We start from the raw sequence: 72,089 nt of genomic DNA on the forward strand, positions 1-72,089 counted from the left end.
CTGGGTGGTATAGTCTGAATATGTTAAAGCATGTCTTCCCTACTCATAGAAGCCACACCATACAAATAATGTCCCGCCGCACATTTCACCGATAAGGACCAGAACCACTACATTAAGCTGTATCCGTACATTAAGCTGTATCTGTACATTAAGCTGTATCCGTACATTAAGCTGTATCTGTACATTAAGCTGTATCTGTACATTAAGCTGTATACTATACATTAAGCTGTATCCGTACATTAAGCTGTATACTATACATTAAACTGTATACCGTACATTAAGCTGTATACTATACATTAAGCTGTATCCGTACATTAAGCTGTATACTATACATTAAGCTGTATCCGTACATTAAGCTGTATACTATACATTAAACTGTATACCGTACATTAAGCTGTATACCGTACATTAAGCTGTATACTATACATTAAACTGTATACCGTACATTAAGCTGTATACTATACATTAAGCTGTATACTCGACATTAAACTGTATACCGTACATTAAGCTGTATACTATACATTAAACTGTATACCGTACATTAAGCTGTATACCGTACATTAAGCTGTATATTGTACATTAAGCTGTATAATGTACATTAAACTGTGTATTATACATTAATGAAATATATACATTGTCTCACAAAAGTGAGGACACGGGGCAGAGCCTAGCTGTACAGCGGAACAGACGCGTGGTGCCTGAGCTATCGAATCCTGAGCTGAATTTGGGGCATATACCCCAACTTTAAAGCTGCACAACCAACTCACAGATGCCCCTCAAGTTGGGCATGCAGGTCTGAACAATTTGACACCTCACTTGAGCCTGCATTCTGCTTAAACGTCTTTGGTCGACCATGGCGAGAACTTCCAGTGACCAGTATGAGAGTGTGAGAGCAATAACACCAAATTTAACACACCTGCTCCCCATTCACACCTTAGACCTTGTAACACTAACGAGTCACATGACACCGGGGAGGGAAAATGGCTAATTGGGCCCAGTTTGGACATTTCCACTTAAGGGTTTACTCACCTTTGTTGCCAACGGTTTAGACATTAATGGCTGTGTGTTGAGTTATTTTGAGGGAACAGCACATTTACCCTGTTATACAGGCTGTACACTTACTGCTTTACATTGTAGCAGAGTGGCATTTCTTCAGTGTTGTCACATGAAAAGATATAATAAAATATTTACAATAATGTGAGGGGTGGACTCACTTTTGTGAGATACTGTACATTGTCCCAATATGACCCTATCTTCTTTAAATTGATGCAAATAAAAATAAGGTAAATCAACAACGCATTTTGCCAACTCCAATTGGCCTTTCTTAAACATTTTTTGCACATAAGGATTTCTCTCCTAAAAGGCCAGCCACTTCATGCTTTCACTCATATGCAAAGTAGTGTGTGGGCAATCATACCTCCATTCATTTATTCCACCAATCTTTATCCATCCACGGAGCTGGTACCGTTTTTTCAGCTCAGAGTTTTGGAATTCAACTAACCATCTGATCGGCCTAAATTCAGACAAATTGAACTTAGGACCAAAATGAATATCTACATCTATTGATAACTCAGAAAATATGGTCGGATGGCTTAAACATGATCTGACTAAAGCAATAACACTCAAACAGTTGGAATTTTCAATTTTCTGTTGAAGACATTGAGCAGTCATTCGCAGTCCACACTGGAAAAGGTAAGCAAACCACTCTGTTGACAATTTCTACCAGTGCTATTTGGAATCAGATGTTTCCATTAAGGAGGTGAGACTGGAAGTGTGGGTTGCCCAAGTGCCCTTACCTTTAAATAATGACACACAATGCCATCTTAGAAGACGCATTTTAGAGATGAACAAAGATAAAAAAGGTTCCACGAGCACGGGGATTTATCAATCCATGGTACAACTAGCTTTCTACGAGGGGACATATTTCATGACTGTTGCTACTCTGCCTAGCAGTGGACGTCCTGCGAGGATCACTCCAAGAGCGCAACAGGAAATCCAGAAAGAGGTGAGAAAGAACCCACAGGTAACAGCAAGAGACCCCCATGAAAACTGTGTAAGTCTTTGTTCATGTGTTCACAATCAGAAAACACTGAACAAGAATAGTGTTCATGGAAGGACAACACAAAGGAAACCACTGCTGCCAAAAAAACTAAAGTTTGCAATACATCCCAAATTTGACAAAGACTATCTGGTGCTTCTGGGAAACGCACTGTGGACAGATGAGACAAAACGTAAACTTTTTGTAAAATAAAAAAACACATTGCTACGTGCAAATGTGAATGGGTGCAGCATATCCACCCCAAACCCTCATCCAAAATGCACAGCATGGTGGAGGAGGTATCACGGTTTGAAGCTGGTTCGATTACCTTTTCCAGTCTAAACTGTGAAGGAATACTCAATGGCTTTCCCTATAGATGTGACTTAGATGAAGATCAGACCACATTCTATGAGTGATCATGCAGAAATCCAGGTAATTCCAAGGGTTCACAAACTATTTCTTGCTACCTGTATCACATAGTTTCTTTTATCTTCTGCTCCATTCCTTTACAAAATCTGGGATTTGAGGTCACTATGAAATGTTTATATCTGTAGACCAAGATGCATACCATCAGAAAAGATATGAAACAAGGACCTTTCTGTCAGGATCGGGACAGGGATCCAACACGCAGCGTACAAACAGTAGCCAGATACGTATACCGGACCTTAGAATGGCCGGACTAACGTAAGTAGTACTGAGAGAATAGTCAAAGACAAGCCGAGGTCGAGGGTAACAGAAGGTAGGAGAGCGAGAGACAAGCCGAATCAAGGATACAGAGGTAAGCAGAGTAGAATAAGCAAGCCGGGTCAAAACCAAAGGGAATAAGCAGAACACAAGCACTGAGTGACTAGAACAAGCTAGAACCACGACAGGGCAATGAGCTGACGAGAGAAGCTCCGTTAAATACCCTGTTCCGAAAAGTAACCACGCCTCTGAGGCGTCCCGATTGGTCCTGCAGCAATTGACTGACAGGTCGTTCCGGTAGTCTCCTGACGACTTCCGGACGTGATGCTGTAAAAGGCAGTCACTCCCTCGCGGCCGGCTTTGCACGACCGGATAGACCACGAGGAAGGAAGCCATCAGACCGTCCGGATGAAGGAACTGCTAAGTCTCTACCTCTTTCGGAGGCAGAGACCACAGGTACCCTGACAGTACCCCCCCTCTCAGATACGCCCACCGGGCGGAAGACACCAGGGCGAGAAGGGAAGCGAGAGTGGAACGCCCTGCGGAGACGGGGAGCATGCACCTCCTCCTGAGGTACCCAACTTCTCTCCTCAGGACCATAACCCTTCCAATCGACCAGATACTGCAGTCTCCCTCGGGAGACTCGAGAATCAACGATGGAATTGACCTCATACTCCTCCTGACCCTCCACTTGCACAGAGCGAGGAGGGGCGATTGCGGAGGAGAACCTGTTACATATTAGTGGTTTTAGCAAGGAAACATGAAATGAATTCGGAATGCGCAAGGCATTAGGCAACGCTAAACGATACGCAACTGGGTTAATTTGAGACAGTACCCTGTAAGGTCCAATATATCGAGGAGCAAACTTCATGGACGGCACCTTTAACCGAATGTTTCTAGTACTTAACCAAACTCTATCGCCTGGAACAAACACCGGTGCAGCCCTTCTACGTTTGTCAGCGTGTTTTTTAACCAGCATGGAATTGTGCAGAAGGATTTGTCGAGTCTGATCCCACAACTTCCTTAAATTGGCAACATGAATATCCACCGACGGTACCCCTTGAGAAGAAGACTCCGAAGGAAGGATGGAAGGATGGAAGCCATAATTCAAGAAAAAAGGGCTAGACTGCGTAGAATCACAAATGAGATTGTTATGTGCAAACTCCGCCCAAGGAATCAAACCGACCCAATCGTCCTGGTGTTCAGAAACGAAACAGCGTAAATATTGTTCAACTTTTTGGTTAGTACGTTCAGCAGCTCCATTGGACTGAGGATGATAGGCAGAGGAGAAATTCAATTTGATGCCTAGTTGGGAGCAGAAAGATCTCCAAAAACGGGAAACAAATTGAGAGCCTCTGTCAGAGACAATTTGGGAAGGTATCCCATGCAAACGGAAAATCTCCCTAGCGAATATCTCCGCTAATTCAGGCGAAGATGGGAGTTTAGGTAGGGGAATGAAGTGAGCCATCTTAGTAAATCTGTCCACCACAGTGAGGATAACGGTCTGCTTTTTAGAGATAGGCAAATCAACAATGAAGTCCATGGCCAAACAGGACCATGGCTTTTCAGGGACCTCTAAAGGATGCAGAAATCCGCATGGAAGCGAATGAGGTTGCTTAGTCTTGGTACAAACCTCACATGCCCCTATGAATTCTTTAATATCCTTACGTAAGTCAGGCCACCAAAAATCTTTAGAGACCAGAGCATATGTTTTGCGGATGCCCGGATGCCCCGCCACTTTGCTGTTATGGAGACAGCGTAGCACCTCCAGTTGGAGAGTGGCAGGAACGAAGTGTCGATCCCCAGGACTCTGTTTGGGTGCCAAATGCTGAGATTTCATGATCTCGGAAAGCAATGGAGAGTGAATCCTAAGATTCGTGTTAGCGATGATATTTCCCTTGGGAACTATGGAGGACAGAACTGGTTCCGTTATAGTGGATGGTTCATATTGACGAGACAAAGCATCGGCTTTAGAGTTCTTAGAACCAGGTCTATAAGTAAGTACATAATTAAAGTGAGTGAGGAACAAGGACCAGCGAGCCTGTCTGGCGGATAAGCGCTTAGCCTCCCCAATATAAAACAAGTTCTTATGATCCGTTAATATAGTAACAGGGTGTAATGTCCCTTCGAGTAAATGTCTCCACTCCTTTAAAGCCTTAATGACCGCTAATAGTTCCCTTTCCCCGATGTCATATCTGCTCTCAGGCCCAGATAATTTCTTAGAGAAGAAACCACAAGGGTGTAACGGTTTATCCACCCCTAACCTTTGAGATAGAACAGCCCCAACTCCTGTCTCAGAGGCATCGACCTCGAGCAAGAAAGGCAGAGTCGTATCAGGATGAACTAGGATGGGAGCCGAGGCAAAAAGTTCCTTGAGAGTTTTGAAAGCAACAAGAGCCTCCTTAGACCAGACCTTAGTATCAGCCCCTTGTTTGGTCATATTGGTAATAGGCGAAATGATAGAGGAGTATCCCTTAATGAAGCGCCTATAGTAGTTGGAAAAACCAATAAACCTCTGGATAGCTTTGAGTCCTTTGGGCAAAGGCCAGTCTAAAATAGATTGGAGTTTTCCAGGGTCCATTTTAAAACCTTCCCCAGAAATCACGTACCCAAGAAAGTCTGTCTGAGACTGATCAAAACTGCATTTCTCCTATTTGCAGTATAGACCATGTTGCAGAAGTTTGTGTAATACCTTTCTGACCTGTTTATGGTGAGTCTCAATCTCCTTAGAGTGTATCAGTATGTCGTCCAGGTAAAAAATAACACAATCATGTTGAAACTCCCTAAGTACCTCATTAATCAAATCTTGAAATACTGCAGGAGCATTGCAAAGTCCAAATGGCATAACCGTGTATTCGTAGTGGCCATACCGGGTATTGAATGCCGTCATCCACTCGTGACCATGCTGGATTCTCACCAAATTGTATGCCCCTCTAAGATCTAACTTGGTGAAGATCTTGGAGCCCTTAAGACGATCAAATAATTCAGTAATCAGTGGGATAGGATAGGCATTTCTGACAGTTCTTTTATTCAAGCCTCGGTAATCGATACAAGGTCTCAGCGTACCATCCTTTTTCTTAATAAAAAAGAACCCAGCCCCGGCCGGAGAAGAAGACCTCCTAATGAATCCTTTTTCTAAATTCTCCCGAATATACTCCTCGAGAACCGAGTTTTCCTGAACAGACAAAGGATATACATGGCCCCTCGGAGGCATCGTCCCTGGTAAAAGCTTAATCTTACAATCAAATGACCTGTGTGGCGGCAAAGAATCGGCATTCTTCTTGTCAAATACTGCCTTTAAGTCTAGGTAAAGGTCTGGTATTTGTCTTTCTGTGGACTGAGTAGGATTCTCCGGTATGTTAATATTAGCTAAGGGAGAAACCTTGCTTAAACACCTCTCCTGGCAGCCCTGGCCCCACGAAAGTATCTCCCCTAACTCCCAATCAATAATAGGGTTATGTTTCTTCAACCATGAGTACCCTAGAACTATGGGAACGGAAGGGGACGAAATGAGCATAAGAGATAAATTCTCAACGTGTAGAATACCAACATTTAAATCAATGGGTATGGTCTCACGAAAGATAACAGGGTCTAGTAGTGGTCTACCATCTATGGCCTCAACGGCCAAGGGTGTCTCCCTTAGCTGGGTTGGGATGTTGTTTTTACTCGCAAAGGCCTGGTCGATAAAATTCTCCGCAGCACCGGAATCTATCAATGCCATAGCCCTTACTACTTCCCTCTCCCAAGTCAAGGAAACTGGTAGCAGAAGCCTGTGATCTTTATAATTAGGATTAGAGGACAAAATCGAAACACCCAAGGCCTGTCCTCTAGAAAGACTTAGGTGCGAGCGTTTCCCGGACGGTTAGAACAGTTCGAGAGTAAATGACCCTTGGCTCCACAATACATACACAAACCCTCTCTTCTTCTGTACTGTCTTTCCTCCTCAGAGAGGCGGGTATACCCTATCTGCATAGGTTCAGGAAGCAAAGATACCGTGGAGTCAGGACTTGGAAAAGAGGGAGCTAACCTAAAAGAAGGTCTCCGATTCCTCTCTCGAGTGTTCTGTCTCTCTCTTAAACGTTCATCTATACGAGAGATGAACGAAATTAAATCTTTTAAATTCTCAGGGAGTTCCCTAGTAGCAACCTCATCAAGGATTACATCAGATAGACCATTCAAAAATACATCCATATACGCCAGCTCGTTCCACTTGACTTCTGACGCCAGAGACCTGAACTCTAGTGCATAATCCACAAGTGTTCGGTTCTCCTGTCTCAGGCGCAACAGTAATCTGGCTGCATTAACCTTCCTACCTGGAGGGTCAAATGTTCTTCTAAAAGCAGCTACAAATGCGTTATAGTTATATACTAATGGGTTATCGTTCTCCCATAGTGGATTGGCCCATCTCAGAGCCTTCTCAATAAGTAGGGTGATAATAAATCCTACCTTTGCCCTATCTGTAGGATAAGAGCGAGGTTGCAATTCAAAATGGATACTAATTTGGTTTAAAAAACCACGACACTTCTCAGGCGCCCCACCATAGCGTACTGGGGGGGTAATGCGAGAAGAAGCACCCACTGTGGCTACCTCTAACCCTGAACTGACAGGAGAAATAGGGGTATTACGTATCTCCTCTGGTGGGTTATTGGCACGAGATAATAGTGCCTGTAGCGCAAGTGCCATCTGATCCATTCTGTGATCCATGGCTTCAAACCTAGGATCAGGGGAAGCAAGCTGACTGTTTGTACTTGCAGGATCCATTGGCCCTGTCGTAATTTCAGGATCGGGACAGGGATCCAACACGCAGCGTACAAACAGTAGCCAGATACGTATACCGGACCTTAGAATGGCCGGACTAACGTAAGTAGTACTGAGAGAATAGTCAAAGACAAGCCGAGGTCGAGGGTAACAGAAGGTAGGAGAGCGAGAGACAAGCCGAATCAAGGATACAGAGGTAAGCAGAGTAGAATAAGCAAGCCGGGTCAAAACCAAAGGGAATAAGCAGAACACAAGCACTGAGTGACTAGAACAAGCTAGAACCACGACAGGGCAATGAGCTGACGAGAGAAGCTCCGTTAAATACCCTGTTCCGAAAAGTAACCACGCCTCTGAGGCGTCCCGATTGGTCCTGCAGCAATTGACTGACAGGTCGTTCCGGTAGTCTCCTGACGACTTCCGGACGTGATGCTGTAAAAGGCAGTCACTCCCTCGCGGCCGGCTTTGCACGACCGGATAGACCGCGAGGAAGGAAGCCATCAGACCGTCCGGATGAAGGAACTGCTAAGTCTCTACCTCTTTCGGAGGCAGAGACCACAGGTACCCTGACACTTTCCTCATCTCGGTCAGGTTGTTATATTAGATAGACTAGAATTCTTTTACATAGAGTTGTCCTTGATATTGTTACATTGGTGTACTTTGATGCTGGTGAAGAATGGTAGACATGTAAAGAGTCGTAAATGGCCACAGATTTAATCAGTCACAGAAGTTTGTTCCACTTGTCACGTCGTAATTTTGATGGTTTGGGGGAGGAACGTATTCCATTTATTAACTTTAGACTAAATGTAACATAGATGCCCAAAGGGAAACTCTGCCATAACGTTGGTTCCTTTTTCAGATCATCTCAGCAGCTCATTAAGTTGTCCCAAATCACAAATGAAAGGAGAGTTGTTGGTAGATTTTAAGGAGGAAAAGATGACCAAAAGCCTGACATGTAATGTAGTTCAATGTACAATTTCTTACAAGCCTTGTAGCACGGCTGCAGACCAAGAGAAGGACAGGTACTTGTCCTGGAAACATAAATGTAAAAACACGTCAGACACAATTATGCTTATAAACCATGTGTATAAGCCATGTAGATCATTCTAATGTCTCTCACCTCTCACACTGAGCATCACAATAAATTACTAGAAGACTGGACTACATATCCAACAATTCCCTGATGAGGTATGTATGGTCAACCATCTCTAGAGGTTTCATTTACAAAAAGTAGGGTTTAGTGGCTATACACATAGCTGTGCCCTTTTCAGTAGTTTGATTCATGACAAGCCGCTATTGTCATGAAACAACCTTAGCTAAATGAAGCTGTTTTGTTGTATAGATCATGTCTCTGCAGTCTCACTGCTCAATAGGGATGTGAATGATCATAAAATTTGGTTCGGTTCAGAAATTTGGGTAAGAAATTCTAAAATTCAGGACTTCAGCAATTCGGGACTTTTGCAATTCGGAACTTCAAAATTTGAACATCTGTAGGGCTCCCTAACCCTACCTATAACCCTAACCCTAATCCTACCCATAACCCTAACCCTAACCCTACCCCTAACTCTACCCTAACACTACCCTAACACTATCCCTAACCCTGTCATCATTCACATGTTTTCCCTCCCTCTCTTGTTTTGCCACTTTTCAGAAATCCGAAGCACTTCTGAAATTCGGCACTGCGGCAATTCGGTTCGGCACTTCGGCAATTTGGTTCGACACTTCCGAAATTCGGCACTTCAAAAGCCTCCAAATGTCTGAATTGGCCGAAATTTGTCCAAATTTTCCGAAATTCATCGAAACGAATTGCGCAATTCTCTGCCATTTAGGAGTTAAATCAGTTTGCTTCTGTTTATGCAGCCCTAGCCACACCTCCCCTGGCTGTGACTGACACAGCCTGCATGAAAATAATGGTTTCATCTTCAATTATATGCAACTTACTTTAAAAGCCGTAGTCTGTTAATTGAACTTTAATAACATAGTGGAGGCTCCAGAAGGGTCTAGCAAGCTATTAACAGAGCAGGAGATAAGACATTCTAAATTAAACAGCATTTTCAATAAAGGAAGTGTAAACATACTTTTCCACCTGCACTGTGGATGTTTACATGGCGTGTTCAATAAAAACATGGCAACATTTCATTCTTTGTGTGTTATTGATTTAAGCAGACTGTGATTGTCTATTGTTGTGACTTAGATGATGATCAGATCACATTTTATGACCAATTTGTGCAGAAATCCACATCATTCCAAAGGGTTCATGTACTTTTTCTTGCAACTGTAACCCTTTACAGGAAGTGTTAAGGAAGGTTGTGTAAGTCACATGCAGGGAGGTGTGCCTAGGGCTGCATAAAGTGATTTAACTCCTAAATGGCAGAGAATTGAGCAGTGATCTATACACCAAAACTGCTTCATAAAGAGAATTTTTTTGGTGACCGCTTTAAGGTCAAAATAGCCAGACTGTATAAATCCTCTATGTAAGCCTTCCATTAAAAATTCACTCTGAATTCTCACTTTAGTAAATAACCCTGATGGTTTGCCTTTTTACTCATTTGGAAAAAGAAATATTTTTTTTTGTCTGTAAAGTAGTGTTCCACTTGGTGTTCATTTAATCTTTGATAGCATGTGCTGTGTTTAGTTTAACACCATTTATCGTTTCATTCTCTCCGTCCTTTTGGTTTTTGGTTTAATAGCTGTTATATTGTATTAGTACATTAAGAAATGATAATAAAATAAATTGTGGCTATAACGTGCAGTTATGACAAAATGTGTGTGTCTGTGTGTGTGTGTGCCTGTCTGTGTGTGTCTGTGTGTGTGTGTGCCTGTCTGTGTGTGTCTGTGTGTGTGTGCCTGTCTGTGTGTGTCTGTGTGTGTGTGCCTGTCTGTGTGTGTCTGTGTGTGTGTGCCTGTCTGTGTGTGTCTGTGTGTGTGTGCCTGTCTGTGTGTGTGTATAAATGAAACATGGATGGGGCAGTACCCCTGTTCCCCTTTCTTGTTTTTCTGATCAATATCGATAGCACATTAAGGAAACTTAAGGAGGAAGATCAGAGTTGTGCCCATAATAGGAAACACATAGATTATCTACTACAACATTCACACATAGTATCAACAAATTCCACTGACAAATAGTTTATACTATGATTTCATACATGCTTTTTTTAATTACATTTTTACTGGTTCATTGCTGACTGACAGGGCTATTTACTAAAAACAGATTAAAAGTTCATTTCAGTTTTACGGCCACAGCAATTAAATTAAAGCACAGCTGATTGAGATATTTGTTTCAGTTGGGAAATCACTTTGAATTCTCACTGTAGTGAATAACCCTGTGACTTTTGGCATGAAGCCTTTTTTTATTCTTTTACCTTTAAAAATATATATTTATTTAAATAAACATTATTTCAACGTTGATTAACTTTATAAAATATATTTTTAAAAGACAAATTATTTTAAATGCCTCGTGAAATGTGTTAATTTTTATATTAATGTTTATATGTATTTATTGATTTTAACTACTGTTTTAAACATTTGGTATATTTTCTATCCCAAACTAGTATCTCTCTTTTTTCTATTGATTTAGTTAAAAAGCGAGACACATTGTTTTTTACATTAATGTTTCATTTCTATTTCCAATCCATTTGGTTCATTTTATTTCTAATTAAATTGTGTTTTCTGTCTTTGCTAAAATGTCGTTTGAATTGTACATTTCTAAACCATCTCTACACAGACTGTAAAGGCATTGACAAATAGATACAATTATTTGCAAAACTTGAGTAGAATTTTAGATTTTATGGAAAATTAGCTGAACCAAAAAGACTCTCCAATTCCCGGCCTATTCCCAGTTTAGTAAATAGCCATGAGGGGGTTCATGTGTCGTGTTGGCAATAATATTTTTATTCATGTAACCATCAACCAATATAAGACATGATCGCACCGTGAGACAGAGACTGGAGTTACAGAAAAATTCCAAAAGCACTCGATACAAAATGTTCACACTGCTCAAAAATGGTTTAACCCAGAACCAGGGGATATTGTACGCAGCCTACTAGCACCATAACCACTACTAGGCATGTTGTGGCTATGGTGATCAGCCCACCCCTTTAGCAAACAATAACCAGGGGTTTATGGGGGTTATCATTATATTTATGGAAATACAATATATTGCAGGCTGAATATACTCCACACATGGTAACAAACTACTTCTTGCACGTGATATTTCTTGCAATCATTTTCATTTTTTATATATATATATATTTTACATTAATGCAATTCAAGTCTGTTTTAAATTTTTTTGCAAGTTAACATGTTGGTATGAAAATGTTCCCGGAATGATCATTCTGAAGATGTGTTTGTCACACAATTCACACGTTATTTTCATACAATTCTTCTATTTTTCTCTTCCTAATTACCATAGCATGCACACACATTGTGTTTATTTTTTGCAGCTGGTGTTTCCCCAGTTCAACCTTCCATTCAGAAATTCCTCTATATACACGTTTTCCTGATCAGATGGGGCTATGTGCAAGTCTGAGATTCAGGTCAACGAGGGACGTGGAGAGATACGAGATTTATACCTTCCCGTGGGACCATCTCAATCTGGGTCTCCTCTCCCCATCCCAGAATTATTCTCACATTTAATCCTTGGAACATGGTAGAAAATCCGCCATGAATGGCGAGTAAGAAAGCTTTTTGTGAATCCATGTTAGAACGTTTTGAATTGTTCTGTATATGCATTTTGTTTCTCTTTTTTCCGTGGTGGCTAGTTAGCAAGCGTACTTCATTTAACCTATCGTTCCTGTAATTTTTTTTTGTAATTGTCCTATTTATAGTTAAATTCCCCCTCTCATAATATTGTAAAGCGCTACCGAATCTGTTAGCGCTATATAAATGGCAATAATAATAATAATAATAATAATAATAATAACAACTATTTGACGATGGCTGCTAGTGCTGTCGATGTGCGAATAGTTCAGATAATTAAAATTTGAGCCCAGATTTCAGTATTTTGTGTCTGGAGTTCAGTTCTCCAGCGGCGTTCGGTCAGACTGATTTCCCAGCACAGTTCGGACTCGCTCCAAATGTCCTCATACAAGCTACAGTGAGTACATCTCAAACCGTATCTTGTTCCTATATTATTGATAATATGGGTATTCGGTTTAAGTTATGTGTGTCTCAAAGTCCACGAGATTCACGAGCCGTGTCAGTTACCTTTGCTTTAGTCTCTCACTGGAATGCAATAGCAGTATTTATATTGGTTTTCTTGTTTGAGCCTACGCAGGTAGGCCGTTTTATGGCTTGGTTATTGCTCAGTTGTCTTCCTTAGGCCCAACACACAGTACCTGATTAACGCTGTTTTTTGTCAATATATTGGTTGAATGTCCAAATCATATGTTCAATTACCTTCCTTACTGTTATCGGTCTTCTGGATTAGACTTGGTTAATAGTTTCCTAAAAATATATATCATGAAAAGCTTTGTCTGCAGCAACTTGTTAAAGGAACATTCCAAGCACCATAACCACTACAGCATTATGTAGTGGTTGTGGTGCCAACTCTGGCCTGACACCCCTCAATATAAGTTGTACAATGTTTTGACTTGTTACCTGTGGCCTGCTGGGTGCTGCTCTCGGCCTCCGCTATGGCTGGAAGCTCTCAGCTCAACAGTGCATAACTTACCTCATTGGCTGAGAGTGATCATCTGATGCTCTCAGTCAATGCACTAACTTCAGAAGAGCTGACGAACGTTCCTGAGCAGGCGGTTTACCTTCTCCTGGAGGCTGCAGAGAGCGTCACCTGGCAGAGCCCAGGTAATAAGTCAAACCTTCCTAAAACAGTTTATCTACTTACAATGGGGAAAGCGTAAGGACGCTCCTACCACCATAACCACTACACCGCACTGTAGTAGCTATGGTGTCTGGAGTGTTCCTTTACCAGTCAGAGCTTTGCCACTGATTTTCTTTTAGTACATATTTGCACATTGCTATTTAGTTGGACTTTTTTTATGGAAGTCTGGCAAGTTTTGATCTGGGGCAATAAATAACTAGCCGAGTTTGAGGCCAAACCAGCACGCAGTTCCTCTCCCTCCCTAATACCAATACTAGAAGAATAATTATAAAATTATGCTGTAATTGTTCTAACAAACATGACACAGAGACACTTTGCAGAGCGTAAAAGTGTAACCTATAGATTGCTTTAGTCAAAGGACCACCCCACACCCACAAGTGCTCTATGGATGCTGAGTATCCCATATAAAAGGCACTCTATGACTATGAGAAATCAGTACTTCTATTAATAAATAATGGAACACTCCCTTTGCTGTTTGATTGACAACTTGAGCGTGTCTTCCCCCCCCGCCCCTTCCCACATCCCTCCTTCTCAGACCAGACCTCAGATCAGACAAGCCTTCTTTCTGAACGTTACATAAATAGACGTGCGCATGCACAATCAGGCACACGCGCATGCAGGATAGCTGCAGGGGATTCTCAATAAGGAGACTCTCATATTTCCCCATGAAGAGTCTCTTGCAGGCACTTTAAGTGATAAGTTGTTTCACACATTTTTACCATTGGCAGAGCAACTAGCCGTTCGCACCACGTTCAGTCGCCCTTTCTGCGTTGACAGGTTGCATAATTCGGACTACGATACCAGGTTCGAAAAATTTTCAGCGTGGCTAAGTCGGAAATTTAGATCTCTTTTGCTGAGCTTTTTCATACATTTTTCTTAAACTATAGTATTTTGCCATTTACAGTCACACTCCATCAATATACAAAGTATCAGCCACCTATTGTACAGCTTTCATATTCAGCCAGCATTCAAGGAATACATTAAAAGCACACTCCACTTCCCAAATTAAAAAAATGAATACAAATCACTGTTTATTGATATACACAACTTGAAAACTTGCATGCATTTAATTTTGCATTTTTTTCATTGGAGTTATATTTGTAAAAGCTGTACATCTGCAGCCATTTCAAGCCCTCCCTTTCTAACCCCGCCCAGACTTTCTGTGGCTGTCCAATCACAGTCTTCCCAATGCAGCTCAATGAGAAGTCTTTGCAAGGCAGGTGCTCTGGGCAATTACTGCCTCTTGAGTTTCTCAACTGAGCTAAACAAACCAGGAAGTAGGAGGATCGTTTGTCTGATTGACAGCGAGGGGGGTATAACCAGGCTAATTTATAAAACTAACCATTTCTACTCAAATCTGCACTTTTTGCAAAAAAAAAATAAAATAGAGGACACAGTCTTCACACATAAATTAAGCTATGTGTTTCCCTTTATATAATAGCATTGTGGATCTTGTTGGAACTAGAAGAGGAATTTCATTGGGTTCTGTAATTCCAGCCATACAGCCATGTTTAAGGGTAAATAATAGTTTGAGAGCGTGTGAACACAAATAACTGAAATGCAGCAGTGACTATTTTTTTAAGTTCTTTATTTGCAGGGATATTTGTTCCTGAAACCCTCTGTGATATTAAATGTTGATTTTATTCCGTCCTGGCTGATTAATGTATTCATTAATCCATTAATGATTTACCATTGGTGGGATTGTTATATAACAAGCTTGATGCATTCAGTCGAGCTGGGACGATACTGGAAGCCATTTGGTTTCTCTGTGGTCACCCTTACCTTTCTGAAACCCTAGCTCACCACACTACCACAAACAGCTTAGTCACATCCCCTTCATCCGGCAAATTGAGGAAAAAAGGAAAGCCCTCAGATCGGCCCGGAGGCCCCAGCTTCCCCATTGCTAACTAAACAGTCTTCCATCATTCGTCTGAGCAGTGACTCACCACGCAGGCTGGAACTATAACCACCGCCAGACATAGCAACGCACATTAACCTCTTCATGACAAGGGCTCAGGCATATCAAGTTCTAGGCCCGGACAAGCCATCTGTCACAATGTGGTTGCCATGCGATAGATCGATTGTTTCCAGCCCAGTCCTCACACTAATGGCCCCGATTTAGTGAAGATCCCCAGCGGAGCAGAACTGGGAGCGATTTTACAGGGTGCAGGCCAAGGACTCCTACTCACATTGAATACATCATATATCAAAGAGACGCATGATGTATTCAATGTAAAATATTGAGATATACTCACCTGCCATGTCCTCAGCTTTGGGGGTGTTACTGGTCTGTAACGCACACCTCTGACGTACCCTTCGCTTTGCCCGGCTAGCAACATGGGCCGGGGAGTGCGCATGCACTGTGTTTGCCTACCGCTAGCGGCATTGGCCGGGGAATGTGCATGCACTGTGTTTGCTATGTGTGGAGAGCAGAAGGACCGCCGGTGGGACGTGTTTTCTGTTCTCATTCGTCAGTCAAACCGCCGTCATAGAGTCTATCAGGTGGGAGAAAAACCTATTTTTAAATAGTTTTTTTCTCGCAACCTATACATTTGCAAGCAAATCTGCCAGCACAATATAGATAAAATTATATATTCTATAAAAAGAGCCTCAGTTATAATAGGCATGACAGGTATCCTTTAACATCTCTCCCTTTAAAGGGACACATGGGGCAGAGAGACACTTTAGTGATCTTTGTATTCATAAGGTTTTCCTTTAAGATGTGCTGTAGTGTTTTTTTAATTCCATTGGTATCGTCTGAACCCATTTTGAGCGTGTGTGACAAGGTGTCCTTTGTCAGATTGTGCCTGAGGGAGGCTGTGTATATCACTGTGTGTGTTTATAGTCTGTTGTAGTGTACACACTGCCCTCCCAGACTCCTCGTCACATAGAATGTGAGTTTGGAGAGTTGTGTAACATGTGTAAACATTGTGTCAGGGTGTGTGACCAAAACACACAGCCATCTACCAAAGGCAGAGAGAGTAAGGCCAATATCACACACACTCACCTCTAAATATACATTCAGTCATTCAGCAGAACACCTGAGCGAGCACTCCACCAAGATGGGGAGATTGTGGGTGATGACCTCTGCGCTAGTAGAGACCCTTCTCTTTTCAGGATGTCTTCTTGGTTGGAACTGTCTGAGTCCCATCTTAACAGAGGAGGGGGTGATGGCCAAACCCTGCGGGCCAGGTACGTGTATAATGATATATAATTATACTAAACATCGAATTGCAGAAAATGACACTCGGACGCCAAAATTGAGGCCAAATTTGATGATTTTGAAGAATTGGTTAACTCAGTCCTAGTCACGGCTTGGCTATCGTTTTGCAATTTGGATTTCATTTGCTACAGCTGAGTATTTAGTGATTTATCGTGATTTAATAAATAGGGGGTTCCACCAGTCTTGGTAATATGGGAGTTAATTAAACGTCGAGGGATCAGGGGATCAGGGTATGAAGACTAAATTTGTCTGAGCTGTGTTGGAGAGGCAACGCGCTAATAGGTCAAAACTTATATAAATATTATATTATATCCCCTGTGAACTGTTTTCTATACATATTACACCTCACATAGGCCAAGGATGGAGTATATATAAAGTGCAGAGAAGAGGGAGGATGATAAAATAATGGGATTACAAATGTTTATTATAAAAAGATCTAATCTGGGTCCATACACTGGCTTTTCACAATGACCCCATTCCGAACGTGCACCCTTCATCGTGGCCGAGTTGGGGACATTTTATTAACTCCGACAGAATCCTGTCTGATATTAGGAAAGCTGATGTTAATGTTTAATATTTCTATGTATTTTAAATTGCTTAATCCCTGCTTCTAGTGTTTATATTTATCTACAAATTGTGCAGAAATAAATGTCCCTCCCATGTAATGTGTGAAAGGGAAAGTTCAGAAAGGGAAATGAATAGATTTTTATTGTGAATAATTCTGCATTGAAAAGAATTCCCACAGTTTCAATTTGTTGTAAAACTTACTCAAATCACCCAATTAGTGGGATCTCCACTATTAAATAAGAAAGGAAATATGGTCCAAGGGGATTTATGGGTCCTTGTGAAATGCAGTTACAATGAGAAGGAGGTGCATTACAATGCAGAGGAGCGCCCCCTATGTCTGGTACCAATAACACCATGGACCTGTGGTTCTGTTTATTTGGAATGCCCATTTGATGGTTAAGATACCGTAGTTATATCTTTGCTCTCAATGCGTTATCCTTCAAGCTGTGCGTCCAGGGATTTTACAGACAGTAATCTGATAACATGCGTTGGAAGAGAACAGCGAGGTGCAAAGTTAAATTGTGTTTTTCTTGCACAAATTCTTATATTTATATTTTGCCTAGCTTAAAGGGACACTATAGTCACCTGAACAACTACAGCTTAATGTAGTTGTTCAGGTATTATCTATAGCTCCCTGCAGGCAATCTAATGTAAACACTGTATTTTCAGAGAAAATACAGTGTTTACATTGATTGATAGGAATACCTCCGTGGCCGTCACTCAGACGGCCACCAGAGGGACTTCCTATCATGCAGGGCCCTAAAAAGGCCCTGTACACGTCAGACGTATTAAAATACGTCTGACGTGTTCAGGAGAGAGAAGGCATTGTGTGCGCGCCATCTCTCTCCAGCCTGTCAGCGGAGGAGGGGGCGGGCAAAGCGGTAGTGCGCTCAGGACTTCAGAGGGCGGCATAAATGCCGCCCTCTGAAGTATGTGCGCATGTGTGGCGAAGCCGCGCATGCGCACAAGGGAGCAATGACGCTTCCAAATGGAAGTGTCTGATTGCTCCCTGCTCGCGCCCGCCTATTTCGTCATTTTGACGAAATAGGGGGCGCGGCTTCACGAGGCTCCCGGCGCTGGAACCAGGTAAGTAAAATCTCTTCCCTGGAGAGTCCCTTTAATTTTGTTAGAGGAGGAAAACCTAATTTGGGAACAGCTGGAAAATGAGTAAATCTTATCCACGGATGAGGGAATGGTAGCAAACTGAGCTAAGTCCACAGCGGTGGGTTACTGGCTGATAGCGTCAGCTTAGTGCACTCGGCACGGGCTGGCTGGTTCAGAGCTGAGAGCTCACAATGGAAGCCAAATAGCACAACCAGAATATAGCAATGTTAACAGATTACACACTGACAGTTCATTGATATATTCTGGATGCGCTTGTCCTATTTTGTATTTGTGTCTGGCAGAACCCAGGTGAATTGTCAAACCATTTGCAAATTATTTGATTACAGGAGGGCAACGTCAGGTAGAAGTAGTTATGGTGTTTGGAGTGTTCCTTTAAAGATAAGGCATGACATGACAACCCAGGTCAATCTAGACACAGCCAGGGCATACAATGCAAATGGGGAGGAAAAAAAGAAACATTGTTACATGTCTCCTCCTCTCTGTATGCTCTCTCTATACTGACAGCCAGGTGTAAAGGGCGGAGCTTATAACAATGATTGACAGGGAGCTAAGATGGAGGTGGCTCTCTCTATACTGACTGCCAGGTGTAAAGGGCGGAGCTTATAACAATGACTGACAGGGAGCTAAGATGGAGGTGGCTCTCTCTATACTGACTGCCAGGTGTAAAGGGCGGAGCTTATAACAATGATTGACAGGGAGCTAAGATGGAGGTGGCTCTCTCTATACTGACTGCCAGATGTAAAGGGCGGAGTTTATAACAATGATTGACAGGGAGCTAAGGTGGAGGTGGCTCTCTCTATACTGACTGCCAGGTGTAAAGGGCGGAGCTTATAACAATGATTGACAGGGAGCTAAGATGGAGGTGGCTCTCTCTATACTGACTGCCAGGTGTAAAGGGCGGAGCTTATAACAATGAATGACAGGGAGCTAAGATGGAGGTGGCTCTCTCTATACTGACTGCCAGGTGTAAAGGGCGGAGCTTATAACAATGATTGACAGGGAGCTAAGATGGAGGTGGCTCTCTCTATACTGACTGCCAGGTGTAATGGGCGGAGCTTATAACAATGATTGACAGGGAGCTAAGATGGAGGTGGCTCCCTCTATACTGACGGCCAGGTGTAAAGGGCGGAGCTTATAACAATGATTGACAGGGAACTAAGATGGAGGTGGCTCTATCTATACTGACTGCCAGGTGTAAAGGGCGGAGCTTATAACAATGATTGACAGGGAGCTAAGATGGAGGCGGCTCTCTCTATACTGATTGCCAGGTGTAAAGGGCGGAGCTTATAACAATGACTGACAGGGAGCTAAGATGGAGGTGGCTCTCTCTATACTGACTGCCAGGTGTAAAGGGCGGAGCTTATAACAATGACTGACAGGGAGCTAAGATGGAGGTGGCTCTCTCTATACTGACTGCCAGATGTAAAGGGCGGAGCTTATAACAATGATTGACAGGGAGCTAAGATGGAGGTGGCTCTCTCTATACTGACTGCCAGATGTAAAGGGCGGAGTTTATAACAATGATTGACAGGGAGCTAAGGTGGAGGTGGCTCTCTCTATACTGACTGCCAGGTGTAAAGGGCGGAGCTTATAACAATGATTGACAGGGAGCTAAGATGGAGGTGGCTCTCTCTATACTGACTGCCAGGTGTAAAGGGCGGAGCTTATAACAATGACTGACAGGGAGCTAAGATGGAGGCGGCTCTCTCTATACTGACTGCCAGGTGTAAAGGGCGGAGCTTATAACAATGACTGACAGGGAGCTAAGATGGAGGCGGCTCTCTCTATACTGACTGCCAGGTGTAAAGGGCGGAGCTTATAACAATGATTGACAGGGAGCTAAGATGGAGGAGGCTCTCTCTATACTGACTGCCAGATGTAAAGGGCGGAGCTTATAACAATGACTGACAGGGAGCTAAGATGGAGGCGGCTCTCTCTATACTGACTGCCAGGTGTAAAGGGTGGAGCTTATAACAATGATTGACAGGGAGCTAAGATGGAGGTGGCTCTCTCTATACTGACTGCCAGGTGTAAAGGGTGGAGCTTATAACAATGATTGACAGGGAGCTAAGATGGAGGTGGCTCTCTCTATACTGACTGCCAGGTGTAAAGGGCGGAGCTTATAACAATGACTGACAGGGAGCTAAGATGGAGGCGGCTCTCTCTATACTGACTGCCAGGTGTAAAGGGTGGAGCTTATAACAATGATTGACAGGGAGCTAAGATGGAGGTGGCTCTCTCTATACTGACTGCCAGGTGTAAAGGGCGGAGCTTATAACAATGACTGACAGGGAGCTAAGATGGAGGCGGCTCTCTCTATACTGACTGCCAGGTGTAATGGGCGGAGCTTATAACAATGACTGACAGGGAGCTAAGATGGAGGTGGCTCTCTCTATACTGACTGCCAGGTGTAAAGGGCGGAGCTTATAACAATGATTGACAGGGAGCTAAGATGGAGGTGGCTCTCTCTATACTGACTGCCAGGTGTAAAGGGCGGAGCTTATAACAATGATTGGCAGGGAGCTAAGATGGAGGTGGCTCTCTCTATACTGACTGCCAGGTGTAAAGGGCGGAGCTTATAACAATGATTGACAGGGAGCTAAGATGGAGGTGGCTCTCTCTATACCGACTGCCAGGTGTAAAGGGCGGAGCTTATAACAATGATTGACAGGGAGCTAAGATGGAGGTGGCTCTCTCTATACTGACTGCCAGGTGTAAAGGGCGGAGCTTATAACAATGACTGACAGGGAGCTAAGATGGAGGTGGCTCTCTCTATACTGACTGCCAGGTGTAAAGGGCGGAGCTTATAACAATGATTGACAGGGAGCTAAGATGGAGGTGGCTCTCTCTATACCGACTGCCAGGTGTAAAGGGCGGAGCTTATAACAATGATTGACAGGGAGCTAAGATGGAGGTGTCTCTCTCTATGCTGACTGCCAGGTGTAAAGGGCGGAGCTTATAACAATGATTGACAGGGAGCTAAGATGGAGGTGGCTCTCTCTATACTGACTGCCAGGTGTAAAGGGCGGAGCTTATAACAATGACTGACAGGGAGCTAAGATGGAGGTGGCTCTCTCTATACTGACTGCCAGGTGTAAAGGGCGGAGCTTATAACAATGATTGACAGGGAGCTAAGATGGAGGCGCCCAGTTACAGGATAGAGAGATGTGGAGTTTTATATTTTATTTTTTACATCTCACAGATACATATTTCTTAAATACATGAAAGTGACAGCTCCCCTTTATATTCTGTCCAAATTAGTTATTGAGAAATTCTGTTTGTATTTAGTGAATATATCCATGTGTTATGATGCACAGAGTTTATTGTAGTGGTATATAGGTATATTGATATATTGATATATTAGTATATTGTATATTGGTATATAGATATATTGGTATATTGGTATATTGATATATTAGTATATTATATATTGGTATATTGGTATATTGATATATTGGTATATTGGTATATTGATATATTGATATATTAGTATATTGTATATTGGTATATAGATATATTGGTATATTGATATATTAGTATATTATATATTGGTATATTGGTATATTGATATATTGGTATATTGGTATATTGATATATTGATATATTAGTATATTGTATATTGGTATATAGATATATTGTTATATTGGTATATTGATAAATTGTATATTGGTATATTGATTTATTGGTATATGATATATTGGTATATTGGTATATTGTATATTGGTATATTGATTTATTGGTATATTGATATATTGGTATATTGGTATATTGTATATTGGTATATAGATATATTGATATATTGGTACATTGGTATATTGTATATTGGTATATAGATATATTGGTATATTGATAAATTGTATATTGGTATATTGATTTATTGGTATATGATATATTGGTATATTGGTATATTGGTATATTGTATATTGGTATATTGATATATTGGTATATTGGTATATTGTATATTGGTATATAGATATATTGGTATATTGATATATTGGTATATTGTATATTGGTATATAGATATATTGGTATATTGGTATATTGGTATATAGATATTTTGGTATATTGTATATTGTTATATAGATATTTTGGTATATTGATATATTGGTATATAGATATATTGGTATATTGATATATTGTATATTGGTATATTGATATATTGGTATATTGTATATTGGTATATTGATATATTAGTATATTGATTTATTGGTATATTGATATATTGGTATATTGGTATATAGATATATTGGTATATTGATGTATTGGTATATTTATATATTGTATATTGGTATATAGATATATTGGTATATTGATATATTGGTATTTAAATATATTGATATATTGTATATTGGTATATTGGTATATTGATATATTGGTACATTGATTTATTGGTATATTGCTATATTGATATATTGGTATATAGATATAGGGTATATTGATTTATTGGTATATTGGTATATTGATATATTTATATATTGGTATATTGGTATATAGATATATCGGTATATTGGTATATTGATTTATTGGTATATTGATATATTGGTATATTAATATATTGGTATATTGGTATATAGATATATTGGTATATTGATTTATTGGTACATTGATATATTGGTATATTGGTATAATGGTATATAGATATGTTGGTATATTGATATATTGATATATTGATATATTGGTATATAGATATTTTGGTATATTGATTTATTGGTATATTGATATATTGGTATATAGATATATTGGTATATTGATTTATTGGTATATTGATATATTGGTATATTGGTATATTGGTATATAGATATATTGGTATAGTGATATATTGATATATTGGTATATTGATTTATTGGTATATTAATATATTGGTATATTGGTATATAGATATATTGGTATATTGATTTATTGGTACATTGATATATTGGTATATTTGTATATTGGTATATTGTATATTGGTATATAGATATATTGGTATATTGATATATTGGTATATTGGTATATTGATTTATTGGTATATTGATATATTGGTAGATAGATATATTGGTATATTGATTTATATGTATATTGATATATTGATATATTGGTATATAGATATATTGGTATATTGATATATTGATATATTGGTATATAGATGTATTGGTATATTGATATATTGGAATATTGGTATATATATATTGATATATTGGTATATTGGTATATTGATATATTGGTTTATTGATATATTGGTATATTGGTATTTTGGTATATTGATATATTGATATATTGGAATATTGGTATATAGATATATTGGTATATTGATATATTGATATATTGGTATATAGATATATTGGTATATAGATATATTGGTATATTGATATATTGATATATTGGTATATAGATATATTGGTATATTGATATATTGGAATATTGGTATATATATATATTGATATATTGGTATATTGCTATATTGATATATTGGTTTATTGATATATTGGTATATTGGAATATTGGTATATAGATATATTGGTATATTGGTATATAGATATATTGGTATATTGGTATATATTGGTATATTGATATATTGGTATATTGGTATATAGATATATTGGTATATTGATATATTGGTATATTGGTATATAGATATATTGGTATATTGGTATATTGGTACATTGGTATATTGATATATTGGTATATTGATATATTGGTTTATTGATATATTAGTATATTGTGGTATTTTGCACAAACTGCTTCCTTACATATTGCCTAATGTTACTGTTAGCCATAGATTCGGGGCGGCTCCACGTGTGGACTAATGACAGCAGCCAGACAGGTTACGCCAGTATAAACAGTACAGGTTAGTATGGCGTGTGCCAGGCACAGGAGACACACTGTGTGTTTAATGTCAGATTGTGTGTTTTCTGTCACACCGTGTGTTTTCAATAAGATTGTATGTTTGTTATCGTGTTTGAACTATTGTGTGTTTCTGTCAGATTGTGTGTTTGTTATCGTGTTGAACTATTGTGTGTTTCTGTCAGATTGTGTGTTTTCTGGCAGATTGTGTGTTTGTTGTTGTGTTGAACTATTGTGTGTTTTCTGTCAGATTGTGTGTTTTTTATCGTGTTGAACCATTGTCGCGTTTCTGTCAGATTGTGTTTGTTATCGTGTTGAACCATTGTTGCATTTCTGTCAGATTGTGTGTTTGTTGTCGTGTTGAACCATTGTTGTGTTTCTGTCAGATTGTGTGTTTGTTATCGTGTTGAACCATTGTTGTGTTTCTGTCAGATTGTGTGTTTTTATCGTGTTGAACCATTGTTGCGTTTCTGTCAGATTGTGTGTTTGTTATCGTGTTTAACCATTGTTGCGTTTCTGTCAGACTGTGTGTTTGTTATCGTGTTTAACCATTGTTGCGTTTCTGTCAGATTGTGTGTTTGTTGTCGTGTTGAACCATTGTTGAGTTTCTGTCAGATTGTGTGTTTGTTATCGTGTTGAACCATTGTTGCATTTCTGTCAGATTGTGTGTTTTTTATCGTGTTGAACCATTGTTGCGTTTCTGTCAGATTGTGTGTTTGTTGTCGTGTTGAACCTTTGTTGTGTTTCTGTCAGATTGTGTGTTTGTTATCGTGTTGAACCATTGTTGCATTTCTGTCAGATTGTGTGTTTTTGTCGTGTTGAACCATTGTTGTGTTTCTGTCAGATTGTGTGTTTGTTATCGTGTTAAACCATTGTTGTGTTTCTGTCAGATTGTGTGTTTGTTATCGAGTTGAACCATTATTGTGTTTCTGTGGTTTCCAGCAGGTGCGAGATCTGGTCACTATAGTTTTGTGGTGACTTCACCTTCCTGTCATGTTTCCTCCCATAATATGTCCCTTTCACGCTGTCAGCTTCCTGTTTTTTTATTATCTCTTTCTCTACGTTTTTACCATTTTCTCGTTTGTGGTCACCAGATTCACCAGTCAGCGGTGCTAAGGATGGAGAGCCCCCCATCGATGGGGGTAACAGTAGAGGACACCCAATAAACAGTGATAAAGATAAAAGGCCCACCATCAAGATCGAAAAAACGCTCTGCTCACCACAGGAGCAGGCTCTAAATTTGGGGTACACGGTGGGATCAGTCTTTTTGGGGTGCACATTCTTACCTCTGCAACTTCTGATGGAACACGTCCAGCTGCGGTCATTGCGCCAGATTGGGGGGTGAGTTGCTGACCCCCGTTTAATGTTCTGCTTAAACCTCGCATCTTACGCTGGATCAGCTATCTCACCCCATGTAACCCTCAGTCCCCAAATTCTCAAATTAAGTGCCCCCTGATGTTGATTCAAGCTATTTCTTTCTTGAATTAGTTATTATTCCTTTTTTCTCTATTTTTTTTTTTTATATTTTGCCCTCGATCCCCATACAGAGCGCTGGTATCTGTCTCATTCCTGATGTTGACGTATTCGTGCACCAACCCTGACAGTAAGTACAACGTATAACCCTCTGGTCTTTATAAGGTTTACTTTGGAGAATGTATAACTCCATTATAGTATAGACATTATCCCGGTTCCCTTATGTACATTATCCAGACATATCTACCATAGAGAGATCCCCCACTTATCCTCGTTTATTGGATTTACCAACCTTTATATTGTACCCCTCCTCATACTGTGCGCATATTGACCCTCTTTGTCAAGGTACATACTCTGCTTGGATTCTTAATTTATAACTTGACCATTACTATGGTTGTGATTCAACCTTCGTAGCCTCCACTTCTCTAAAGGTAAACAAAATCCCATAACCCCTACACTACCCTAACTCTTACACTAAACATTAACCTTTACACTACAGTAACACACTACCCCAACCCTTAACACTCACACTACAGTAACACACTGCCCCAACCATTAACAATCACACTACAGTAACACACTACCCCAACCCTTAACACTCACACCACAGTAACACACTGCCCCAACCATTAACAATCACACTACAGTGACACACTACTCCAACCCTTAACACTCACATTACAGTAACACACTGCCCCAACCATTAACAATCACACTACAGTAACACACTACCCCAACCCTTAACACTCACACTACAGTAACACACTACCCCAACCCTTAACATCCACACTACAGTAACGCACTAGTCCAACCATTAACAATCACACTACAGTAACACACTACCCCAACCCTTAACACTCACACTACAGTAACACACTGCCCCAACCATTAACAATCACACTACAGTAACACACTACCCCAACCCTTAACACTCACACTACAGTAACACACTACCCCAACCCTTAACATCCACACTACAGTAACACACTACCCCAACCCTTAACACTCACACTACAGTAACACACTACCCCAACCCTTAACACTCACACTACATTAACACACTGCCCCAACTATTAACACTCACACTACAGTAACACACTACCCCAACCCTTAACATCCACACTACAGTAACACACTACCCCAAACATTAGCACTCACACTACAGTAACACACTACCCCAACACTTAACACTTACACTACAGTAACACACTACCCCAACCCTTAACATCCACACTACAGTAACACACTACCCCAACCCATAACATCCACACTACAGTAACACACTACCCCAACCCATAACATCCACACTACAGTAACACACTACCCCAACCCATAACATCCACACTACAGTGACACACTACCCCAAACCTAAACTGCTACACTACAGGAATACTTACAGTACTCTTAACCCTTAACCTCTATACTACTCTTACACTAGTACAGATCCCCAATCTCACCCTGTTTGCATATTGTGTGTACTGATCCCCATTCCACTATTTGTAGCCCTTTCCTACAGCATGTGTGTGTAGTGTTGCCTCTTCCATAACCCTCACATAAATGTGCGTAAACGATTTGAGATCAGCCAGACCGATATGCAGATATCTGCATTAAATAATCTATTCTTCTACATGCGTTTTTTTTTTTTGTCTTATTGAATCTATTACACGTTCACACCTTCTCTCCTCAGGTCTGTCCTTATTTTTTCCGTTTGCCCTGGTGGGTCTGGGAGTTGGTGGCAGTTGTATCCTGTTCACTTCGCTCATGGTAAGCTTGTAGGACTCTGCGTGGAATGTCCTCTACCAAGGGTGAATTATAACATGTATCTGTCCCACAACCCCACACTTTACCCTGCTCAAATTAAACGGACACATGATTTATTGTTAAACAGACAATATCAGGCAGTAGACGTCCTTATCAGTGTTTGACTTTATTGTGTTTATATTCTCGTCTTATTGACGTACCTTGTGTTCAGTATCAACACGTAGTGTTTAAACAACAATTCATCTGAAAAGAAAATTATTGATGCTCAGCTCCCTGCAGCCATTTAACCCACCACCTACTCCATGCTGGTCTGTAAATATGTATTGTGTGATTCTTCTAATTGCACTGATGCATCTATAGTTGTGAATACATATTACAAATTCAATTTTAATAAAACCTCTGCCAGTAAGACAAGTTTACAAAAATGTTCTCAGTCCAGAGTAATGGGTATTGGACTTTAGTCAGTCAATGTAATGGTGGATTGAGAGCATTAAGGAAATCTTCTACCCAGCAAGCTTATACCACATGAGCTCTTTATGACTGTGAAGGTGTGGACATGATAAGTCTGATAAGGTGTGGACATGATAAGACTGATAAGGTGTGGACATGATAAGACTGATAAGGTGTGGACATGATAAGACTGATACGGTGTGGACATGATAAGACTGATACGGTGTGGATATGATAAGACTGATACGGTGTGGACATGATAAGACTGATACGGTGTGGACATGATAAGACTGATACGGTGTGGACATGATAAGACTGATACGGTGTGGACATGATAAGACTGATATGGTGTGGACATGATAAGACTGCAAAGGTGTGGACATGATAGGACTGATACGGTGTGGACATGATAAGACTGATACGGTGTGGACATGATAAGACTGATACGGTGTGGACATGATAAGACTGATACGGTGTGGACATGATAAGACTGATACGGTGTGGACATGATAAGACTGATACGGTGTGGAGATGATAAGACTGCGAAGGTGTGGACATGATAAGACTGATAAGGTGTGGATATGATAATACTATTAAGATATACAGATAACACACATTCTGTATCAATCCCAAGATTTTTGGTTACTTTCAAACTGTGTTGTAATAGCAATGTAACTGCTCCCCCATATCCCTGAGCCGGTCACTCAACTTCAATATTTGGACCACATTCTACCTCTCACAAGCCAAATTTTCTTGAGCTGTTCTAAGGATAACTGTGTCATACTATATAATCCATTACCATTAACTGCTGCACTAAAATTATAGAAATCTTAACCCAAAAGACCCCTTAGCCCTAACACTAACCTTATCCATAACGTAGCTGTAATCTTAGCCTTAACCCTAACTAAGCCCAACCAGAATCCTAGCTCTAACCCTAACTAAGCCAAACCAGAATCCTAGCTGTAACCCTTACTATGCCCAACCAGAATCCTAGCTCTAACCCTGACACTACCCCAACCAGAATTCTAACTCTATCCCTACCCCCAAACCAGAATCCTTGCTCAAACCCTAACTAAGCCCAACCAAAATCCTAGCTCTAACCCTAACTAAGCCCAACCAGAATCCTAGCTCTAACCCTAACTAAGCCAAACCAGAATCCTTGCTCTAACCCTAACTAAGCCCAACCAGACTCTAACCCTAACTAAGCCAAACCAGAATCCTAACTCTAACCTAAACTCTACCCCCAAACCAGAATCCTAGCTCAAACCCTAACTAAGCCCAACCAGAATCCTAGCTCTAACCCTAACTAAGCCCAACCAGAATCCTAGCTCTAACCCTGACTCAGAGAGCTTTCAGGCTCTCTCATAATTTAGTATAAGAGCAACAAGCATACAGTTGCCTGAAGCTCCTCTCGTGTAAGAACATGAATGGAGGTACGGGTTAAGATATTAAAACTATGCCAGCAGTTTAATTCATGTCTTTACATAAATTAAGCTGATGCCTGAATGCAGTTAAGTCCGGGAGGTCCAGCTGCATGTTGCTAATAGCCCTGGTTTTTTATTTATTTTTTATTTGACTCTCCTGTCCCTCAGCTTCCGCTCTTCCTGAAGAAGACTCGATCCATCTACACCTCCTTGGTCATTGCCTCTTTCATTGCCTCAAGCACAGTATTCACCATTATTAAGGTAAGAAAAGGAGGAACACGGCAGAAGGACAGATGTGGGCTCACGCTAAAGTGGAGGAATTGCTAGGGGGGGATGGTGGGAGGTCACAGTGTGGAAAACTGACTGATGTAAGGAAACCATGAAAAGGGATGTAGAAGGGGAAGGGGGTGCGGTAGGGAGAGTGGATTGTTTCTTGTCTCCAAATATTTGCTTTGATTTTAGACCTCTCTGTAATGTCCAATTGCTGGTTTCTTAAGGTCATTTACAATGCTGGGGTCCGTTTTGTGCCTTTAATGTTGGTGTTTGGAGCGTTATCCTGCATGATGTTCCTGAACAGCTTCTTCTGCTGGGACTTGGACCAAACAGAAGGAAGAAACAAAAAGTACAGGTGAGTGAGGACGCACAAATGTGTGAGTGAGGATCTGGATAAAGTGTGCTTCAGTGAGTAGGATGGTGTAAGTGAGCAACAGTGTGTTATATGGCTGGCGTGACTCTGGTTATTGGGTTATGTGTCTAGCGTGGTTCTGATCTGTAGGTCATATTGCTAACGTGGCTGTAGTTTATATGTTATATGTATGGCATGTACCATGGTTGGTATTTTATGTGCCTGGCATGGCTCTGATCAGTGTGTTATATGCCTGGCGTGGCTCTGGTCAGTAAGTTATATGGCTGGCGTGGCTCTGGTCAGTAAGTTATATATCTGGTGTGGCTCTGGCCAGTGGGTTATATGTCTGGCATGGCTCTGGTCAGTGGGTTGCATGTCTGGCGTGGCTCTGGTCAGTAAGTTATATGTCTGGCATGGCTCTGGTCAGTGGGTTACATGTCTGGCGTGGCTCTGGTCAGTAACTTATATGTCTGGCGTGGCTCTGGCCGGTGGGTTATATGGCTGGCGTGGCTCTGGTCAGTAAGTTATATGTCTGGCGTGGCTCTGGTCATTGGATATAATGTAACTGTACGACAATGGAGCGATGTGAATGTCCACATCAGACTGACATGTCTCTCGGAGAGGAACATTTACGAGGTGTAGGAGGATGGGAGAGAAGACATTGCAGAGTTGCACAAGGTAGCATGGAGAGGAACAAACAGCGAGGGAGAACGAGAAGGAATTCTCAGACTTCATGGTAAAACAATGGCTTGAAGAAAGACTAATTGAGCAGGGTGGGATAAAGGATGGGATAGGAGTAATTATATTGGGAAAGGCTGTTTCATGGACACTAGTTTGACAATGACAGTGAATGGAGGCAAGGTAGTCGAGAGAGATAGAGCTGAGGGAGGGAGAGATCTCAGATTTTGATCCATGAATCTCTTCTCTCTCTTAGTATCGCCCTGCAGATAAACTGCTACGACGCACTGCAAAAGAGGAAGCCGGAGGAGCAGCCCTGGTGTCAGAAGTCTCTCAAACACAAATTCCAGGATTCACTGAGGGACAAAGAAAGGATCTTGAATCGCAGCAAAAAAATGAGTTTCATAAAACCTGAGAGTGAGTGCACACTCATAACACATTATCAACAGCGTTATTTACTAAAATAAGAATTTCTTAGAATTCAAAGTGGATTTCAAATTTAGGGCCAAAAACGCTGAACTGAAAACAAATTGTCCAATTTGGCAATTTCAAATTCACTTTAAATTTCCGACAGTTTTCACTTTAGTGACTAACCCTGTTACCCTAGCCGTGGTTTGGACGGTGTGGTAGTGGTGGTGGGATAGCGAGATATATTTAGTGACTAACCCTGTAACCCTAGCCATAGTTTGGACGGTGTGGTAGTGGGATAGCGAGATATATTTAGTGATTAAACCTGTAACCCTAGCCATAGTTTGGACGGTGTGGTAGTGGTGGTGTGATAGCTAGAGATATTTAGTGATTAACGCTGTAACCCTAGCCATGGTTTGGACGGTGTGGTAGTGGGATAGCTAGAGATATTTAGTGACTAACCCTGTAACCCTAGCCATGGTTTGGACGGTGTGGTAGTGGTGGTGGGATAGCTAGAGATATTTAGTGATAAACCCTGTAACCCTAGCCATGGTTTGGACGGTGTGGTAGTGGTTGTGGGATAGCTAGAGATATTTAGTGATTAACCCTGTAACCCTAGTCATGGTTTGGACGGTGTGGTAGTGGGATAGCAAGAGATATTTAGTGACTAACCCTGTAACCCTAGCCATGGTTTGGACGGTGTGGTAGTGGTGGTGGGATAGCGAGATATATTTAGTGATTAAACCTGTAACCCTAGCCGTGGTTTGGACGGTGTGGTAGTGGTGGTGTGATAGCTAGAGATATTTAGTGATTAACGCTGTAACCCTAGCCATGGTTTGGACGGTGTGGTAGTGGGATCGCTAGAGATATTTAGTGACTAACCCTGTAACCCTAGCCATGGTTTGGATGGTGTGGTAATGGGATAGCTAGAGATATTTAGTGACTAACCCTGTAACCCTAGCCATGGTTTGGACGGTGTGGTAGTGGTGGTGGGATAGCTAGAGATATTTAGTGATAAACCCTGTAACACTAGCCATGGTTTGGACGGTGTGGTAGTGGTTGTGGGATAGCTAGAGATATTTAGTGATTAACCATGTAACCCTAGCCGTGGTTTGGACGGTGTGGTAGTGGGATAGCAAGAGATATTTAGTGACTAACCCTGTAACCCTAGTCATGGTTTGGACGGTGTGGTAGTGGTGGTGGGATAGCTAGAGATATTTAGTGATTAACCCTGTAACCCTAGCCGTGGTTTGGACAGTGTGGTAGTGGGATAGCTAGAGATATTTAGTGACTAACCCGTTAACCCTAGCCATGGTTTGGACAGTGTGGTAGTGGTGGTGGGATAGCTAGAGATATTTAGTGATTAACCCTGTAACCCTAGCCGTGGTTTGGACAGTGTGGTAGTGGGATAGCTAGAGATATTTAGTGACTAACCCGTTAACCCTAGCCATGGTTTGGACAGTGTGGTAGTGGTGGTGGGATAGCTAGAGATATTTAGTGATTAACCCTGTAACCCTAGCCATGGTTTGGACGGTGTGGTAGTGGGATAGCCATAGATATTTAGTGACTAACCCTGTAACCCTAGCCATGGTTTGGACGGTGTGGTAGTGGTGGTGGGATAGCTAGAGATATTTAGTGATTAACCCTGTAACCCTAGCTATGGTTTGGATGGTGTGGTAGTGGTGGTGGGATAGCTAGAGATATTTAGTGATTAACCCTGTAACCCTAACCATGGTTTGGACGGTGTGGTAGTGGGATAGCCAGAGATATTTAGTGACTAACCCTGTAACCCTAGCCATGGTTTGGACGGTGTGGTAGTGGTGGTGGGATAGCTAGAGATATTTAGTGATTAACCCTGTAACCCTAGCTATGGTTTGGATGGTGTGGTAGTGGTGGTGGGATAGCCAGAGATATTTAGTGACTAACCCTGTAACCCTAGCCATGGTTTGGACGGTGTGGTAGTGGGATCGCTAGAGATATTTAGTGACTAACCCTGTAACCCTAGCCATGGTTTGGACGGTGTGGTAGTGGTGGTGGGATAGCTAGAGATATTTAGTGATAAACCCTGTAACACTAGCCATGGTTTGGACGGTGTGGTAGTGGTTGTGGGATAGCTAGAGATATTTAGTGATTAACCATGTAACCCTAGCCGTGGTTTGGACGGTGTGGTAGTGGGATAGCAAGAGATATTTAGTGACTAACCCTGTAACCCTAGTCATGGTTTGGACGGTGTGGTAGTGGTGGTGGGATAGCTAGATATATTTAGTGATTAACCCTGTAACCCTAGCCATGGTTTGGACGGTGTGGTAGTGGGATAGCCATAGATATTTAGTGACTAACCCTGTAACCCTAGCCATGGTTTGGACAGTGTGGTAGTGGGATAGCTAGAGATATTTAGTGACTAACCCGTTAACCCTAGCCATGGTTTGGACAGTGTGGTAGTGGTGGTGGGATAGCTAGAGATATTTAGTGATTAACCCTGTAACCCTAGCCGTGGTTTGGACAGTGTGGTAGTGGGATAGCTAGAGATATTTAGTGACTAACCCGTTAACCCTAGCCATGGTTTGGACAGTGTGGTAGTGGTGGTGGGATAGCTAGAGATATTTAGTGATTAACCCTGTAACCCTAGCCATGGTTTGGACGGTGTGGTAGTGGGATAGCCATAGATATTTAGTGACTAACCCTGTAACCCTAGCCATGGTTTGGACGGTGTGGTAGTGGTGGTGGGATAGCTAGAGATATTTAGTGATTAACCCTGTAACCCTAGCTATGGTTTGGATGGTGTGGTAGTGGTGGTGGGATAGCTAGAGATATTTAGTGATTAACCCTGTAACCCTAACCATGGTTTGGACGGTGTGGTAGTGGGATAGCCAGAGATATTTAGTGACTAACCCTGTAACCCTAGCTATGGTTTGGATGGTGTGGTAGTGGTGGTGGGATAGCCAGAGATATTTAGTGACTAACCCTGTAACCCTAGCCATGGTTTGGACGGTGTGGTAGTGGTGGTGGGATAGCTAGAGATATTTAGTGATTAACCATGTAACCCTAGCCGTGGTTTGGATGGTGTGGTAGTGGTGGTGGGATAGCTAGAGATATTTAGTGACTAACCCTGTAACGCTAGCCGTGGTTTGGACGGTGTGGTAGTGGTGGTGGGATAGCTAGAGATATTTAGTGACTAACCCTGTAACCCTAGCCATGGTTTGGACGGTGTCGTAGCGGTGGTGGGATAGCTAGAGATATTTAGTGATTAACCCTGTAACCCTAGCCATGGTTTGGGCGGTGTGGTGGTGGGATAGCTAGAGATATTTAGTGACTAGCCCTGTAACGCTAGCCGTGGTTTGGACGGTGTGGTAGTGGTGGTTGGATAGCTATAGATATTTAGTGACTAAACCTGTAACCCTAGCCGTGGTTTGGACGGTGTGGTAGTGGTGGTGGGATAGCTAGAGATATTTAGTGAATAACCCTGTAACGCTAGCCGTGGTTTGGACGGTGTCGTAGTGGTGGTGGGATAGCTAGAGATATTTAGTGATTAACCCTGTAACCCTAGCCATGGTTTGGGCGGTGTGGTGGTGGGATAGCTAGAGATTTTTAGTGACTAACCCTGTAACGCTAGCCGTGGTTTGGACGGTGTGGTAGTGGTGGTGGGATAGCTAGAGATATTTAGTGAATAACCCTGTAACGCTAGCCGTGGTTTGGACGGTGTGGTAGTGGTGGTGGGGTAGCTAGAGATATTTAGTGATTAACCCTGTAACCCTAGCCGTGGTTTGGATGGTGTGGTAGTGGTGGTGGGATAGCTAGAGATATTTAGTGACTAACCCTGTAACCCTAGCCATGGTTTGGACGGTGTCGTAGCGGTGGTGGGATAGCTAGAGATATTTAGTGATTAACCCTGTAACCCTAGCCATGGTTTGGGCGGTGTGGTGGTGGGATAGCTAGAGATATTTAGTGACTAGCCCTGTAACGCTAACCGTGGTTTGGACGGTGTGGTAGTGGTGGTTGGATAGCTATAGATATTTAGTGACTAACCCTGTAACCCTAGCCGTGGTTTGGACGGTGTGGTAGTGGTGGTGGGATAGCTAGAGATATTTAGTGAATAACCCTGTAACGCTAGCCGTGGTTTGGACGGTGTCGTAGTGGTGGTGGGATAGCTAGAGATATTTAGTGATTAACCCTGTAACCCTAGCCATGGTTTGGGCGGTGTGGTGGTGGGATAGCTAGAGATATTTAGTGACTAACCCTGTAACGCTAGCCGTGGTTTGGACGGTGTGGTAGTGGTGGTGGGATAGCTAGAGATTTTTAGTGAATAACCCTGTAACGCTAGCCGTGGTTTGGACGGTGTGGTAGTGGTGGTGGGGTAGCTAGAGATATTTAGTGATTAACCCTGTTACCCTAGCCATGGTTTGGATGGTGTGGTAGTGGTGGTGGGATAGCTTGAGATATTTAGTGATTAACCCTGTACCCCTAGCTATGGTTTGGACGGTGTGGTGGTGGGAGAGCTAGAGATATTTACTGACTAACCCTGTAACCCTAGCCTAGCCTAGCCATGGTTTGGACGGTGTGGTAGTGGTGGTGGGATAGCTAGAGATATTTAGTGACTAACCCTGTAACCCTAGCCGTGGTTTGGACGTTGTGGTGGTGGGATAGCTAGAGATATTTAGTGACTAACCCTGTAACCCTAGCCATGGTTTGGACGGTGTGGTAGTGGTGGTGGGATAGCTAGAGATATTTAGTGACTAACACTGAAATGCTAGCCATGGTTTGGACGGTGTGGTAGTGGTGGTGGGATAGCTAGAGATATTTAGTGACTAACCCTGTAACGATAGCCGTGGTTTGAAAGGTGTGGTAGTGGTGGTGGGATAGCTAGAGATATTTAGTGATTAACCCTGTAACCCTAGCCATAGTTTGAACAGTGTGGTAGTGGTGGTGGGATAGCTAGAGATATTTAGTGACTAACCCTGTAACGCTAGCCATGGTTTGGACGGTGTGGTGGTGGGATAGCTAGAGATATTTAGTGACTAACCCTGTAACCCTAGCCATGGTTTGGACGGTGTGGTAGTGGTGGTGGGATAGCTAGAGATATTTAGTGATTAACCCTGTAACCCTAGCCATGGTTTGGGCGGTGTGGTGGTGGGATAGCTATAGATATTTAGAGACTAGCCCTGTAACGCTAGCCGTGGTTTGGACGGTGTGGTAGTGGTGGTTGGATAGCTATAGATATTTAGTGACTAACCCTGTAACCCTAGCCGTGGTTTGGACGGTGTGGTAGTGGTGGTGGGATAGCTAGAGATATTTAGTGAATAACCCTGTAACGCTAGCCGTGGTTTGGACGGTGTGGTAGTGGTGGTGGGGTAGCTAGAGATATTTAGTGATTAACCCTGTTACCCTAGCCATGGTTTGGATGGTGTGGTATTGGTGGTGGGATAGCTAGAGATGTTTAGTGATTAACCCTGTACCCCTAGCTATGGTTTGGACGGTGTGGTGGTGGGATAGCTAGAGATATTTACTGACTAACCCTGTAACCCTAGCCTAGCCATGGTTTGGACGGTGTGGTAGTGGTGGTGGGATAGCTAGAGATATTTAGTGACTAACCCTGTAACCCTAGCCGTGGTTTGGACGTTGTGGTGGTGGGATAGCTAGAGATATTTAGTGACTAACCCTGTAACCCTAGCCATGGTTTGGACGGTGTGGTAGTGGTGGTGGGATAGCTAGAGATATTTAGTGACTAACCCTGAAATGCTAGCCATGGTTTGGACGGTGTGGTAGTGGTGGTGGGATAGCTAGAGATATTTAGTGACTAACCCTGTAACGATAGCCGTGGTTTGAAAGGTGTGTTAGTGGTGGTGGGATAGCTAGAGATATTTAGTGATTAACCCTGTAACCCTAGCCATGGTTTGAACAGTGTGGTAGTGGTGGTGGGATAGCTAGAGATATTTAGTGACTAACCCTGTAACGCTAGCCATGGTTTGGACGGTGTGGTGGTGGGATAGCTAGAGATATTTAGTGACTAACCCTGTAACCCTAGCCATGGTTTGGACGGTGTGGTAGTGGTGGTGGGATAGCTAGAGATATTTAGTGATTAACCCTGTAACCCTAGCCATGGTTTGGGCGGTGTGGTGGTGGGATAGCTAGAGATATTTAGTGACTAGCCCTGTAACGCTAGCCGTGGTTTGGACGGTGTGGTAGTGGTGGTTGGATAGCTATAGATATTTAGTGACTAACCCTGTAACCCTAGCCGTGGTTTGGACGGTGTGGTAGTGGTGGTGGGATAGCTAGAGATATTTAGTGAATAACCCTGTAACGCTAGCCGAGGTTTGGACGGTGTGGTAGTGGTGGTGGGGTAGCTAGAGATATTTAGTGATTAACCCTGTTACCCTAGCCATGGTTTGGATGGTGTGGTAGTGGTGGTGGGATAGCTAGAGATATTTAGTGATTAACCCTGTACCCCTAGCTATGGTTTGGACGGTGTGGTGGTGGGATAGCTAGAGATATTTAGTGACTAACCCTGTAACCCTAGCCGTGGTTTGGACGTTGTGGTGGTGGGATAGCTAGAGATATTTAGTGACTAACCCTGTAACGCTAGCCGTGGTTTGAAAGGTGTGGTAGTGGTGGTGGGATAGCTAGAGATATTTAGTGATTAACCCTGTAACCCTAGCCATGGTTTGAACAGTGTGGTAGTGGTGGTGGGATAGCTAGAGATATTTAGTGACTAATCCTGTAACGCTAGCCATGGTTTGGACGGTGTGGTGGTGGGATAGCTAGAGATATTTAGTGACTAACCCTGTAACCCTAGCCATGGTTTGGACGGTGTGGTAGTGGTGGTGGGATAGCTAGAGATATTTAGTGACTAACCCTGTAACCCTAGCCATGGTTTGGATGGTGTGGTAGTGGTGGTGGGATAGCTAGAGATATTTAGTGACTAACCCTGTAACGCTAGCCATGGTTTGGACGGTGTGGTGGTGGGATAGCTAGAGATATTTAGTGACTAACCCTGTAACCCTAGCCATGGTTTGGACGGTGTGGTAGTGGTGGTGGGATAGCTAGAGATATTTAGTGACTAACCCAGTAACGCTAGCGGTGGTTTGGACGGTGTGGTAGTGGGATCGCTAGAGATATTTAGTGACTAACCCTGTAACCCTAGCCATGGTTTGGACTGTGTGGTAGTGGGATAGCTAGAGATATTTAGTGACTAACCCTGTAACCCTAGTCGTGGTTTGGACGGTGTGGTAGTGGTGGTGGGATAGCTAGAGACATTTAGTGACTAACCCTGTAATGCTAGCGGTGGTTTGGACTGTGTGGTAGTGGTGGTGGGATAGCTAGAGATATTTAGTGACTAACCCTGTAACCCTAGCCATGGTTTGGACGGTGTGGTGGTGGGATAGCTAGAGATATTTAGTGACTAACCCTGTAACCCTAGCCATGGTTTGGACGGTGTGGTAGTGGTGGTGGGATAGCTAGAGATATTTAGTGACTAACCCTGTAACGCTAGCGGTGGTTTGGACGGTGTGGTAGTGGGATCGCTAGAGATATTTAGTGACTAACCCTGTAACCCTAGCCATGGTTTGGACTGTGTGGTAGTGGGATAGCTAGAGATATTTAGTGACTAACCCTGTAACCCTAGTCGTGGTTTGGACGGTGTGGTAGTGGTGGTGGGATAGCTAGAGACATTTAGTGACTAACCCTGTAATGCTAGCCGTGGTTTGGACGGTGTGGTAGTGGTGGTGGGATAGCTAGAGATATTTAGTGATTAACCCTGTAACCCTAGTCGTGGTTTGGACGGTGTGGTAGTGGGATAGCTAGAGACATTTAGTGACTAACCCTGTAATGCTAGCCGTGGTTTGGACGGTGTGGTAGTGGGATAGCTAGAGATATTTAGTGACTAACCCTGTAACCCTAGCCGTGGTTTGGACGGTGTGGTAGTGGTGGTGGGATAGATAGAGATATTTAGTGACTAACCCTGTAACTCTAGCCGTGGTTTGGACGGTGTGGTAGTGGTGGTGGGATAGATAGATATTTAGTGACTAACCCTGTAATGCTAGCCGTGGTTTGGACGGTGTGGTAGTGGTGGTGGGATAGCTAGAGATATTTAGTGACTAACCCTGTAACGCTAGCCGTGGTTTGGACGGTGTGGTAGTGGTGGTGGGATAGCTAGAGATATTTAGTGACTAACCCTGTAACCCTAGTCGTGGTTTGGACGGTGTGGTAGTGGTGGTGGGATAGCTAGAGATATTTAGTGACTAGAGAAGAATAATAAATTTCAGGGCTGTATGTTAAAGAATGTACAATAGCCTTGTACTAATTAGGATGTGACAGGCCTCCTGTCTCCTGTCATGGTTCCATTTTGGAATTTTTAGAGGAGATGAAGATTTAGAACAAGATTGCAAAAATTATTATTAATTATATTACTTTATTAATTATGCACTAGCAATATCAAGTTCCTCCTACAGGTTAAATCCTAGACTCAATGCACAAGGGTTACTATCCAACTCAGTGAAGGTCAGCCCGTCATGTTTTTGTGCTGGCCCACTTGGCAGGAAGCTCAGAGCTTGTTTATTAGAAACGCTTAAAGGGACAGTGTAAGCACCAAATCAAAGAGACACAATAGGCACCCAGACCACATCAGCTCATTGAAGTGGTCTGGGTGCATATTCCCAGATCCCTTAACCCTGCAACGGTAATTACTGCAGTTTTTAAGAAATATACCTATAATTAGGTAGAGAGCCACCAGAGGGACTTTTGTTCACCTGACACTGGCCATCCTCATGCTATGCATTGTATAATGCTTTCCTATGGAGAAATCCTAATTCGAGCGCGGCCATTGCTGCGCATACGCATTAACTCTCCATTTTCAGCTGACGGCGGGGGAGCCACCTTCATTTGTTTAAAGTTCATTTAGGGCAGGAGATAACTTCTACAGTAAACACACTGTGATATAAGATATGAGTGAAACAAACTTTTTTTCATGTGGGTCACAGCCATTGGAGGTGTGATTAGGGCTGTATAAACAAAGTGCTTTGACTCCTAAATGGCAGATAATTGAGCTGTGAGACTGTAGGGGCATGATCTATACACTAAAACTGCTTTATTACTGTACAGTTGTTTTGGTGCTTACAGTTCCCCTTTAAAATTATATACATAGAGTACTGTCACATCTTAACCACAGAGGGTCACTATACATCCAATATGCAACAAGACCATGCATTACCATATACAGTCACTAGATGTCAGCAACGAACCACTGTAAGACCATATTTTCCTAGCCAGTAGTCTATTAGTAGTAGTCTGGCCAAAAAGTTAGTGCCAGCTTTTAATCATATAACAGGTATTAGTGCCGGTAATTAATCACCAAACAAGGAATTGTAGTGGGTGGGCAAAGGACTTTAATATTCGGTGTGCAAATCAATTGATTTGAAAAATTAACCTCTAAGTGACTATTTTAGCCCAAACTCTGAACGGATTGTCAGCTTATCACAATCCTACAGAGTAAATGGCGCTATTTAAACCTTGTTGCTGTGTTCTCCCCGCCCCAGGCACTGGGCCCCCTCTGCAGCACAGCCTTCTGAGTGCCCCATTTATTCTGCACATGATCTCCGACTGTCTGCTCCTCTCCTGGCTCCACTTCTACATCTTATCCCTCAACCTCCATCTCCAGAGTATAACAGAGAATCAAAAGACTGCAGGTAAAACAACATCACGGATTCTATTTAACCATTTATCTAACTGTAGTGGTTATAGTGCCTGGAGTCCTCTGGCGCTGTCCTTCAATTAAGTGTTGAACAATCTTATCACATTGAAGTGGTTATAGTACCTGGAGTTTTCTGGCGCTGTCCCTCCATTCAGTGTTAAACCATTTCATCATGTTTAAGTGGTTATAAGACATAAAGTCACCTGGCAGTGCCCCTGCTTTCAGTGTTAAACCATTTCATCATATTGAAGTGGTTATAAGACATAAAGTCACCTGGCAGTGCCCCTGCTTTCAGTGTTAAACCATTTCATCATATTGAAGTGGTTATAAGACATAAAGTCACCTGGCAGTGCCCCTGCTTTCAGTGTTCAACCATTGTGGAGCAGTTTAACACTAAATAAGGTTCCCTGGCTGCCCAGAGCTCCGCCCCCACTGGAGGTGTGGTTAAGACCGAGATTACACACTTCCTTCAGCCATATCATATTATGCCAGCAATGGGCGCTGTGATAGGCTGAATGCAGTCAGCTGACATTCTCAGCCAATCACAGCCGCCCCTTGCTGCTCAGGATAATGCTTCCTTATTAGCCCAGGTAAAACAGAGAGGATGTTTAGTATGAGATTAAAACTGAAAGGGAGGCCAGTGCCAGGGGACCGCAGCCATCAGAGAGCCTCCAGTGTTCCTTTACTCCGTCCATACATCACTTTATTAGTCATTTCTTTACCCTTTAGATTTTTACTCGTCGCTTTTTGGAGCATTCCAAATGCTTGGCCTCTTTACAGCCCCACTCATTTCATGCCTTCTACAAACACCCAGAAACTCCCAGGCAGGCAGCGAGGCCTCCAGAACAAGGTCGGTGGAAAATATTACAAATAATCAGACATTAGAAAAAGTCACTGTGTGAGCCTGTCCTGATATGTTCTCACGCAGCCTGCACTGGGGGAGCCTGTCCTGATATGTTCTCACGCAGCCAGCACTGGGGGAGCCTGTCCTGATATGTTCTCACGCAGCCAGCACTGGGGAAGCCTGTCCTGATATGTTCTTTCTCTGCATTAGGTGCAAGTCTCAGAGCTCGATTGAGAGACTATTTGTAGTGTACACTCTCAGGATTTTCGCTGTTATTGGGTTTGGAGTGAGCTGTCTCGTCCCCTCCCTGGGGCTGCAGGTATTAAACGAGGGATCTCATCGTCTCCGAGCTTTCAATGCCTATCCCTGGCAGTGAGTAGCACTCAGTATCTGTCTCTGTAGATATCCCCATGGCAGTAAGTAGCACTCAGTATCTGTAGATATCCCCGTGGCAGTGAGTAGCACTCAGTATCTGTCTCTGTAGATATCCCCGTGGCAGTGAGTAGCACTCAGTATGTCTCCATAAATATCCCTGTGGCAGTGAGTAGCACTCAGTATGTCTCCGTAGATATCCCCATGGCAGTAAGTAGCACTCAGTATGTCTCTGTATATATTCCCATGGCAGTGAGTAGCAGTCCATATCTGTCTCTGTATATATTCCCATGGCAGTGAGTAGCACTCAGTATGTCTCTGTATTTATTCCCATGGCAGTGAGTAGCACTCAGTATCTGTCTCTGTATTTATTCCCATGGCAGTGAGTAGCAGTCCGTATCTGTCTCTGTATTTATCCCCATGGCAGTGAGTAGCACTCAGTATGTCTCTGTATTTATTCCCATGGCAGTGAGTAGCACTCAGTATGTCTCTGTATTTATTCCCATGGCAGTGAGTAGCACTCAGTATGTCTCTGTATTTATTCCCATGGCAGTGAGTAGCACTCGGTATCTCTTTGTATATATCCCCATGGCAGTGAGTAGCAGTCCGTATCTGTCTCTGTATTTATCCCCATGGCAGTGAGTAGCACTCAGTATGTCTCTTTATATATCCCCATGGCAGTGAGTAGCACTCAGTATGTCTCTGTATATATCCCCATGGCGGTGAATAGCACTCCGTGTCAAAGCGTTCCCTGCTGCCATTTCTGTTCTCTCTTTCAGGTTTTAGGGTTTGTGCTACACGTGTTGGTTAGAAGTTCCATGTTCCTGGTCACGTTCTCGCTGTTTAACACGTGAGTACTGACAACATTTGATCACCCAGCGCTGCCCGTTCATCAAATACAATGCTACCAATTCCATATTTCAGGTTTCCGGAGCGACACTACGGGGCACTGCTTGGAATTTACATATTTCTGTCATCGCTCCTCACCCTCTCCCAGCATCCTCTGTTCCTGCTGCTCACCGGCCCTTTAAACAGAGACCCCTACTGGGTGAGTAAATGCTCACGTTGGTGTGTAACTATAGGCTGTCTACACAAATTTGGTAACTTTACAGGCTTTTCTTTAGCCACGCTTTCCAGCACCTTCTCCAGTGTCTGTTCTCCTGCTCATTACATCCCTAGCAGAGGTCTCTTACAGACCCACTCTGAATCTCGTCTCACAGTCCTGGCTCTCCTGAAGTACTCCTAATAATCTCACTCTCTTCCAGATCCACAGCGCATTCTTCGCCAGTTCCCTGAGTGCCATCTCTGTCCCTCTCACTTGGTGCATCAAAAAGCGGATGCTCTCTCGCACTCCACTGCCATCTAGAGGATGAATCTGTACAAACGGGATAAACAGGGCAATCACTCTGCTCCACCTTTGATAACCCCATTACTGCTACAGACCACATGATCACACAACAACTCCTTGTTATAGTTTTATTTCCATAAATGTCACATAATACCCTAAAAAAAAAAAAAAAAATTACTAACTGCGTCTGCCCCCTCAGGTATGATAAGAACCCACTCCCTACCCCAAGTAATTCTGCTCCTGGTCCGCTTCGCAACATAATGCTTCCTTACCTCTCTTTTGGACCCTGAAAATGGCATTTGAAGTGTGACTGCAGAGCATCTCACCTGCAGAGCAACACACAGACCTGGTCATCCCCTCCTCTGCTGGGTAATTATACTAACGATAGCAACAATTACCAATCCTCCTCTGGAAAATATCATTTATCCTTAAAGGAGACATTAAACCATTAAAACCAGCCCCAACTTGTAATATTTGCAATCAGAGCACTAACCCAGGAAACTCGTTGCCTGTTCCGCTGTCTCGCGCACTCAGGGCCTCAGTAACTGTAAGAGCAGGACGGAAGCAGGCGGGTGCACTCTGTATATGAATACATTAATACATGTACAGTTTACATGTGCAAATGGAGAAGCAACAAATGTCAGTAACTGTTCTGAAGTATCCATTTATATATTAGCATTGGCCAATGTGCAGATTTTGACAACATACATCCCACCCAGAGTCCAAAACGGCCACATTCCCAGCACGAGGACAAAGGGGTAAAGTGACAGCAAGATGATCCCTCGGCCCATGACAAAGACATGCTGCCTGTTCCAAGACACGCACACACAGGGTCATTTTTACCCCACGCCCTTCATCCCTCCTCCTTTGCTGGTGAGAAGGTAATGAAGGTCTGGCAGGGACTACTTGAAGGATGGATGGCTCTGGAGGTCTGTTGCAGGTAAACTCATAAAAATGGATGGTGGGTAACAGAAGCCAGGACGTCAAAAGAAAAACGGAATATAAAGTCGGAGATTGAGGATCTGTGGTGGGTCCCTCAATGTCACAAGTTCTTCGTAGAACACACGCAGGAAAAATCCAGCACAAGAGAGGAAGGAAGATTGGACAGGCTGGAGCCTGAGGGGAATCTGCAAGGAAAGAGACACAATGAAGGCAGTGAATTAAAATGACAGAGTCCTAGGATTGTTACAATAAACTTGACTGAACAACTTTAGCTTAAAGAAGCAGTGTTTGTGTATAGAATACGGCCATACAGTCTCACTGCTCAATTCTCTGACATTTATGAGTTAAATCCCTTATGCTTCTGTTTATACAGCCCTAGCCACACGTCCCCTGGCTGTGACTGACACAGCCTGCATGAAAGCAAAATGGTTTCATTTTCACCCAGATCTTAACATGTTTTAGAAGTTTTATAACCTGCTCTGGAAATTGAACTTTCATCACATGCAGGAAGGTCCTGCAGGGTCTATAAGGCTGTTAACAGTGCAGAAGAATAGAAATCCTAAATTAAATAAACTGTGCAATATGGGAAGTGTAAACATTAGATTACTCTTTACAGGAAGTGTTGAGGAAAGGCTGTGTAAGTCACATGCAGGGAGGTGTGACTAGGGCTGCATTACCAAAGTGATTTAACTCATAAATGGCCGAGAATTTAGCAGTGAGATACAGGAGCATTATCTAAACACCAAAACACATCATTACAGTAAAGTTGTTTTAGTGCCTATAGTGTCCCTTTAAATAATAAAATGAATACAGTTTAACTTAAAAAATGGATGTCACTTGTGATGAAAAAAATCTTGCTGGCATTGAATAAAAACTTTTTTGTAAAAAAATAATATATATATTGATGACAAATCATTGGGTTTTTTTTTGCAAAAAAACAAATTAAAAATAAATAAATAAAAACTTTATAAAAACTCTGCTATTGCATTTTGTTCTGACCCACTGGCAAATGGTTTCAAGGCTCCCCCGAATCTTGAAAAAAAGCAGATGACACAAAACTCTGTAAAATAATACAATGTGAGCAAGATATCACTTTGCTGCAGAGGGATTTAGATAGACTGGGACTAAAATGGCAGATTAAATTTAATGTTGAAAAATGCAAAGTTATGCACTTCGGTGTAAAGAATGCAAAAGCAACGTATACCCTTAATGGAAGCGAATTAGGGATAACAACACATGAAAAGGACTTGGGAATTGTTATAGACGATAAACTATGCAACAATGTGCAATGTCAATCAGCAGTGGCCAAGGCCAGTAGGGTATTGTCATGCATGAAAAAGGGCATTCATTCTCGGGACGAGAATATCATTTTGCCTCTTTATAAGACCACATATTGAATATGCTGTGCAATTTTGGGCACCTGTTCTAAAGAAGGATATTATGGCACTAGAAAAAGTGCAGAGGCGGGCAATAAATTAATAAAAGGAATGGAACATATCAGCTATGAAAGGTTAATACATTTAAATCTATTTAGTTTAGAAAAAAGTCGCCTGAGAGGGGATTTGATAACATTATACAAATATATTCGGACATGTTCAGCGCACGCGGCGCAGACAGACACCTCTATAGATACCAGGAATACACACCTCACCCACCGAACGACACCCACACACACAACTCAAACCAAACACAGCACACAAACTATGATCACTAACAAGGATGCAATAGACATGCCCGAACAGCCTCTGCGCAGGCACCTATACGTCACCCCTGATGCTAGGTGAAATGAGCCTCGGCGCAGGCGATAAAACACTACGATAGACGTATTGAGAAACACGCCTCTGCGCAGGCAACTAAACAATATGTTAGATGCCGGGTATGAAACGCCCCCGCGCAGACACCTGACAGCTTCGATTAATACAACGAGGAACACACCTCCACACAAGCGATCGACTGCAATGTGTACAGGCGACCGTAAACCACATCCACGACATGACACGGATAATAATGTCCGCAACAAAATTACATTAGTCACAAATAACCACCCCTGGGATAGCTATGTGAAAGGTCAAAAGCATAGCACTTTCATTATCCACCTAGGTAAAGTAACTAAACGACGCAAGCCTTTACATGCTCCTCAAGGTACCATTGTAATTCCACAAGGGCCAATGCAGAACCACCATACACTGTTGTTTGCAATACACAATTATTGTTCTGTTACTAGACATGTATGTCGAAATGTTAATTCAGAATACTGAGGTTATGTGTTCAATTTTTGCTTAGACATAAGCACCCATGCAAAGTTTATGTACGATAAAATGACCTGATTAATTCGCCTCTGCGCAGGTGATAATTTACATCTATTCTTCTATACTGATGCTTAAGCCTCTGCGCAGGCGACTGTTCGCTTTCATGAAACTCAGTTTGATGTATGAATACCTGACATGATACCAATAAACATATTTAAAACAAATATATTCGGGGCCAATACAAACCATTGTGTGGAAATCTATTCACAAACCGGACTTTACATAGGACACAAGGCCATGCGTTTAAACTGGAAGAAAGAAGATTTTGTCTAAGGCAAAGGAAAGGTGTTTTTTTTTACTGTAAGAACAATCAGGATGTGGAATTCTCTGCCTGAAGAAGTGGTTTTATCAGAGTCCATACAGATGTTCAAACAGCTACTAGATGCAAACTTGCAAAAACAGAATTCAAGGATATAATCTTTCAATTTAGGGTAATAACTGCTTGATCCATGGATAAATCTGACTGCCATTCTGGGGTCAAGAAGGATTTTTTTTCCTAGCTTGTTGCAAAATTGGAAGTGCTTCAAACTGGGTTTTTTTGCCTTCTTTTGGATCAACAGCAAAAACAAATGTGAGGAAAGCTGAACTTGATGGACGCAAGTCTCTTTTCAGCTATGTAACTATATAAAGAGGTCCAGGGCTAGATCCTTTCCTCACAGTGTATAGAGGGGTATCTATAAGACATCAATGATGAAATCCAAAGGTGGCTGATCATCTGTTGTTACTGCATGTTGTGGGTAGGATCATACGATATGGAAAGGTATACGTTTTGTCTGTAACAAATGTGCTAAACCTTGATATAGAGGAGTAACCGAAGGACACACTACTAAGCCTTTAGTCCCTATTTTGGCATGTTTGTTAATTCTGCTATTGTAGCTCTCTCCGGTACCACGTTTAGGATATAACTCCTGCCAGTGTCCCCAAGGGATTGGGAAAATCAGAGCCCAGCAGAAACACAACGTAGCTTTAATACCAGTGTGTAAACATTGCAGAGATACGCAGAGATATATATCTCTAGAAATGCCCACAAAAAAACAAAACAAAACCAACTTAATAAAATACAGAAAAATGATGTAATGGTTTTCAATATTTTATAGTACAAGATAAACAAAGGCTCACCTTGTGTGACCGACAAATGTCAGAGGAAGTAGAAGACGAAAGAGCCGTATTACAATATTGTATGGAACATACCTTGGGCTGTAGAGAACCATGTTACACGGTGACAACCAAAGACGTCAAAATCATCATTGTAATTCTGCCTCTCTGTGGTTGACATGTGTACTGCAGGATATTGATTTGTGATCATGCCAGCTCTATTTATCAGCAGTGTAAATGGATTTTATTCCATGTACAATACAAAACACTAGATCTGAAACCCAAAGTTTGAGGTGCAGATAGGAAGCTGAATGCAGAGAATTCCTTTCACAATTACACTCACCCATTACATCTGGGCACCCAGACACTTTAATCATCTTTTGCAGTCATCCCTCTAACAGCTCCTTTCTGTCGCATCTGCAAAAAAAAAAGCGCAGGAGAAAAATCAGGATTTATACAGCAGCAAGGCAAAGAAACCCCCATCATAGCACAGAATGCCCGCCCACTGCGTCTCACTTCATCAAGCTCTCTCTGTGTCTCGTCCTCCATCCGACGGATGTCCTCCATGGTCAGATCTACCCACCGGTCCAGCGAGCAAAACAGCTGCCTGTGGAAATTCGTGAAGAGACGTTTCTCTTGCTGCCGGAGGGAGAGATAAAAGGCTAAATTAATTAAAATAAATACAAATCTGCAAATGGAGCTTGCAAATGAGGCAGAGATTGGAGTAGGCGGGAAAACTGGACCATCCAGCAACATGGAGTGCAGAAGGACCTGACTCCCTATACAGAGCTATAAATACCTACACGCTATACCTAATGTATGGAGCCATCCTGTGCCAGGGTATAGTAACGAAGACTTACCTTCTGAATAAATTTCTCCACTCGGCCCTGGAGTCCCCACCATCGAAACTTCACTGTCACCAGTTTGTAGGCACACATGTGAGGGGATGAGGGGTTATTGGCCAGTTCCCTCTGCAGCCAGAAAAAGGATACAAAGTGGGTTAGTCACCTGGACTGATGGAAATCCCCTGAGTGCCAACAGCAGACATGTAAACGAAAAGCTCCCACCTTCCAATCCTGGTTTAATGGCCCTCGACCAGTCTTCTCTGATCTGAAGGTCGCAGGATCTTCATTGGGTTTATAATCCTGAAAAATGAATTAGAGGCAGCAACGTGAAACAAATGGTTAAATACTTTATCTCTCATCTCGGCCCATGAAGCCAGCCATGGAATGAGTTTGATTAGACATCCTTCCCTATCCACCCAGAGAGCAATGCATTCTGAAAGACTACTCTGAAGATTAACAGAGCAATTAGAGAGACCAGAAAAACGGGTAAACAATTTCTGCTCATCCACACAGTTAAAATTTAGAATAAAACAAAGGACAAGAGTCTGTCAACTTTTCATGACAAAATGACCTACTGCCACTTTCTAGACAATCTACCATGACTTTCCTAGAGCAGTGGTTCCCAACACATTCCCCATGGCTCACCAACAACCCAGGATTGATTTATTTTCCGGTTTTATTCCAATACAGATACTGACACCACCTGGATTGTTGGTGGGCCATGAGGACTGGTTTGGGAAACACGGTCCTAGAAGTTGTATAGTAAAAATGTCACTGCATCCCACAACTTATAACAAGAATCCAGGTATGCCACTTGTGTCAGTCGCAGGAATGGTACCCACTGCTTGAGGAGAACACAATCTTACATTATGTCTGTCTACAACGTTCCCTGGTAATTTAGTAAGCCCAGAGTGAATATATACACCAACCCGGGGCGGCACTCACATCGAGGACGACAGGTCAGCACAGAGTGAATATACACACGAACCCAGGACGGCATTCACATCGAGGACGACAGGTCAGCCAAGAGTGAATATATACCCCAACAGATGGAGGCCCAGAGTGAATATATACACCAACCCGGGGCGGCACTCACATCGAGGACGACATGTCAGCACAGAGTGAATATATACCCCAACAGATGGAGGCACAGAGTGAATATATACACCAACCCGGGGCGGCACTCACAGAGGAAGACGTGTCAGCACAGAGTGAATATATACACCAACCCAGGGCGGCACTCACATCGAGGACGACATGTCAGCACAGAGTGAATATATACCCCAACAGATGGAGGCACAGAGTGAATATATACACCAACCCGGGGCGGCACTCACAGAGGAAGACGTGTCAGCACAGAGTGAATATATACACCAACCCAGGGCGGCACTCACATCGAGGACGACATGTCAGCACAGAGTGAATATACACACGAACCCAGGACGGCACTCACATCGAGGACGACAGGTCAGCCCACAGTGAATATATACCCCAACAGATGGAGGCCCAGAGTGAATATATACACCAACCCGGGGCGGCAATCACATCGAGGACGACATGTCAGCACAGAGTGAATATATACCCCAACAGATGGAGGCACAGAGTGAATATATACACCAACCCAGGGCGGCACTCACATCGAGGACGACAGGTCAGCACAGAGTGAATACATATACCAACCCAGGATGGCACTCACATCGAGGACGACAGGTCAGCACAGAGTGAATATATACACCAACCCAGGGCGGCACTCACATCGAGGACAACAGGTTGAGTCTAACTTTATTGCAAACATCATGCCACACACACACACCAGATCGCTCAGCCAATGCGGTTGCTACTCACATCTTCCGAGACTTGTGAACGATCAGCAATGTCGATATTCACAACTTCCACGTCTTTCCACGTCTCGGCATCCAAACAGTGTACCTGTCACACAGGGAGGAGAGAGGAACATTTAACGTGGAGGCAAGAAGGAGAGGATTGTGATATAAGGTTATATAGTGAACACAAGGGCTTACATTTTCCTGATCGCCCAAGTCAGGTTTATGCCATGTCTCAATTTTGATGAAGAAATCGTCTTTCATGTACTCATTCTGCAAAATCCAAAACAAAACATTAGAATCCCTGGGTGTCCTCCATGAAGACAGATACACACAGCTGCACCTTATAATTTGCCCAAATTAGGACCAGCATGTCGATTAGTATCCTCCACACTGTACAGGGCTATTCAGTAATATGGGAAATGTCAGGAATTTCAAAATCAAGGCCAGAGTAGTTCAAATAAACACTTTTCCAGCTCGGTTACTTTGACCTTAAATTTGGAATTCACCTAAAATTAATGTAAATTCCCCATTTACTGAATAACCCAGAAAATGACTACATGCTGAAAATATGCATATAAGGGTAAAATACAACACACAAGAAATACAGAACAGTAATACAAGTAATAAATCCTAGTCCAAGATAGTCAGCCCAAAATTGGACTCTTTGCCTTTAAAAATTCCCAGTTGAATGAATAATACCCAGAGTGTAAAAAAAGTAAATTGTATAACGGTGTCTATGACGTTTATTTATTAATTCTTCTATAAACTTTTTGTATTTTAAATTAAACAAAAGAAAACCAAAACACGATGTAATTAAATTAGAAAGGATGGGAGTTTAGGTCTGAAGTGGTCAAAGGGCTAGATTAGGGCATGAACCCAGAATTTATTACAAGTAAATATAGAGAGGAATCTCTGACAAAACAAGTTGATGATAAATGTATTACGATGTATTCAAGCTAACCTTAAACGTGTGATTATAATTGCAGTAAAAAAATAAATAAAATCAATATCTCCGGTTTAGCTGCTCATTAAAGCCAATGGTAGAAATGTTTAAACTTACCGTTACAACTATGAGTGCCGAACAAATCCACGAACGCAGCGGGGAGCGACAGGGAGAAAAAGGAAACATGTTAGAAAGTGCTGCTTTAACAGATTACAGCGTTCAGAGACAGACTCAGACTACCGGCTTACTTGTGCGACAGTACGGATACGCGTTCCAGGCTTTCTCATGGACTACCAAGGATCCCTCAGGGGCCAACATTTTAACAAAACCAGGGACTTTACTGCAACACAACAGAAAGAAGAAGAAGGGTATGAATCCAACAATGGACAAACGTCATTACTACAAATTAAACACGTGCTACATCACAAGGTTGATCTTCTAGGAGAGATAAACACGTAAATGCTCTCACTAACCTCAAAACGTTAAGGGTTCAAGAAAGTCTACAGTTACATCCAAACAATACGGTATATACGTAAAATAAAATAGGATTTGAAATATTAAGATATTTAAAGAGTCGCTGGGGACTGCCTTAACATATGGGGTCATACCATTTTCAGACCCCCATATGCCGCCCCTCCCCCCCATGTTGCTGGGTCATGTGGATCGGTTTGTGAAACACAGCTCTTAAAGGTCCGGTCTGTAAATAAACACTCACCTCTGTAAGTAATATATCTTGTGGGTATACTGTCCCTTCTCGCCATCCCTCTCGTATGGTTCATTCTTAAGAACTTCGATACCTTCCCCCCCTCCGGTGTTATCCTTACTGGCTTCAGCAACGGAGAAGAGCTGACCCACCTGGTACTGTCATATATCAAAAATACACAATACACACAGAAAATTAAACAAACGTAGGATTAATAGGGGTCATTTCATGCTGTAGTATCAATTACTATTCTGCTGCAAAGTAATTGCATGCCAAGTAATTACAACTATAAGTCCAAAGTATGTGGACACCTGACCATCACACCTAAATGACCTTGTTGGACATTCCATTACAAAACCACAGGGATTAATATGGAGTTACTCTCCATTATTCACTGATGTTGGACAAGCAGGTCTAGCTCACAGTTGATTTTCCAATTAATCCCAAAGATGTTCAGTGGGGTCGAGGTTAACGGACAGTGCAGTATAAATGTCTTTGTGAACCTTGCTTTATGCACAGGGGCTTAATCAAGTTGGATCAGGAAAGCTTTCTCCTAACTGTTAACACAAAGTTGTAAAAATCCAATTGTCTAAAATGTTTTCGTAGCATTAAGATGAGCCTTCACTGGAACTAAGGGGCCAAGCCGTGTCAAATGGTATCGAAGTAAAAAACAGACCCAAGCCATTGTCCCTCCTTCACAAACTCTTACAGTAGGCACTATACATTCCAGCAGCTAGTGTTCTCCTTGCATCTGCCAAACCTAGATTTTCTTCACCGTGATTTATGATTCATCACTCCAGAGAACATGGTTCCTCTGCTCCATAATCGTGTGGCGACATGATCCACATCACTCCAGCCGACGCATGGCATTGTGCATGTTGATGTGCAGCTTGTGTAACGCTGCTCTGTCATGGAAACCCATTTCCTGATGTGCAGTTCTTGTGTTGATGACGCGTTCAGAGACAGTTTGGAACGCTGCTTAGAATGATGCAGAATTCTTACGCAATATGCTCTGCCACTCCAAGTATGAGTGAAAGTAGCAGTTTAAGGCTGGGGTTTTGATGCTCCAAGTCAATAATCATACACAGCTGATTGGAGAACCGACTTGTGGTGCAATTGCCAAATTTAAATCACTGGGTTCTTCTGTATGACCCATTGTACATCCACTCCATGTCTATAGAGATTTCACGGCAATATGCAGGGTGTTATACACGGTTAGCAATGGATGCAATGATTAGTAAGGGTGTCCACCTACTTTTGGACATATAGTGTACAAACAAAAGCTAAGCCGTGACAAACAGACAGAATACACCGGCACACACTTACTTCTTCCACAGATATGGGCAGAACAACACGGCTGTAAGAGAGGGAACATTAGAAACACATTACTGATGGTAAAATGTAATTTACATAGATTATCCCCCACACTCCATACCACATGCACACACTTTGCTAACCTAACCTTGAATGGGTTTCAGTATCTCTGGATAATTCTCAATACAGCTATTTCACTGTTAAATTGGTGACATCATTCAAGCTGCCTCCCTCCAATGTTGGGCTTGGTCTTCAAAAAAAGCAAAATGTGGCCTCCAATTCACACAATACTCAGTCAGCCATGGCCAGCAGGAAAATTACTGCAGCTATTGGGGGGCAGATAATTGATAATTGAATGCTTATTCAACCTCAAAAAGGATGTTCTGTCACTTAGGGTGCGGAGGATCTGCATAGTGGAATTTGCAGTTGATAATAGCTGGATTAGCACACCCCACAAGGTGTCACACCCCACAGCTAGGAAGTTAGAATGTTTACCAACAGCGAGCCCCCAGCTACGATCCTTTCCCCCCCGGCAGCGAGAACCTCGCTGCGATCCTTTCCCCCCCCAGCAGCGAGAACCTCGCTGCGATCCTTTCCCCCCCCCGGCAGCGAGAACCTCGCTGCGATCCTTTCCCCCCCCCGGCAGCGAGAACCTCGCTGCGATCCTTTCCCCCCCCCCGGCAGCGAGAACCTCGCTGCGATCCTTCCCCCCCCCCCCCCCCCCGGCAGCGAGAACCTCGCTCCGATCCTTTCCCCCCCCGGCAGCGAGAACCTCGCTGCGATCCTTCCCCCCCCCCCGGCAGCGAGAACCTAGCTGCGATCCTTCCCCCCCCCCGGCAGCGAGAACCTCGCTGCGATCCTTCCCCCCCCCCGGCAGCGAGAACCTCGCTGCGATCCTTCCCCCCCCCCGGCAGCGAGAACCTCGCTGCGATCCTCCCCCCCCCCCCCGGCAGCGAGAACCTCGCTGCGATCCTTCCCCCCCCCCCCGGCAGCGAGAACCTCGCTGCGATCCTTTCCCCCCCGGCAGCGAGAACCTCGCTGCGGTCCTTCCCCCCCCCCCCCCGGCAGCGAGAACCTCGCTGCGATCCTTCCCCCCCCGGGCAGCGAGAACCTTGCTGCGATCCTTCCCCCTCCACGGCAGCGAGAACCTCGCTGCGATCCTTCCCCCTCCACGGCAGCGAGAACCTCGCTGCGATCCTTTTCCCCCCCCGGCAGCGAGAACCTCGCTGCGATCCTTCCCCCCCCCCCCGGCAGCGAGAACCTCGCTGCGATCCTTTCCCCCCCCCCCGGCAGCGAGAACCTCGCTGCGATCCTTTCCCCCCCCCCCGGCAGCGAGAACCTCGCTGCGATCCTTTTCCCCCCCCGGCAGCGAGAACCTCGCTGCGATCCTTTTCCCCCCCCGGCAGCGAGAACCTCGCTGCGATCCTTTTCCCCCCCCGGCAGCGAGAACCTCGCTGCGATCCTTTTCCCCCCCCGGCAGCGAGAACCTCGCTGCGATCCTTTTCCCCCCCCGGCAGCGAGAACCTCGCTGCGATCCTTTTCCCCCCCCGGCAGCGAGAACCTCGCTGCGATCCTTTTCCCCCCCCGGCAGCGAGAACCTCGCTGCGATCCTTTTCCCCCCCCGGCAGCGAGAACCTCGCTGCGATCCTTTCCCCCCCCCCGGCAGCGAGCCCCCGGCTGCGATCCTTCCCCCCCCCCGCAGCGAGCCCCCGGCTACGATCCTTTCCCCCGACAGCGAGCCCCCGGCTACGATCCTTTCCCCCGACAGCGAGCCCCCGGCTACGATCCTTTCCCCCGACAGCGAGCCCCCGGCTACGATCCTTTCCCCCGACAGCGAGCCCCCGGCTACGATCCTTTCCCCCGACAGCGAGCCCCCGGCTACGATCCTTTCCCCCCGACAGCGAGCCCCCGGCTACGATCCTTTCCCCCGACAGCGAGCCCCCGGCTACGATCCTTTCCCCCGACAGCGAGCCCCCGGCTAGGATCCTGTACCGACAGCGAGCCCCCGGCTAGGATCCTGTACCGACAGCGAGCCCCCGGCTAGGATCCTGTACCGACAGCGAGCCCCCGGCTAGGATCCTGTACCGACAGCGAGCCCCCGGCTAGGATCCTGTACCGACAGCGAGCCCCCGGCTAGGATCCTGTACCGACAGCGAGCCCCCGGCTAGGATCCTGTACCGACTGCGAGCCCCCGGCTAGGATCCTGTACCGACTGCGAGCCCCCGGCTAGGATCCTGTACCGACAGCGAGCCCCCGGCTAGGATCCTGTACCGACAGCGAGCCCCCGGCTAGGATCCTGTACCGACAGCGAGCCCCCGGCTAGGATCCTATACCGACAGCGAGCCCCCGGCTAGGATCCTGTACCGACAGCGAGCCCCCGGCGAGGTTCCTGTACCGACAGCAAGCCACCCCGCTAGGATCCTTTTCCCCGACAGCGAGCACCCTGGCCCCAGTAAGCCGGCTGTGGCCCCCAGTAAGCCGGCTCCTCTCCAGGATGTGGCCCCCAGTAAGCCGGCTCCTCTACCAGCTGTGGACCCCATATCCCGGCTCCTCTACCAGCTGTGGCGCCCTGTATCCGCGCTCCTCTCCCCGCTGTGGCGCCCTGTATCCGGGCTCCTCTCCCTGCTGTGGCCCCCAGTAACCCGGCTCCTCTCCCGGCTGTGGCCCCCTGTATCTGGGCTCCTCTACCGGCTGTTGCCCCCAGTAACCAGGCTGTGGCCCCCAGTAGCCTGGCTCCTCTACCAGCTGTGGCCCCCAGTAACTCGGCTCCTCCCCCGGCTGTGGCCCCCAGTAACCCGGCTCCTCTCCCGGCTGTGGCCCCCATAACCCGGCTCCTCTCCCGGCAGTGGCCCCCAGTAGCCTGGCTCCTCTACCAGCTGTGGCCCTCAGTAACCCGGCTGTGGCCTCCAGTAGCCTGGCTCCTCTACCAGCTGTAGCCCCCAGTAACCAGGCTCCTCCCCCGGCTGTGGCCCCCAGTAGCCTGGCTCCTCTACCAGCTGTGGCCCTCAGTAACCCGGCTTCTCCCCCGGCTGTGGCCCCCAGTAGCCTGGCTCCTCTACCAGCTGTGGCCCTCAGTAACCCGGCTTCTCCCCCGGCTGTGGCCCCCAGTAACCCGGCTCCTCTCCCGGCTGTGGCCCCCATAACCCGGCTCCTCTCCCGGCTGTGGCCCCCAGTAGCCTGGCTCCTCTACCAGCTGTGGCCCTCAGTAACCCGGCTGTGGCCCCCAGTAGCCTGGCTCCTCTACCAGCTGTAGCCCCCAGTAATCCGGCTCCTCCCCCGGCTGTGGCCCCCAGTAACCCGGCTCCTCCCCCAGCTGTGGCCCCCAGTAACCCGGCTCCTCCCCCGGCTGTGGCCCCCAGTAACCCGGCTCCTCCCCCAGCTGTGGCCCCCATAACCCGGCTCCTCCCCCGGCTGTGGCCCCCGCTGACAGCGAACTCACAATTCCTTGATTAGAACCATCCTTCCTCCTCCCACCGCCTCAGAAGACCCTGAAACACAGGCCGGAAACCGGAAACCAGGCCGCCCAGACGGGGAGGAGGGACACATGTTGCAGCCGCTTCCGGGTAGCGAACCAGTGACGTCATCTCCATGCGCGGCGCAATGTGAAAGCGGTGTATGTGCCCCGAGGGTGGCGGGAGGGGGGAGGAGGGAGGCGGTTGCTAAGCGACGGAGAGTCTCTGGTTCTTCAGCTGTTTGTCACTAAATATAATAAACTCAGTATTACAGTATGATGCAGCCTCACTATAAATTATAATAATAATATAATAATATAATATACTCAGTATTACTGTATGATGCAGCCTCACTATAAATTATAATAATAATATAATAATATAATATACTCAGTATTACCGTATGATACAGCCTCACTATAAATTATAATAATAATAATAATAATAATAATAATATAATATACTCAGTATTACTGTATGATGCAGCCTCACTATAAATTATAATAATAATATAATAATATAATAAACTCAGTATTACCGTATGATACAGCCTCACTATAAATTATAATAATAATAATAATAATAATAATATAATAAACTCAGTATTACTGTATGATACAGCCTCACTATAAATTATAATAATAATAATAATAATAATAATAATAATAATAATAATACTATAATATATTCAGTATTACTGTATGATACAGCCTCACTGTAAATAATAATAATAATAATAATAATAATAATATAATAAACTCAGTATTACTGTATGATGCAGCCTCACTATAAATAATAATAATAATAATATAATAATATAATATACTCAGTATTACTGTATGATACAGCCTCACTATAAATAATAATAATAATAATAATAATAATATAATAATATAATAATAATAATATAATATATTCAGTATTACTGTATGATGCAGCTTCACTATAATTTATAATAATAATAAGCAGGAGGTCCATAGCTGCCATATGTCGTCCGGACAGACCAGACCCTCCGTCCGGGCCCCCGGCGCCGCCGCGCAAAACTTCCTCCACTGTAAACGAGACAGTGCGTCAGCAATGATATTCAAGAACCCAGGCACATGACGTGCACGAAAAACAATGTTAAATTGCATACAAAACAATAGAAAATGTTGCAACAAGCGAATTACTAGGATAGAAGAGGCAGATAACTGATTGACCGCTGACACCACTGCCATGTTATCCCTCAATATGGGTCCCCATAATGCTACCCCGCTACTAAGGGAAACAGTTCCAAAAATGCCAGATTGGGAATGATGAGATTCAATTTCCATTCCCGAGGCCATGGTTCTGCACACCATTGTCCTGCAAAATATGCCCCAAAATCCACACTCCCGGAAGCATCCGTAAAGAGTTCCAATTCTCGAGAATGGACCGCTGGCTCCCGAAAAAAGACCCGCCTGTTAAATTCCCGAATGAACACATCCCACACTGCTAAATCCTCCTTCATTGGGAGAGTAACTCTAATAAAATGATGAGGGGAACTAATCCCTCCCGTCGCCTTTGCCAAAAAACAATTGAAAATTCTCCCCACCAGTATGATTTGACAAGCAAAATTCAAACGACCAAACAAGGATTGCAGTGTTCTCAATGTCACTTTACACTCTGCCCGAACTTCCCGGATGGCTTGGCACAACGCCACCAACTTGTCTTCCGGCAAACAACAAATTCCCCCGCTACCGAATCAATTTCCAGACCCAAAAAACTGATACATGAGGTCGGTCCCACCGTTTTGTCAGCCGCCAAAGGGACTCCAAATACATGGGCAACCCATTCCAGTGTCTGCAACCCTAAGCGACAGGCATCCGAACCGGTGGGACCGACACACAGGAAATCATCCAGATAATGAACTATAAACTTGCTACCCGTTTCTATCTTGACCACTCATTCCAGGAAAGTACTACATTTTTCGAAATAAGTGCATGAGATGGAGCATTCCATGGGCAAACAAAGGTCAACGAAGTACTCACCCTCAAAGTAACAGCCCAAAAGGTGGTGACAATCGGAATGAATTGGTAACAGGCGAAAAGCCGATTCCACGTCAGCTTTCGCCATCTACGCCCCACGCCCCGCATGCCTAACCAACTCGACAACATTGTTGAATGATGTATAAGACACCACGCATAAGTCCGTGTCAATGTCGTCATTAACTGACGACCCTTTTGGGTACGAAAGATGATGTATATAACGGTACTTCCCCGGCTCTTTCTTTGGCACCACTCCTAAAGGAGAAACACGAAGATCAGGCATAGGTGGGTCAACGAAGGGGCCTGCCATCCTTCCCAGTTGGACCTCCTTAGCTAATTTAACCCTTACCACATCTGGAAATTCTGCTACCGATTTTAAATTATGGAACCGGTGTTCCAGGCTCTGATCCTGAATCGGAATGACAAAACCGTGTGTAAAGCCTTCCCGCAGCAGCGTCGCATCCGCCTGGTTAACGTAGCGGTTTAGCCATGGTAGCATCGCGCTGACTCTCACCAACGTTGATTCCAGTGGAAGTAGATGGGGCCGCGGTATTGCCCCCACCCCCAGCTGCCGCTTTCCCTTGGTTGAGGCTGTGCGCCCCTCCGCAGCCAAAGCACTCATGCTTAAACCTACAAGTTGAGCCACACTTACATTGTCCCTCGTTGAATGACCAACATAAACCTTTCTTGTGCAAGGCCGACGAGGTGGAGGCTGAGCCCCGGACTGAAAAGGTGATACCGATTTTTGTGCCATCATGAGCTTGATCCATAAAGGCAGGTCCATTTGGTCCCACTGCATGCCTGGGTTAGCAGAGAGACGGTGCCGAAACTGCTCATCGTAGCGCCACCAAGCTAAACCCCCATACGTCCTATATGCCTCCCATATGCAATCCAAATAACACAAAAGTTGAGAGCACCCCTCCAGATATTTTTCAACTAGCACACTGGCTAAAATGCAGAACACCCGTAACCAATTACCAAAAGATTTTGGTATCTTACGATACTTCCGTCTTTTCTCTTCCTCCTCCTTCTTCACGTCCTTTTTATCTTCTTCCTTTAAATCGATGTATTCCTTCAATGGGAGAAGTGCATAGATTTCCAGGAATTCGCCTTTCCATATTTTTCTTTTAATTCCGTTTTTAAGTGACAACCGAGCGGCCTGGCAAAAGATACGTGTACATTTTGCAGCGCAGCATCCGGAACGCTACCCGCCAGTTCAATACGTTCATCACCGACGTCCGTGCACTCCAACGTCAATGCCCCAGCCGTGACTTCTGACCTTCTCACTATTAGCTGTGACAACCGTGGAGCCCCTGCGCCTGAACCCCCTGAACTTGGCTCCCAGACTTGCCCAAAACTTCCTGGCTGATCCTGCCCTGAGCACCAATTATCTAGAAAAAGTCTAAAGACTTGTAGCTGTATCTCCGCTGTCCAAGGACCCAGGAGTTAATGCCAACATTCTGGGACCCGTGTCCTAGACCCGCACCAACAATCTGTAAGGAGATGAAGACATGGGTAGGGCGTCTGTCCGGCTCCTCACCTGCCCACTTTCCCACTGAATACCCCTACTCGAGATATGCGAGCTCCATCCGACGTACTGGCCCTGGTGGCCATCATAGATCGCTAACTCGTTGGCTAGCATCCTGTCAGGGAAGCTCCCGCTATCGGACTTGGAATCACTCCCCCTATCAAACGACAAATTAGCCCACTGCTGCTGTCTCTGGCCCCAATTTTCGGCATCAGGGGCCATTCACTAGTGCATCCATACCTAATGGGGTGCTGCGCCACCTGTTCATGTTGCCTTCCTAAGTGCCACCCCTTTGCCTGTCGTCCTGCCCTTGCAGATGGCAAGGGCACTAACTGTAGCTTGCTTCCTGGTCTCCTTTTGGGCCTACCTCCTCTGGAGCTGCGCAGTTCTGGGGCCTGAATGCCTGTCGCCTGCGTGGTCTTCCCAGCTCTCTTTGCTCTGCTCCCCGGTCCTGAGTGGCCACCTATCCAAGTCACCCCTACTCCCTTATGTGAAGGAAGTGGACCACTGGGGCCCAACTCACCCGTGCAGGACCGTCAGCAGCCAGCAAGGGGGCTCCTGCTGCACACCTCACTGCTGCCAGCTCTGCTCTTATCCGCAGGCCCTGCTGAAGGGTTCCTCCTCCGTCGCCTCCTGGGACCCGCACTGGGACTCAATCGCTGGGCCAGCCTTGTCCGCCTCGTGGGCCGGTGCAAAGGCGCAGAAGAAGGCCCAGACCCGGGATCCATAGAAGTAAGGCAGTCCTGAACCCAAGAAATTCCCCTCTCTCGAACAGCAGACCGGATTCCATCCATCAGAGCCTCCATGCCAGGATCCATCTGAAAAACAAAGCAGAAAACGCCACACAAACCTGCAGCACACAGCACCACCAGGTAAGTATGGCTAATCTAAAATGTCCGTTATTAATATCTGTATTCCAACTGAAGCCACACCCCCCCTAACCACCTGACCACTAAACCCCACCCCTACATATGCCCTTCGCCTAGCTCTGTCAATGCCCACTCCCCTGAGCTGCGCTGGTCCATGGGCTGCAATCTTTGGCATTGGATTGCGTTTCCACTGACACGTCCTGTCATTTCCAGTCATTGCCCTATGATCCTAATGTAGCTGTTTTCATCCGATTGAAATGCATGTTGTTAACCCTTTTAGGCTCCATGTGTTAAACGGGATGTTTGCTGTGCCACGACTGATGTTTGTTAACCCTTTTAACCAAAATGTCCGTAATTAAATATCCTGCAGATATATATTGACGACCATTGGAGACATCGCTGGTAAGATAAGGACGGCGTGGTATTCTGATTAATATTGATATCACGATTTCTGATGTTAAGAAGTAGAATGGGGCATTGATACCTGGCAGGGGTTCAGTTTCCAGAAGCAGTTTGCGTACAGGGCTATATGCCTTTCATTGCTCCAGATCTGTGATATATGATCTCTGATACTGCCGAGGTTATGGTTCTCATTGCTGGAATCATTGCTTTATCATCATTGGCTACAAAATGGAAATTGGTCGAGATCTGAAGAGGAAATGATAGCCTGGCAGCTGAGGGGCATCTAGTCTGCAAAAACACACAGATAAAAAATGTATTTATGTTTACAATTTCACAAAATTGTTTATATGACAACAAAGTCGTTTATCAAATGCACATAACATATAGGTTGTCATATTTAGAGTTCAATTCCCAGAATTTACAGTCCCTTCAAGGTAAAATACCTTCTTAATTACTTCTCCCTCCACCAGATCCTTACGCATGGACAAGTCATTTTGTGGTCATTTTGTGGTCACAAGCCTACAGTGCTGCCCATCAACAAAATGAGTTATGAGTGAAATTTTTCAATCAGATGTTAACTTACTTTAAATGTTTTGATCTCGTGTTCTGTAGGGTTGTCTTAACAGCATTATAGGCCCGCGGGCAAAGCAGCGCACCGGGGCCCTGCCTACACAACCACTCACAGGAGTGAACGTGTAAATTATCAATAAAATTAAGATTCTAATTATTAGTACCTCCAACAAAATCAGTGTTTAAACATTGCAGAACATGCTGGACAGCAGAGCTTAATCCACACAAATACTTAGTAGGTAGCAGGGACGGCAACTGACATGGACTGTCAGATTAGAACTTTATTATAGCTTGATTTTAGTCTTATTTTATGTACAATTAGTATGTCTATGGTGTTTTCGTAAAGGTCAAATTATGTATTCGCAACAACAACATCTCATGTACAGACCCTGGGGAGATAGCGCAGCTAAGCGGACAAGGGCACATGTAGGAGTGCGGGGATAGATGCATGGGATTGGCTGGGAAGAGTGTGTGGGTGGGATTATGTTCTGTGTAAGTTAGTGTGGGGGAGGTCTTACCTCAGTGCCACTTTGGATTCTGGCCAGCAAACAGCTTCCCTCCCGCCCGCCCTATTGGTATATTTAGTCACAGCTAGCCGGGGGTATGTCCTTGCCAATTGAGTTTGAGGTTACGTTTAAGTATATGGAATGAGATGAACAAGTTGTTTAAGGTCTCAAACCTCCCCTGCTCCAAAGGTTAACATTAGGTTGCCTGAGGTCTCGTGACCATCGAGCGTGGATAAGGTTGGCTGATGGCGGGCATTGGAAAGATATGATTTTTATGACTCTATGTTTATTGGCAAGGACGGTTGGGTCACTGTCACTGTTGGGTCACTGGTATAACACTATGGGTGGAGTTATATATGTATATATGTTAATTTATGCTTATTTATGTCTAACGTTTTGGCTACAGAAAATAAGAGATTTAATAAATAAAGTTATGGATGTGTTATGCAGTAATTTAGTTTGTGATAATAAATGCTGTGGCCTGTTCATCCATACTAAGTGGTCTGTCGTTACTGGGGGGTTGAATGGGGTTAGAGTTTTGTTCTAGGCTGCAGCGCGATTCCCCACTACGTACATACAAGGTAACAGCTGATAGCGAGCTGATTAGTCCAGTTACTGTGAGTTTTTTTTTTGCTGTGGAGCTCTGTGATACTCTCATACACACTGCACATTACTGGGAGTTTTATTGCTGTGGAGCTCTGTGATACATTTTGATATGCACTGAGCATTATTCGAATCATATTGAAGAAATTGGCATTATTGATCTTATTTAACAAATAAATCCCAGTCTAACGTACTCCAGCCTCATATTCTGGGAGCTGTCTCTGCAAAGGGTTAATATTAGGCTTTGTGGTTTTTGAGTAAACCTGTTCATTGCATGTGATTTCGGTTTCCCGTTACCTGCTGTCTTTACAGGAAGTGTATCAGGAAGCACTGCCCGCACATGGCCCATTCTCTGCAACTTTGGACAGATCATCGTTTTCTGGTATACGCTACACGGCACAGTTACGGAATAAATAAAACATAAAGCGCTAATAGTATTCTTTCCCCAATTCCTGTTCTGTAGCCACTGGACAAACGCCCCGTGACACATTGTAGGTCCCTGTTCACTGCACATGCATGGTAGCGTTAAATAATAATAATAATAATAATAATAATAATAATAATTCTGAGCTAACGATAATGCCATTGAGATATTTAACATTCCAAGTATGAGGTTTAGATATTACCCTACTCAATGCTACTGACCTTTCGAAGATCTCTATTAGCCTTCTCAGGAATTAAGCTCAGTTGGACCCCTCTCCACCTGGATACGTCGTCATTTCTAAATAACGATCAGTTATTGATATGCCACCTCTGAGTCCTGCTGGGAGCCCATGCCAGTGTGTGCCAAGTATGGAGGAATTACCATGGAATTATTCATTTATTACCACAATAGCTGGAAAATGAGTGGATTTTGAGCATTTTCCCAGCCTGGCTCCCGTGGCCTAATATTTGCAGTTCCCTGTTCAATTATCTCATAGATCATCATAGAATAACATTTCAATCATTAAACCAAATCGCACAGCTGCCAACATGTGAAAAACCTTTTCAGGGACACGTTGAAGGAGATTTATCAAAGTGTCATTGACATTGCCATCAGAATTCAAACAAAATGCTCAAAATACGCCACGGGTTCCCAGAATGTCAGGAAAGGGAATTAAAGCAAAACTACACTTATTAGAGACATTCCTTATTAACGGGGGCAATACTATAAAATTATGGGTGTCTGGTGGGGATTTATAATTTCAAATATTTTCTTTTTTGTTTAATTAAACCAAACTTTATGAGCACTCCAGCTGCTGACAACTACATGTCCCATGATGCTGCTCACTGAAACCAAATACTGGGAGTATTATTGCTGTGGAGCTCTGTTATACACTCAGACACATTACTGGGAGTATTATTACTGTAGAGCTCTGTTATACACTCAGACACATTACTGTGAGTATTATTACTGTGGGGCTCTGCTATACACTCAGACACATTACTGGGAGTATTATTGCTGTGGAGCTCGGTTATACACTCAGACACATTACTGGGAGTATTATTGCTGTGGAGCTCAGTTATACACTCAGACACATTACTGAGAGTATTATTGCTGTGGAGCTCTGTTATACACTCAGACACATTACTGGGAGTATTATTGCTGTGGAGCTGTGTTATACACTCAGACACATTACTGGGAGTATTATTGCTGTGGGGCTCTGTTATACACTCAGACACATTACTGGGAGTATTATTGCTGTGGAGCTCTGTTATAGATTCAGACACATTACTGGGAGTATTTTTGCTGTGGAGCTCTGTTATACACTCAGACACATTACTGGGAGTATTATTACTGTGGAGCTCTGTTATACACTCAGTCACATTACTGGGAGTATTATTGCTGTGGAGCTCTGTTATACACTCAGTCACATTACTGGGAGTATTATTGCTGTGGGGCTCTGTTATACACTCAGACACGTTACTGGGAGTATTATTGCTGTGGATCTCTGTTATACACTCAGACACATTACTGGGAGTATTATTGCTGTGGGGCTCTGTTATACATTCAGACACATTACTGGGAGTATTATTGCTGTGGGGCTCTGTTATACACTCAGACACATTACTGGGAGTATTATTGCTGTGAAGCTCAGTTATACACTCAGATACATTACTGAGAGTATTATTGCTGTGGAGCTCTGTTATACATTCAGACACATTACTGGGAGTATTATTACTGTGGAGCTCTGTTATACACACAGACACATTACTGGGAGTATTATTGCTGTGTGGCTCTGTTATACACTCAGACACATTACTGGGAGTATTATTGCTATGGAGCTCTGTTATACACTCAGACACATTACTGGGAGTATTATTGCTGTGGAGCTCTGTTATACACTCAGACACATTACTGGGAGTGTTATTGCTGTGGAGCTCTGTTATACATCAGGCACATCAACAATCCTAGAAAAGAGGGACATTAGGAGAGAAAAGAGGGACAGCGGTATTTGAGGAACAAAATAGGGACACTTGGCAGGTATGCTTTCTGTGCAATGGTAGGAAGTAAAGTGTAATCATTTCGTCCTGGTGTTGCGGCGATGTGGAGGAACTGCAAGCTGTCAGGGACCCAAAACAAAGACTGGACTGTTGGCAACTTCGAAATAGCAAGGTGGAAAACTCAGTTACAGCGGTCATTGCTGTTAATTCCTGGTTAGAAAGATAGTACAGTATGAAGCCATTGGTTGGAGAATATTGTCATTGATATATACAGTATATTATGCTTTTAGATTGTTGTGGGTCCATACAACAATGCCCAATTGGTGACCAAACAGAATCCACCTTGTTTAAATAAGTTTGAAAAAAGTTGTGTTTAGAGATTATCCAGAAATTCTTTTCTCCTGCGATGGGCAAATCGCCTGCCAGGATTTATGTGATGGAATTTGATTTGCTCATTACAGGTGAAAAGATTTGTGCAGAAGTCTATTAGAGAGTCCAAGCGAGCTATTCAGTAACAATTATTGCAAAATCACTTTCTGCAATTGTATCCTACTGTCCAGACAGGAAGCGCGTGAAAGTAGTCCATAGCACCTTGAAGGCAAGTGCTCCTTAATCATGGAAACCCTTATCTTAATGGCCATAACACTATGTCCCTCTAAACTCTTTGTCCTAATTCTAAGTCCCTTTAAAGGTGCATTCTAACTTAATGTAGTGGTTTTAGTGCACAGATGCTGTCCTTTTTATCAGACAGCGTAAAACAATGCTGTTTCTAAGAAATGGTAATTTTACATATGTCCAAAATAATGTCTCTACTGGCTGTCAGACAGACCACCACTAAAATCTCAGGATCGGTGTCATCAACAAGATGATTGTGAACATGTAAAGTGTTCATGTAATCCAATACATTTCTGTAAAAATGCATTCGGTTGGTGTAGCCTGACAATTGACACACATGCACCAACTCCTAGAAGAGCATTGGTTTGGACAAAAGGCATCATCCCTGATAGCTTCAGTGGAGGAGAACTGAACAGAATCTGGAATAATAATGGGTTTCATAGCAGGTTTTTTTTAGAAGAATCTAAATTTAATCACTAAAACTAAGATGTTAAAATATATTTATAGGTTTCATTTGAATCTTTCTTTAATGCTACCCAAATCCTAAGCCTTCCTTACCTTAAGTAAGGCTTAGGATTTGTGACAGAAGAAGCACACATCAACTTTTGATCATCCCAATGACCAATTTTTCGAGAATTTGTGGTCTTGTGCATATTATGACGGTATCAAGAGAAATCATGAAACACTCCAGCTCAGAACCAAAATTATTTGTGGTATGTACTAAAATTCTGCTTTCTTTCAAACCACAGGGAAACAAAAGAATAAGCAGAAAATGTGCAAGTACAAAAAAACATTACTTCATACAAACAATATAGAGTGTGAGAGGAACAGAAAACAAAAAAGGGCTGGACGCATTTCTCAATCGATGCTCCTTCACCAATTGTACTTTTTAACATGGAGATAAAAGGAAGTAATGCGCCGCTTGTGAATACTGGGCAACCCAACACACAAATCTGGTGTTTCTCTTCTCCGGAACAATCAAAATCAGGTATAGCAAAAAGACTGGTGTGGCGCGTAGGTATTTTTTCAAATATATACGCAAACAAAAACAGAAGAAAATGAACTGTATAGTGTAGTATATCTTAATATTTTTGAGAGGATTATATTAAGCAGAATGTAATTTTCTGGAGCTTCAGTTCAGCTCCAACTTTGGCATACGGCAGAATATTCCCAAGCCTAAAGATATAGTTTAGCGCTAATGTGGCAGAATATCATTATGATGATCAATATTCTCGTTGGACATGTAAGATTGGATAGAAAAGATAATATAGTGTAGTATGTCACATTTGTTGTTGTAAATAATCAAGTATAAAATATAGCACTCATATATTAAAGAGCCTCCTATATTAGCTCCTATAGTATAATTTGAAGTGGTATAATTCCCATTCTAGGATGTATGTGTAGCGCAGATCCTCCTCATATATACAGAAATAAAAATCCTGTCTTTTTATACAAAAAAAATTTGTTTCTGAGCTCGTGTGCAAAGGTATATATTTATGGATGGATTCAATGAACCAGTAGCAACACACAACTGGACCAAGCAGACAGCCACACTGCAAGTTTACTCCTAATAAGGGGCCTATTGAGTTTAAGCCATGTGCTTGCCGATTTAGTTAGCAACATACTAAACCGTATTGCGTGATTGAATTGAGATCACCACGGAATCAGCTGTTCAAGTCTGGTGGAATTTAGATTTGAAATTGAATAGAAAATACTACAGCTATTATTCTGTTAACTCCAGTTGATGTTATTACCAGAAGGAAGTCTGTTTACGTATGAGTTTGAGCCATAGAACTAGAATTTCCTTCATCTGGATCATTAGTTTTGATTGTTGGTATATTGAAGTCCATCGTAGTTCTTCTGATGGTGGTGGTGCACTCTGTGGTTTATTATATCTGGTTATTTACTTTTTAGCAGATGGGATTGGTTATATGACATACTTGAAATTATATTTTTAGGCTATACGCTATATTTAGTTACACTTTATTTTTGCAGCTCATTTTGTGCATTGTTTAGATACTGTAACGAAAATTAAGGTGCATTCCCTCCATTCTTCTTTTGTACTCGGCATCAAATACCTCATTCTGAGTTTTTGAAAAGTGATTCACCCAATCGCCAACTTCCCCTGAAACATTGAAATATATTGCGATGTTAACAGGTCTTTCAATTAGCTGAATGAGTTGTATATAGCATTTGCTTTTTGTGTAAGATACTGTTCGTACCTTTTCTCATGAATGGAGAGCATGATTGGTCCAATATGGAAGAAGGGAAGGAAGTGTAGTTGGCCATGGGGTTGTCCTTCATGGCCTGGAATGAGGTGTGCTGATAGATCTTCTCCAGAATATTCTCAGAAAGATTCTTACCCAGGAAATCCATCACCTTCCGGATCTCACGCTTTGGATCCTGGTGAAAAAGAAAGTGTCCTGTCATTAGCCACAACATTAAATGGCCCATTCCCACGAATTCTACGAATTAATCTCTCACCTCCTTCATATCCTCGTAGAACATGTACAGGATTCTGTGTTTGTCTTTTGCTTTCCACCAGTCAATCACGTGGTCAAACCAACTGCCCCAGCCCACTGTGAATAGAAAGATTGAAATGTGTCCACATTTAACTCCATATTATTTGTGAAGCCCACCTTTTCAGTTACCACTAATTTTATTTATTTTACGTTTACATACCATCCCCTTTTAGAAAGCTCTCCACATACTTCTCCCAGGGACCGGGGTCAGGTTGAGTTTTGTTCATCAAATCGAAGTAATAGTAAGACACAGCATTATCTTTAGCATTCCGAGCAATGTAGATTACCTAGCAGAATAAAATAACATCTTATATCTCATTCGTCTACCATCCAGCTCCTTCTCAGTCAATGTTCATCTCCCACCTTGTACTCTAACCTAAATCCCACCGCCATCAACACTGTCCCCGATCTTAGTACACTAACACCAACTATCTCAATGCCTGCTTTATTGACACCTACCATCTGACTACAGTAACATCTACATTTTCACTACTCATTTTATTACTGTTCCAACATCTGCCACATCAATGTCCATCATAGTACCAACAGCATTAACATTCTCCACAGAACATCCACCGTACAACATCCACCACTGTAACATTCATTGTCCTGATTAGTAACTTAATGATTCTGTACTCGGTTCCACCTCATTAACAAATTCTCATCTCAGTAGCATGGACAATCCAACTTTTACATACTTAAAGTGATATTCTAAGTGCCAAAACAACTTTAGCATAATAAAGTGGTGTTGGTGTATAGATCATGCCCCTGCAGTCCCACTGCCCAATTCTCTGCCATTTAGGAGTTAAATACAATTGTTTATGCAGCCCTAACCACACCTCCCCTGGCTGGGACTCACAGTCTCCCAACATGCTGCCTGAAAAATAGTCTACTTTTGAAAACTTCCCCTATTGAACAGCATGTTTAATTTAGAAGTTATTATCTCTTGCTCTGTTCAATCCTGCATCAGCTTCCTATGCATGATTTAAAGTGCAATTAAAGGGACACCAGTACCTAAGCACCATCACCACTACAGCATATTGTAGTGGTTCTGGGGCAAGAGGCTGTCTCTACAGCCTTAGACGGGTAAACACTGCTAATTCTGAGAAAACACTGTATTTAATTACTGCCTAATGCCACCATTAGAGGCTGGTGCCATCATCTCCATTAGTTAATGACTAAACTTCTGTCAGCCATCCAGAACTCTCCCGAGTCTTCACCAACCGCTATCAAATGAGTTCTCCGTTACTCCTTGTATCAGAATTAAAGTGTACCTTACAGTTTTGAGCCCAGAATGACTTGGGAACCAGTTTATATGCCAGGTGAGTTTTTATTATTCTTGGAGATGGGGTCTCTTCCAGTATATCAATCCCTGCCAGACATTGAAATGTTCATCAGCCTCAACATCAAAGATTATGGATACGATGCCTTAATAAATTTGCAGCTTGCTTACCACTGGGGATCGGAGGAGGTGAGCAGATCTCCAGAAATGGGAAACGGATATGAGTGGGAGCACGCTTGACTTTCTCCAAATCTCCTTCATTGACTACTAAATCCACAATCTCCTGCATCCACGTGGTACCTTGGGATACCGGGAAGGGCCACATAAATGCATGTTAAAATAGGGATTATTAAACAAACAAAATCTACACGATTATGTGTCTTCATACCAAATGAAGGAAAACATAGACAATAAAGACATATTAACAGATCCTTACCTGCCTTGGGATATGTGGCTATTAGCAAGTCATCTGGTCGAGCCTGGAAGCTCTCCACCTTCTGCCAACCATCTGCAATGGGCTTCATGAGAGCTACCCCATGGACCAGACGTAGGGGGAATCTATAAAATGTTCCATCGGGGGCATTATGCAGGGAAGCCCCGTAATCTTCCTGGCTCATCCTAGTATAAAGAGTAAGACAGAACCTTGACTTGGCAGGTGAGCTTACTCTTTAATGGCCATTGGAGTGATAAAAAAAAAAAATCTCCATTATTACAATGTGTATGGGGATATGGTAAGGAGTGCAAGTAACGTTTGGGTTTGTTCTATGTATTGGGGCTGATAAATACTATAATCACTGCTGCTGCCCAGGAGTAGAGGGATTTTAGGAACAAGCCTTTATTCTGTGTTTTTATTTACTTTTAGAAGACACCCTCCGTCTTGCTCACTTTTTAGGCAGTTTTCTGTCAATTTTCCTATTGATGCATATTTATTCCGTTATATGCACCAAAATTCTGTTACTTTATTTTATTGTCTCATTTCTGTTTTGTTTTTTTGACAAATTCGTCACATTCAGTTTATATAAATAAAAGATTAGAAAAAGAAAAGGCGCAAAAATAAGGAACAAGTTAGCAGCTTGTATTGTCTTCCTTTATCTTCAAGAACTTTATGTCCTTTAAATTGTTTTAGTTTTTAGTTATTTGCCTTATTTTGTGAACGTAATCAATGGTAAAATCATCAGGAGTGAAAAAGGATTTAAAAAATCCAAAAGGTAAATAAAAAGTGAGAAGATTGAATTATTTTGTCACAATACAGAAAAGGTGGAAAACAGTCACCAGTGTTTAACCCCTTAAGGACACATGACATGTGTGACATGTCATGATTCCCTTTTATTCCAGAGGTTTGGTCCTTAAGGGGTTAAAGAACACTCCACCGGCCAAAAGAAATAAAATAAAAATGACTGTTTAGTAGATATAATCCCAATGAAAACGTTTTGTTTGTTTTTTTGATATGGGGTTGATTTAACGCTGCCTGCTGCTCTCTGCTATTCCTGCATGGCAGTGGTGGATCCGGGGGCAATAGGGCAAACTCTCCCTCTCCCTCTATATTGTTCTCCCCTGCCAGCCAATGCTGTCCAATCACAGGTCCACTGCCACTGAAACACGGCCAGTATGGCAGCGAGGACCCGGGAGCTCTAGCCTGCAGCTCCCCCGGGTTCTTCTCTCGTGAGCTCAAAGCATTGGTTACCATGGCAACACCCCTGATCTCGCGAGAGTCAACTCTAGCCCCAAGAGGGTCCACTCACCACTAGGACCCTCAGGGCTTGCCTTATAATGGCCCCTCTCACCGAGCAACGATAAGAAGGAAGGGGGTTATAAAGATTACTTTAATTAAATATATATATATATATATATACATACATTCATAAGTTTATTTATTTTAAATGAACATGTGTGTGTATATATATATATATATATATATATATATATATATTTGCCCCATCTGTCCCACCCACACACATACACACACAATACAGTCCTGTACCAATCCCAACACAGTCACACACTGCACCCCTCAGACACACTGCATCCTTTACACACACACTGTACCCCATGCTCAGACTGCACCCCTCACAGACCCACACACACTGCATCCTTCACACACACACATTGAATCCTCACACACACAAACTACACTGCTCACACACATACACACACTGTACCCCTCACACACATACATTGCACCCCTCAGACACACTGCATCCTTTACACACACAC

At 43.4% G+C, this 72,089-nt stretch overlaps 4 protein-coding genes across 5 annotated transcripts in view; 2 read left to right on the forward strand and 2 right to left on the reverse strand.

The window, feature by feature from the left end:
- Window positions 1-16,318: 16,318 nt before the first annotated feature.
- LOC134572078 (large neutral amino acids transporter small subunit 4-like) lies at window positions 16,319-43,678 on the forward strand. Its single transcript, XM_063430886.1, has 14 exons — window positions 16,319-16,508; window positions 23,984-24,058; window positions 25,149-25,395; window positions 25,602-25,657; window positions 27,215-27,291; window positions 29,331-29,423; window positions 29,660-29,790; window positions 30,722-30,882; window positions 40,401-40,550; window positions 41,285-41,405; window positions 41,610-41,718; window positions 42,551-42,621; window positions 42,696-42,819; window positions 43,037-43,678. The coding sequence occupies exons 1-14, from the start codon at window positions 16,379-16,381 to the stop codon at window positions 43,142-43,144; spliced, it is 1,653 nt and encodes a 550-aa protein (XP_063286956.1). The 5' UTR covers window positions 16,319-16,378; the 3' UTR covers window positions 43,145-43,678.
- Window positions 43,679-43,763: 85 nt separating this feature from the next.
- Window positions 43,764-56,644, reverse strand: LOC134572077 (phosphatidylinositol transfer protein beta isoform-like). The gene is made up of 11 exons (XM_063430885.1): window positions 56,536-56,644; window positions 53,109-53,139; window positions 51,795-51,940; window positions 51,320-51,419; window positions 50,332-50,406; window positions 50,156-50,239; window positions 48,533-48,610; window positions 48,326-48,436; window positions 47,982-48,104; window positions 47,809-47,882; window positions 43,764-44,246 (listed from the first exon to the last, which is right to left on the reverse strand). The coding sequence occupies exons 1-10, from the start codon at window positions 56,640-56,642 to the stop codon at window positions 47,835-47,837; spliced, it is 903 nt and encodes a 300-aa protein (XP_063286955.1). The 5' UTR covers window positions 56,643-56,644; the 3' UTR covers window positions 43,764-44,246; window positions 47,809-47,834.
- Window positions 56,645-65,607: 8,963 nt separating this feature from the next.
- LOC134572080 (sulfotransferase 1C4-like) overlaps window positions 65,608-72,089 on the forward strand; it is a 52,864-nt gene continuing 46,382 nt past the window's right edge. The window contains exon 1 of the mRNA XM_063430892.1: window positions 65,608-65,628. The gene's annotated coding sequence lies outside the window, so the exon portion shown is untranslated. The remainder of the gene's footprint in view (window positions 65,629-72,089) is intronic.
- LOC134572079 (sulfotransferase 1B1-like) overlaps window positions 67,546-72,089 on the reverse strand; it is a 6,107-nt gene continuing 1,563 nt past the window's right edge. Inside the window, exons 2-8 of one of the 2 annotated variants that reach the window (XM_063430887.1) lie at window positions 70,312-70,493; window positions 70,047-70,175; window positions 69,868-69,965; window positions 68,754-68,880; window positions 68,556-68,650; window positions 68,294-68,474; window positions 67,546-68,196 (exon numbers count right to left, since the gene is read on the reverse strand). In XM_063430887.1, the coding sequence (XP_063286957.1) occupies window positions 68,084-68,196; window positions 68,294-68,474; window positions 68,556-68,650; window positions 68,754-68,880; window positions 69,868-69,965; window positions 70,047-70,175; window positions 70,312-70,493 (925 nt within the window). In that variant the 3' untranslated portion in view covers window positions 67,546-68,083. Of the gene's footprint in view, window positions 68,197-68,293; window positions 68,475-68,555; window positions 68,651-68,753; window positions 68,881-69,867; window positions 69,966-70,046; window positions 70,176-70,311; window positions 70,542-72,089 lie in introns of both variants that reach the window. The other variant, XM_063430888.1, reaches the window with a different exon arrangement.

The sequence above is a fragment of the Pelobates fuscus genome, chromosome 8 (genome assembly GCF_036172605.1).
Source record: "Pelobates fuscus isolate aPelFus1 chromosome 8, aPelFus1.pri, whole genome shotgun sequence".
Taxonomy (NCBI): domain Eukaryota; kingdom Metazoa; phylum Chordata; class Amphibia; order Anura; family Pelobatidae; genus Pelobates; species Pelobates fuscus.

Coding starts and splice junctions, on each gene's coding strand:
- LOC134572078 (XM_063430886.1), top strand. CDS start 16,379: ATGGGGAGATTGTGGGTGATGACCTCTGCGCTAGTAGAGACCCTTCTC. Junction 16,509..23,983: donor GGCCAAACCCTGCGGGCCAG/GTACGTGTATAA, acceptor TGTTACTGTTAG/CCATAGATTCGGGGCGGCTC. Junction 25,396..25,601: donor TCATTGCGCCAGATTGGGGG/GTGAGTTGCTGA, acceptor ATCCCCATACAG/AGCGCTGGTATCTGTCTCAT.
- LOC134572077 (XM_063430885.1), bottom strand. CDS start 56,642: ATGTGTCCCTCCTCCCCGTCTGGGCGGCCTGGTTTCCGGTTTCCGGCC. Junction 48,437..48,532: donor CATTAAACCAGGATTGGAAG/GTGGGAGCTTTT, acceptor TTCTGGCTGCAG/AGGGAACTGGCCAATAACCC. Junction 48,105..48,325: donor TGGAGAAATTTATTCAGAAG/GTAAGTCTTCGT, acceptor TCCCTCCGGCAG/CAAGAGAAACGTCTCTTCAC.